Source organism: Lissotriton helveticus, chromosome 5_1 (assembly GCF_964261635.1).
Source record: "Lissotriton helveticus chromosome 5_1, aLisHel1.1, whole genome shotgun sequence".
Lineage (NCBI taxonomy): Eukaryota > Metazoa > Chordata > Amphibia > Caudata > Salamandridae > Lissotriton > Lissotriton helveticus.
The window spans coordinates 1,571,356,396-1,571,428,484 of record NC_136065.1 but is presented as its reverse complement, the minus strand read 5'-3'; the positions used below and the strand labels follow the sequence as shown (position 1 = coordinate 1,571,428,484).

General features: G+C 45.5%; 1 protein-coding gene and 1 long non-coding RNA gene across 3 annotated transcripts in view; one reads left to right on the top strand and one right to left on the bottom strand.

The window, feature by feature from the left end:
* The window catches only part of LOC144755593 (uncharacterized), a 1,984-nt gene extending 193 nt beyond the window's left edge, over window positions 1-1,791 (bottom strand). Inside the window, exons 1-3 of one of the 2 annotated variants that reach the window (XR_013594941.1) lie at window positions 1,300-1,791; window positions 1,102-1,207; window positions 1-207 (exon numbers count right to left, since the gene is read on the bottom strand). The exon at window positions 1-207 is cut by the window's left edge and continues 193 nt beyond it. This is a non-coding gene — a long non-coding RNA (uncharacterized LOC144755593). Of the gene's footprint in view, window positions 208-1,101 lie in introns of both variants that reach the window. The other variant, XR_013594940.1, reaches the window with a different exon arrangement.
* Window positions 1,792-40,997: 39,206 nt separating this feature from the next.
* LOC144753713 (hatching enzyme 1.2-like) lies at window positions 40,998-59,905 on the top strand. The gene is made up of 9 exons (XM_078641303.1): window positions 40,998-41,138; window positions 44,966-45,029; window positions 45,148-45,234; window positions 46,417-46,569; window positions 47,726-47,843; window positions 48,773-48,951; window positions 50,208-50,289; window positions 56,482-56,603; window positions 59,543-59,905. The coding sequence occupies exons 1-9, from the start codon at window positions 41,055-41,057 to the stop codon at window positions 59,572-59,574; spliced, it is 921 nt and encodes a 306-aa protein (XP_078497429.1). The 5' UTR covers window positions 40,998-41,054; the 3' UTR covers window positions 59,575-59,905.
* The last annotated feature ends 12,184 nt before the right edge of the window (window positions 59,906-72,089 follow it).

The following is a 72,089-nucleotide window of genomic DNA, read 5'->3' as shown; positions in this document are numbered from 1 at the left end:
TATAAACTACAACCACATTCTCAAACAACAGGCAGAAGAAAGCGCCGACGCGCGTTTCGGAAAAAGTGCCACCATAGGGTATTCCTTCATCAGGGCGCAAGACATTCATTTATATGTAGCCATCATGATCCTCCAACATGTGAAAAGGAATGAAGTTTTTACTCAATTCGAGAGTTTCTGGGCATACAGCAGCTTATCACAGCGTATCTGTGGGCAAAAACAATTTGTGTAAGCCAAAGTATAGGCAATATTTATTTTAATTAAAAAAACGGGGAGAAAAGAGACAGGTCAAAATTGGAGTGTAAACACAATGCAAATCATACATAGACACACATATCTACAAGCAAAACATTTTCCACAGAAGCAAAATACAAATCTTGCTCTGTATTAGTAGTATCCAATGTCTGAGGATAAGTGTAGGTAAATAGCAAGGGGGCGGGGGGGAAACGAAAGGGGAAAGGAACCTTGGGGCATATTACCAACCAATAGAGATAATTTTTGTCTCTAACTTGTTTAGAGACAAAAATTATCGCCGCAAATCGGCGATTTTTATCGCAGATAAACCTTGCTATTAGCAAGGTTTATCGCAAATGCGATAAAAAACGGCCGCAATGCATGAATATCGCTGAAAAGTCAGCGATATTCATGCATTATCGAGCAAATGCTCTTAGCCATGTTATCCACCTCCCATTTGATAACATGGCTAAGAACTGCTCCTGGGTAGGTGTTAGCTTTTGGAGATATTCGCGCTTAGCGCGAATATCTCCAAAAGTTGGTAATAGGAGATAGCGATGTTAGCGACTGTTTCCAGTCGCTAACATCTTGGCACGCCCACTTTGCATGTCATTAGTGATAAATATCACTGACATGCAAAGCGGGGCCCAAGATGGTCACTATCTCCTATTAGCTGTTGCTAACTGGTGTTAGCGACAGCTTGGTAATAGGGAGATAATTTTATCTCCGCTTTCTTGGTTTTTAAAGCCAAAAAAGCGGAGATAAAGCCCCTTGATAATATGCCCCCTTATTACTACAAAAGGTAATACTAACCACCATACAAATAGGCATAGGGTCGCCTGAACATATTTTCGTCATTTTACCTACCAGAGAAAAAACAGCAATATCTGCACCTTTTAAACCAAAGGAAGGAGATCTCTCAGAAGTAGACCGCTAGCAGGGCAAAGGACGAATGATGGACGAACTCTGAGGACTGTATAAAAAAGAGTTTCTAAGAATAAATACATTCCTAATATCTGGGATGATACATACGGTTTGATTAAAGATGGAACAGAGGCTCCTCACCTATATTTTCACATCAACAAAAATACAGCCGGGAGGCAGAAATGCAGCAGTCACCACAATCGCGAGTACAGGAAACGTGTATAGGTTGAGACACTGTGAAGGAAGAGATAGAAAGTATATATATGGCAATTCTCGTTTTATCTCAAGATAAACAGGAATAGTTAGACAAGGGCCCAACCAAAATTGCTTTCTAAGTTGGTTTAAGATAGGGAGCCAATTAACAGTGAGGCTGGAAAACAACGACTGAACCAATGCAAACACTGAATGTCCACTAAATGTAATTCAAGCGTGTATGTTTCAAAATAACCAGATGTAGATAGTTACCTCCCGGTTATCACGGATAAATATGCGGGTGAGTAGGACCAGTTATCGGTATATCCATTAGGACAGGCACAGTAAAGGCAAGAATTGCACTTTTGATGTATTTTCTAAAAAAATATCAAAGTGCATGATTAAGCACCCGATCATAGATAGGCTCAGAACAAGCTCACTACAGGCATAAGGGCTCACTGCTAGTGAAGAACTTACTTGTAAACGTATTAAGGAGCTCTCAAAATATCCTTGACCGGGAGAACCCTCAGCGCCAAACCGGAAGGAATGTCCCCGGGTGAAGGACCCGGTTTATAATGTATTTTCTAAAAAGATATCAAAGTGCACGATTAAGCACCCGATCGTAGATAGGCTCAGAACAAGCTAACTACAGACATAAGGACTCACTGCTAGTGAAGAACTTACTTGTAAACGTATAGCGGAGCTCTCAAAAAATATTTCTGACCGGGAAGAACCTCAGCGCCGAACCGGAAGGAGTATCGCGCAAATAAGGACTCTCACACAACTCTGAATATAGTATAAAAGGTCACCTTTATTACAGGACAGCCAGAGACAGACCCGCAACATAACTTTTCCAACCAAACTTTATCTTTATTTCTTCTCCAAACCTTTTTCATATAAACCATAACGTTTTCCAATTCTTTCTTTTACCAATAACCATAACTTGTTTTAATACCATCCTTGTGTTTTCCTTCTTCTTTCCATCTCTTCCCCACCTACCCTCCCAAGCCCTCCCCCTTAGAGAAAGGATGAATCCGCTCTAGATTATCCAATCCCCATCACACACGCCAACAAAGACAACAAAAGAGTCTGCCTGAGTAGTCCTGAGGTGACATCCTGACATTTCGACCTGTAGCAAGAGGTATACATGCTTGCATAATCTTTTTTTTTTTTTTTTTTTTAACATGAAGACGTGACAATCAACAAAAAACACCCCCCTTTGATTTTGCAACCAGGGTGGGTGGGTGGGTCAAACGCGACACCACCGTTCCTCTCACTCGCTCAGAGTGACGTCAGCCCTCCCTCCCCTCCCTTCCTTTGGACCTAGTCCCTCCCACCACCCAATCAGGTCGCATGAGGTCGTCCCTCGCGCGAAATGCCCCAAGGGGACATTGGCTTTGCCAAGTGCCCCTGGGGGCCCATCGCGCAAATAAGGACTCTCACACAACTCTGAATATAGTATAAAAGGTCACCTTTATTACAGGACAGCCAGAGACAGACCCGCAACATAACTTTTCCAACCAAACTTTATCTTTATTTCTTCTCCAAACCTTTTTCATATAAACCATAACGTTTTCCAATTCTTTCTTTTACCAATAACCATAACTTGTTTTAATACCATCCTTGTGTTTTCCTTCTTCTTTCCATCTCTTCCCCACCTACCCTCCCAAGCCCTCCCCCTTAGAGAAAGGATGAATCCGCTCTAGATTATCCAATCCCCATCACACACGCCACCCAGGAAAACCCTTGAGTTTTCCTGCCCCACCCAAAAAACCCCTCCCCAAGTCTAGAAAACGGACTGCTCAAGTCAATGCAGAATAACTGTGAAGGAAAAACTGTTCAATTGCAACTCATTTCGTTGGTTTGGAGCACCACAAGTCAACACACCAAAGGTTTGCCAAAGTATCTCTTAGTTCCATTAAATAATAGGACTGACCCATCTGTGACAGATGAACCCCATCGCTCCGTAACAAATGCAGCATGTCACCATTAAAATGTTCGTGTGCAATGACCGTAATGCCCATTGCCACGCAGTATGACTTCAGTGCTTTATTAACCTTTTTGCGGGCCCTCTCAACGGCTGTCTGAACTCTGGCTCCTTTCCATTGGCTCCTGTAAAGAAATTCAGTCCAAACTACCCTGGTCCCTTCCCATCTGTCCTTGATTACAGCCAAATCCAGCTTCATCTGCTTGATTAAAGCAAGCCCCGAACATTCCACCAAGTCATTTTCCCCTAAATGCAGGATCAACAAGTCTGGAATGCCCCACACCTCCGCCATTTTGTTTAAGACCGAAAACAACTCCCCCCATTTCATCCCCCCTAAACCCCTCCAAATCACCTCATGGTCATTACCATACAACCCCAAACCTCTACCACATAGCTGTTGTTCGGCAAAGTTCGCCGCCCACTTCACAATGGAATGGCCGACAATCCACGTCCTCTTTTTCCGAGGAAAATCTGCCACTCGACCTGTGATGGAAAAAGCACAATAACTAACTGGCCATATAAAGCGTATGGCATTGTTGTTTTTTTTTTTTTTTTTTTTAAACCTAACATATTTAAAACAACAATTGGATTTCCATCGGCCAATGCGCTGTAACTCCTCTGCCCCCCAACCCAACCTCGCAGCTTCGGTAGCCGCACCTATTCTGAATGAATGTGTCCCAAAACAATGTGGATTTTCCCCTGCTAACGTCAATGCTTTCCGCAAAACTGCTAAGAATTGAAAACAAGTTAAATGCATTTTATTTTCATGGCAGAATATATCACCATCCCGAAAGACCTTTGAACCCACAAATGCCTCCCATTCCCCCACTGGACAGCAACCCATCACCCCGCTCCTGCCAAGTCGCACCAATGACCCTTTACCTGCCTGATCCGTCTTTGACCTTCTCAATTTGATCTGCAATACATCATTATCCAGAAGAACAATATCAGATGAACGGATCCCACCCAGATTTCGTAATCCCAGTAATTCTGATATCCTAAATGCACCGAAAAACAACCATATCATACTTAACCTGAACCTGTACCATTCCCATTCATCATAGCAGCATGAAGGCAACACACCCAACAATTTATGTAATAAGTCAAAAGTAATAGGGTCCCTCAACCTTGATGCTTGACCAAAGGACCTCCCAAAACCCTTCAGCATTTTCTGTAAACGAAAACCTTTCTGAACCTCACACCCCAACTCCAGTTGGCTATAAAAAGAAATGCCAGCTAACTTGCCCAAAATGGTGGACGGAGACAAACCTTTGTCTATTAAACTCAGCACAAAGCCCAACATAAACTTTTCATCTCTCACCGCTGTACCCTCCCTGCCATGTTGAGCCGTATAACCCAAAAAACCAGACCATGCCAGCTGATAGCTGCGTCGTGTAGATTCTGACAAGGATTGCTCGACAAACTCAGCCATTCTCAGTTCCCCAGGTCCCATATGTTCGGTGGAATCGGTGTCTTGCAATGGTCTGCTCCCGGTGCCAAATCCCGAAACCTCTGCCACTGACAACGAGACAAAGCGTCGGCAATTGAATTGTTGACACCAGGGATGTGTTGCGCTTTAAATACAATATTCAGCTGCAGCACCCACAACATGTAAGCCCGCAACAACTGCAATACTTTCAGATCCTTTGCCCGCTGCCCATTCACCAGATAAACCACCGCCATGTTGTCGATATGAAGCAACACACATCGGTCTCTGAACTCTTCACCCCAAATCTGCAGCGCCACCAACAAGGGAAAAAATTCTAAAAAAGCAATGCTGCGACCCTGATGTAACCATTGTGCAGGCCACTGCTCCGCGCACCACCGTCCATCCCAAAATAAGCCGAAACCTAAAGCCCCGGCCGCATCAGAGAAGATCTGCACTGGCCAGACAGTGTCTTCCGATACGAAATTGATGGACACTCCATTGAACTCATCCAAGAATCGCAACCAAATGTTTAAATCCTCCTTAATTTTTGCTGTCATCCGTATGTTATGGTGCGGCAAACTCGCCCCAGCCAGAGCAAATCCCAGCCGCCTGCAAAACGTCCTGCCTGCCCTGACAACACGACAAGCAAAATTCAAATAGCCCAAAAGCCTCTGGACTTGTCTCAGCTGCACACGCTTAGCTCCCAACATTTCTTGTAAAAAAGACCTGATCTCCTGCACTTTCTGCCTGGGCAAACGGGCCACCATCTCTTTTGTGTCTATTTCTATGCCTAGAAATGTCAAACTGTTCGTTGGACCTTCCGTTTTGTCCTCCGCCAAGGGGACACCAAATTCCTCCGCCATGTCCTGAAAGCAGGCCAAAACTTTAGCACATTGCTCCGTCCCTGCTTTGCCCACAAACAAAAAATCATCCAGGTAATGACATACAGCCACATGATCTGAACGCTGGACCACACACCACTCCACAAACGTACTAAAAGTTTCGAAAAGTGAACAAGAGATAGCACAGCCCATGGGTAACACCCGATACACATAAAATTCTCCTTCAAAATACATGCCCAGCAAACCAAAATCCGCCGGGTGAATAGGTAACAGGCGAAAAGCGGCCTGTATGTCACATTTAGCCAGCTCAGCTCCCATCCTCGCCTTGCGCACCAATTCCAAAGCGTCGTCCACTGACGCATAAGTCACTGCTGAATCAGAAGTAGAAATAAAGTCATTGACTGACTGCCCTTCCGGCCAAGATAGGTGATGTATCAGCCGAAACTCACCCTTTGCCTTCTTTGGGATGACACCAAGGGGCGATACAATGAGGTTTGGCAAGGGGCAAAACTCAAAAGGGCCAACTACTCTGCCTAAATCCACCTCCTTTTGCAATTTCACCCTTACCACTGACGCCATTTCCTTTGCTGACTTCAAGTTATCAGCCCAGCGTGAAACCCTGGGTCCTTGGTAACCAATCCGAAAGCCTAGTCGAAACCCCCAAAACAACTTAGCCGCTCCTCCAACATCAGGATACACCTCCAATGCGCTCAACATGGCCTGTAATTTAATTGGAGTAGGCGCCCTTTGGCATAAGAGGTGGTACAGATCCTCTCCCCCCCCTCTGCCCCCTAACATGTTCTCCCGGGTATTGGTTGGGAAAGCACTGAAAGACAGCATGCCTGCCCCCGCATTGAGAGCATTCATGCTTAAATTTACAGTACCGGCGCACACAGGAACCTCGGTTAAAGCTCCAACATGCTCCAGTTGTGGGCAACTGTCCCCGTCCAACGCCACCCGCCCCCTGTGTGGCGGGACGCTGAGAAAAGGGCCGGTAAGGAATCGGCAACCCACTTGCTGTATGGATCGTGTTCGTAGAAGAGTGACCTGACAGCCATTGTAACCACAGCTCTTGATCAACCTCACTCCATGGCTTATCGTGGAATAAACTCATTCTCGCCCGAAACTCTTCATCGTAGTTCAGCCACGCATAACCCCCTGCTTGCAAGTGAGCCCTTCTAATGACATCTACATACTTGAAAAGCGAAACTGCCCTCTCTGGGTAGCGTTCACAATAGACACTGGCATAGATCAGAAAGGCCGCTGTCCAGTTCTCTATCGTTTTTGGGACTTTGGGCCGGCGGGACAATTCAACCTCCTCCTCTTTAGAACCTTCCTTTGCTTGCAGTTCCCTATGAAGGAGCCTGAACACATCCACGTACTCATGGTCCCAAATCCGCTGCCTAGTTCTGTTTGACAAATGTATACCTAATGGCATGGACACCCCCATGTAAGGCAGTTTCGAACCACTCACTTTAGGCATCTCACTCTGTTCTGAACTAGAAACCGATGAACCTGGGCTGGCATTCCCTGTCCTCCCCCCATGCCCCACCTTCACACCTTCACCTTGTTTTGACCCCAGCCCATCCCCCTCCTCCCCCCTTCCTTGACCACCCTCAGCAGGTGCCCCACCTGAACCACCAGCTAACGGCCGTGTCCAAGCAGCCCACCAGTCCGTCTTACCTGCTGGTAACTGCGCAGCCCGTTGCCGAAAGTCTTCCAGACCATCACGCCGATGATGTCCGCTCTGATTCCCGTGTGCCGGTGAGAGAACCGTTCCAGAACTCTGTAACACACTGGCAGAAGTTAATCTCCTCCCACACCTCCCTGCCCCAGCTCTACCACCTCGAGACAGACCGCCTCTTGTCTCATACTCATTTTCTTTATTATAATCATCATCATTACCTTCAAAGTGCTGATCATGTTCCAACATCTGAAAACTCCTACCTGGCCTATTGCCAGGCGCCAAGTCGACAAGACTACTTTGAAAATCTGACTCAGGCCTCCGTGCAAAGCGCCCAGTCGTTGAAGGCAAATCCGCACCAGATCTGTCTCTCAAACTCGCACCCCCCCAAGCCCCGCACTCCGCGGCGCCGCATGAGAATAGCAGCACGGCTCATCTGGTACCAGACCAGCCGCCACTGAAAGGTACTCGCCGCTCGAGCGAGGACCCGCACCATACTTACCTACCAACTGAGAAGAAGAGGTACTCACCCTCTCCGGCACCGGCAACACTGTATTATCCACCCACACCCATTGGCCTTGCGAAACCGCAGGCCCTGTTGTATGAATTACTTCAGGAAACACCCTAATGGGCATTTCAGTTGGGAACAATGTAGTGGCTTCCTGCCCATGCCCACCCACTCCCCTGCCACCCATGTCACTCCACCTCCCACCCCTGCACTGCCTGGCGCGAGGCATCCACCTCAAACCACCCAACCGATGATCAACCTGTGGAACCAAAAAATCACATGTTACATCAGCATTCAACTCCTCCTCAATCAATTGTCTCGGGGGGCCTCTAGACCGGGGAACCAGAATGTTCTGGCAGTCCATGACAGAAACCTGCTACGATTGCCCATCTATATCTGGCTCGTCTTCCCCAACAATGTCAACTTCTTCAACCTCCGATAAATCCCCTTCATCAGACTGACTATCGCTGGAATAATCCACCAACATTGGGCTCCGCCTGTCAGCGTCCACTTCTGGCGCTATGTCAATTCTCCTGACCATTGCTTGCTGACCGGCTGCATTCCTAAGCGCACTCGTAGGCGCTTCCATGCTGGGTCGTGACACCGCCTCAACAAGCTCCTGCGTGGTAGCAGCGCGCATTACCTCAGAAGCGCTGGCAGCCCCGCCGTCAAGCAGCTGTACATGTGACACTCGCGTGTCAAATCCACCGCCAGCATTGCCTCCACGCCTGCCAGCTCTACGCTTTGGCAGTGTCATACTGACAGTACGACCCCCCCGAAACTCACTGGGGGCCGATGACGAGCGCGGGGGCGGCTGCCTCTTACCCCGGCTTCCTCTGCTCGTCGAGCGCGCTCTCCGTGCTCTTGTCGCCGGCATCCTCCTTCCGTCGTCGTCCTCATGAGGAGTATGGTGTGCCGGTTGACAGGCTGCCACAGCTCGTGACACACCTTCAGCTGCCAGGCGGCGCGGCCGCTTCACCGACACTGCCGACTCCACCACAGCGCCCGGCCGCAGTAAATCGCTCCTTCCTACCGCCACCAAAGCGCGAACAGCTTCCAAAGTAATATCTTCCACAGACATCCTTCCTTTTTTGACAGAAAAGTCACTTCAAAATACACTTGTAAAGCGCAATTGACAGCTCTGACAGAAAGTAAACAGGGCGCCTCAAACGCGACACCACCGTTCCTCTCACTCGCTCAGAGTGACGTCAGCCCTCCCTCCCCTCCCTTCCTTTGGACCTAGTCCCTCCCACCACCCAATCAGGTCGCATGAGGTCGTCCCTCGCGCGAAATGCCCCAGGGGGACATTGGCTTTGCCAAGTGCCCCTGGGGGCCCATCCCCGGGTAAAAGACCCGATTTATACCGCGTTCGAACTGGAGAATATGGTGCACCTGTGTTAAAACGGTCAGATGGAACTGGACCGATAACTTCAATCCCGCGTGATGTTAAACCCAGGGAGCGAAAATGGCGCCATTTTTAAATATCTTGTTTACTAGGCGAGAAACTAAAAAGTGACAAAGAATTAGTACGGCGCCTGCGTTTTTTAAAAAAAAAGCAAGGCTCCAAATTCCCTCTCAATTAGACAGACAGTGAATCTGTAATTAATTGGATGCAGAGTGGTATCAAAAACCCCGTATACAGAAGGTATATTAATTCCTAGCAAAACATACTCTCTTTCTATGGAGGAATAACCATAGACAAAGGACTGGAAGGTACAGCTCCGTGGAACAAAAAAATATATTATCACAATGTGTATAAGAAATAAGGAATGAATGGAAGAGGGGGGGGCACATAAATAAAAAAATAAAAAAATAGAAAAATGAAACCTAATATCGGTGTGTGGGATTCACCAGAAAACCAAGGGAATGTCAAAACTAGAAAATGAATTGTAAGAACTCTGGAAGAACATTTCTTTATTGAATCACATTCTCCCAAGGAATGGATTCATTTAATCCAGAGACAGCCGTCTCCAGAATAACAATCCAATACACCTCCCTTTTGCTCCGCAGAGCGTCAGAGTTTCCATCCTTTGGACAGTGGATCCGCTCCAGAATAAGCCACCTAAGGTCTTCAATCTTATGTCCGACATCTATCCAGTGGGCCACAAGAGGAGCTCCCGGCCGGGAGTTTCTGATACATGATTTATGTTCAGAGAAACGCAGACGGAATTCTCTGCTTGTTTCCCCCACATAGCCCTTTGAACAGGGACAGGTAAGTAGATAGACCACGTTGTTGGTCTTACAATTGGTCATCTCTTTAAAGTTGATTTTCCTTTTTCCCCATTTTAGCTCAGGGGTACAGATAACTTGGTCACAGGCGTGGCATCCGCCACATTTGTGACTGGCCGTAATGGGGTTAGTACCAGTAATGCTTCTTTGAACAGAACCTATGGGCTCAGGTACCGATGCCCTCACTAAGAAGTTTTTAAGGTTCTTATTGCGTCTGAACGCAAAAATGGTTTTTTTTAATCTGTCTGAGGTTTTGTCCAAATTGAGAAGGTGCCAGTGAGAATTAATAACAAACCTTAGTTTGTCATTAAAATTTGAATGAGTTGAGATCATCACAAGTTTATTGTCCTCTGTTTTATCTTTCGGTTTCAATAGACTCTCCCTATTGTAGTACTTCGCTCTTTTATATGAGTCCCTGATGCGCCTTTTGGGGTAGCCTCTGTCTATGAATTTCTTTTTCATAATTCCGGCATGGTATTCAAAATTACTTAATTCAGAACAGTTCTGGCGGAGCCTAAGAAACTGGCTGAATGGAATACTGTTTCTTTGGCTCCGCGGGTGATAGCTATCATACAAGAGCAGAGTGTTGCGTGCAGAGGGCTTAGTGTAGAGAGATACTTCGATCTTGTTGTTATTCTCTAGGATCCAGACATCCAAGAACTCTATTTTATTCGAGCTGATATTAGTGCTGAATTTGAGGTGTGGATCGCAGAGGTTAATCCACAGAATGAACTCTTCCAATTGTTCTGAGGGGCCATGCCAGATAAAGAAGATGTCATCGATCTACCTATTATACTGGGTAACATTCTCAAAGAAGGGGGCAAGTTCGTTGTAGATATGCTTTTCTTCGAACATCCCCATATAGGCATTAGCTACATTAGGGGCACAAGCTGCTCCCATGCTAATTCCCAGAATTTGCTTGTAAATGGTTTTATCAAATTCGAAGAAATTCTCTTTCAAAACTACGGCATGGCATTCAAGAACAAATAATTTTTCAAAAGAACATTCGGCACTGTCTAGCATCTTTTTGACTGCTTCCAGTGCCCCTTTTTGTGGAATATTCGAGTATAGCGCCTCAATATCCATTGAGACGAGGAGGTCAGTCTGAGGATTAAATTCTAACCCTTCAATTTTGGAAATCAAATGCCCAATATCACGTATAAAAGCAGGGTGCTACATACAACGGGGGTAAGGCAAGCATCCACATACTTTGAAAGCGGTTCCGTCAGTGATCCAATGGTGGACACAATAGGTCTAAAGGGTGGTTCTGTAAGATTTCTATGTAGTTTAGGGAGTCCGTATAACACCGGTATTTTGAAAAAGGTTTTATTCAACTAGCCGAACTCCTGACTACAGATTGAGCCTCTAGATAGGGCATCGTTGGTAATGTCAAAGATTTTTGTCATAATTCTTCTCGCTGGATAGTTGCTGACCTTGGTGAAGTTTTTTGAACAGTTGAGCATAGATACAATATGCTCTTTATATGTGGAACTATCCAAAAGGGCGATGCCACCTCCCTTGTCACATGGTTTAATGATTACAGAATTGTCAGCCGACAAATTCTTTAAGGCCTGGTACTCATCATATCCAAGATTATAACCTGATTTGGGGACATATTTGGCAAGGCTCTGGATTTTAGTGCCCACCGCCTTCTCAAACACACCAACCTCAGGGCCAACCTAGGTCGCGTCGTCGATCCGGCATCCAGCTCTTCGATCGCCTCTCATCGGGAAGGACACCGGGTTCTGGCTGTGGACCCTGCAGCCGAGAAGTGCTCTTAGTCGTCCCGTCAGCACCTACAGTCACTTTTTCGGTCCAGAAGGCACCGTCGCTGCCGCAGAGTGATTTCCCACTTGCAAGAGGGTATAGGGTTACTGGAAGGCAGCACCTACATCTCGAGTGAAGAGGAAAACAGCCGTAGACCCACGGTGAGTCCCCTTCCAGGTGCAGACTCGAGCTGCCTGGAGGTTCTGCACGCTGCCGCAGAACTGGGGAGGCTCCTTATGCTCTCCCACTGCACTGCCCGCCATCTTCCCTTCAGAGCCGGCCAAATTGGGGGCAAGCTGCTTGGCGGCATCGCCGGGGCGCAGAGCTCCTTGGGAGATCTGTTTTTCAGAGCTGCTCCCTCCTTTCTCCTCATGTTTCCTGGCAGCCGCACACGTTGCTGCGGAACTGGGAAGGCTGTTTGTGCTTTTCCACTGTGCCTCCTGCCATTTTCACTCCAGAGCCATCTGAATTGGGGGCAAGCGGGTTATGGGTATCAACAGGGCCCAGAGCCCCTTTGGAATACAATTGTTTTGGAAGTTGCTCCCTCCTGTCTGCTCCCGTTGGCCGGCCAGCTGCATCGTAGCAGCAGAGCCCCCTAGAGGCTTTGTCTGGACTGCCCGCCCTCCTCCCCCCAGGTTCCGATCAGCCGATGGTCGTGTTCCCTGCTGCTGGGGCGTGTTGCTCCATCTCCATTGCTCACAAAATGGACTGCAGTCTGGGATCAATGGATTGCAGGGAGGGGTGACCCCGGAGGGCCTTTCTCACCCTCCTCTGAGCGCCCAAAAAAAAACCACGTTGGAGCCTACAAAGAGCAATAAAGTAAATAAAAAGCAAAAGTAGACTAAACACCCGGATGTTGCCTACAAACAGGCAACCATCTTAAGTTAGCCTGGGCCATCTTTCTCCTGCCTAAGATGCAAAAGTACAATCTTGCTATAGTAAAAAAAAACAGAGGACTACTTCTCCATGTTTATAAAGGCTACAATACATCCTCTGCTACAACCCACAAAATGGCAGCCATCTTGTAACGTCTTTGCTGCATTTGGTCCATCTAACTATTCTGTGCAGATTTCCTCTTCTTTAATGCCCTCGAAAATAAATGTTCTCCCTCCCTGGCCTGCTTTGTCCCCTTACTTCTCCCTATGAAATACATATTCCTAGCTTTTCCTCAAAAGGAGTGCGAACCGGTCCCTCCACCCAAAACAAGGAAAACCACATCATGGCTGGACCATCTATGAAACCTAGAGGAAGCAACGCCTATTCTATTCTATACGCTGATAATCTATCTAAGAATGCTTCCAAAACCTTCAAACACAACTTCCCCCCCAAAAAAACAGAAATTCTGTTCCTTGACCCCTCCTTCGAAGCAAAGAAAGGTATAATAATCAATGACCTTATATTTTTCACTAGAAAAATGGCTTAATGGCAACTTCCTTTTCTAAGCTGTCTGGCTCTGTTCTTATTCAAGCAGCCAAAAAAGACCTAGAACAATTCGACATATACTTTTCCACTCTAAAAGCTGACACTCCACCCATTGTCCACCTGGAACAAACTGTTTCCTCTATCTCTATCTCTCCTGAATCTCAGAGACTCGAAAAACCTTAAATGGAACAATCTAGCCTGCCACTGTGAGAAAGTACTCACTCCTACTAATAACATGCCCGATGTCAATGATCTCCCTGCTCACTACAACCCCACTGTTACCAAATTATTTGACCAAGTAGCCCCACCAAAACTCAAAAGAATAACGGATAAAGACAAAAACCTGTGTTTCAACTGAGCCCTGAATGAAGAGAGACATAAACTAAGACAATCTGAATGGAAATGGAGACAACATTTCTCCACCCTTCAACTCAAACTACTAAGAAAATCTAGAAACTCCTATAACGAAAGTATTCTACAATCAAAAAAAGACTTCTTCAGATCGTAACTAGACAATGCCAAAAATAGACAAAAGAAACTCTTTGAAATGCTAAAACAGCAATCAAACAAATTGGCCAAAACCGCACTCATGACTTTGAAATCGCAGCTAAGTAGTGAAGACTTTTCTTCATTCTTAACAGCTAAAACCAACTCCCTCCAACACGAGTTCAGGCCTGCAGCAAACAACTTAGCTACCCTAAAGAACACACGAGTTGAAAATCCTATTCAACTTGATCTGCCTTTGCATAAAAACAACTTTCATTGGTCTACCTTCAAACTTTACGATCAATGATATTAAAAATACCTTAGCGACTATCAAACCCAATAACCACTTTAATGACCCTCTCCCCTCAAATTGCCTACCTCCCAACTACCATATCATCTCCCCTCTCAGGACCAAAATCATCAATGCCTCGCTCTCGCAAGGTCACATCCCGGATTGCCTAAAAATCTGTCAAGTCACACCTATTCTAAAAAAAACGACAGATAACCCCTCTTACCCTAATAACTTCCGACGAATAACCAACATTCCCATGCTAGCCAAGGTTTTTGAAAAAAATGTGTTCAGCGACAATTAAACCAACACATCAATGATTTCAAACTACGGACGACTGCTAATCGGGTTTCAGCAAGGGCATAGCACAGAAACAGCAATTCTTCATATAGTCGATGACGTTCTACTCGCTCTCGACCGTAATGAAACTTGTCTACTAGTCCTGCTTGATCTCTCGTCTGCCTTCTACACTGTCAATCACGACAAAATACTAAAAACTGGAGACAGGATGGGACTATCTGGCACAGTCCTTCAATGGTTCAAATCATTTCTCGAAAACAGAAGGCAAACATTTATGGTGAATAAAAATCTCTCTCCCTCTTCCCCTAACTTACTAGGAGTACCACAAGGTTCAACTTTATCCCCTGCGCTATTCAACCTCTATGTCGAACCACTAATCGAAGTACTACAGCAGGCGAAGATCTCCTTCCACATGTACGCGGATGACGCTCAACTGTACATCAAGATCACTTCAATTGAAGAGATCTAGATGATGAATCAAGCTCTTGAGAAAAACGTCCACTGGCTAACGACTAACTTCCTCAAGCTAAACTAGCAAAAAACAGAATTTCTTTAAATTTCCCCTCCAAAAAACTCTCCGGTGATAAAGGAAAGGACCAAGATGATCACTGCTCTAAATTGCACCCCAATTCTGCTGGACTCCACCAAATCGCTAGGAATCACACTGGATAAGAACGGTAATATGCAAACACACATCAACCTGTTGGCTAATAATGCCCGCTTTCACCTCAGCTATCCCAGAAAAATGAAACAATTCATCGAGAAAACTGTCCTAAAAAATGCATGTCAGGCTTTAGTCATTTCGAGGTTGGAGTACAGATGTACTTCCCTTTGGGGCTTCCCAAAATCTCAATAGCCCCTTTAAAAGCCTGTCTCAATGCAGCAGCAAGACTCCTAACAGGATCTAGGACATTTTAGCATATCTCGCCACACCTGAAAGTGCTCAACTGGCTACCCTACAAAGCTAGAATTCACCTAAAGATGGCCTGCATCACTCATAAAGTGTTGACCACAATACCCCCCATACCTTTCCCAGAAACGTACAATATCCGGAGGAAACAGGCACTCTAGGAGCTCCGACAATCTACTGCTCAAACCTTCACGCTTCAGCAAGAAAAAAGCTTTTGACAGAGCATTCTCCGGATCTGCACCAAGAATATGGAACTCACTCCCTCCGAGCACCAGAAAAATCTTTTCAGCACCATTATTCAAAAGGGAAGTCAAATCATTCCTGATCAGCAAATTCCTCCCTTAACAATCCTCGCCATCGTGGGCCCTATCAATCACACCAGTTAACTCTCTGACTTGCCCTTGAAACTCTACTCTCGATTTCACTCCTGCCTGCTTTAAACCAATCTACTACTACAAACTTGTTTCTATGGCTCCTGTAGTGACACCCTCGTTTATATGATTTGCTCGTACTTGAACTTGTTCCTACTTCACTGAACAAATCATCTCTATTATCGTTCTACTCTCTGTCGAACCTTACTAAAATGTTTTTATACTTGCTTTGCTTTGTATTGTAAAGTGCTCTGATACCCTACTCAGGGTCTTGGTCACGCAATAGAACACACTAAAAAAAAAAGGACACAAAGATGATGGACAGAGCGCTGAAACTTTTCAGACTCTCACCTCCAGTCACAGATCTGAGTTGAATCCATAATCATTCTTTAGCTCACTTTGCCACCCCAGTTCAAACATACCTATATGCAAATTAGTCTTGACGCTGTTCCTCATGGGAACAGTCCATCCCAAACTGCCAAGCCATGTCTTCCCTGGACCAGGAACAAGCAACCTGGGAACGGTTTCTGGGTAACATTTGATTGCATTTGTCACCCAGAGTGGGACGGGTATGCCCTGACGTGGGTCCCGTGCTCTCCATGCCACTGGAGTCAAGCTATCCTGGCTGATGAGGGCTGAAAGCCCAAACCCAGTCCTAGGATGCTTTTTTCCAGTCCAGGGAGGACCCGGCCTGCCAGTTCGGGTTGGACTGTTCCCATTTGGCGCAGGGTCAAGACTGATTTGCATATGGCTGGGTCCAAACTGGAAAGGCATGGTGAGCAAAAAATGATGGATTTAGGCCCAGATCGCTGTACATTGTTCTGCATGCTGTCCATCAATTGTTCTTTTTGCATTTGTCACCCAGATTGGGACGGGTATGCCCAGACATGGGTGCCGTGCTCTCCATCCCACTGGAGTCAAGCTATCCTGGCTAATGAGGGCTGAAAGCCCAAAACCAGTCTTAGGATACTTGTTTCCAGTCCAGGGAAGATCTGGCCTGGCAGTTCGGGCTGGACTGTTCCCATTGGGTGCAGGGTCAAGACTGATTTGCAAAATGATATGTTCAGGGGCTCAAAGTTTTTCTTAGGAGCAAACTGTGTACTAAGGAAGCCTACTTTTGATTGAGCCACATGCCTCTTTTTCCACCCCCACACTTCTTGGCTAACTCAGCAGGGCCGGACTGGGAACGCAAAGCAGCTCTGGCAATTTTGTAAGCCCAGTCCCCTTGGGGCTGGTGAGGGGTGCAAGTGTGAAGCACTGCTACTTTTGCTACTGGGGGCTGATATCTCAACACTGCTGCTAAACCGGCCCCTAGTAACAAAACCGGCCCCCACCACTGCAAAACCAGACCCCTCCTGGGAAACGCCTGATGCCTGCTATGGCCAGTCCGGCCCTGTCACTCAGTAGGTTCTGTAGGATTTGAGTTTGAGGCAGGTTTAGCTGTTTTGCCAGACTATTGCTTTTCCAAAAAGAATCATAGGTAACATGCATAGGGAGAGGGGCTTTTATTCAGAGGACTTCATCCTTTGGTCTGATAAACTATTATTAAACTGTCATTCACATTCTGCTTCCGCCTCCTTGCAGCAAACAGCATGGGGCAATGTGTCAGCACACTTTAACCCTTGGCTCCCTTCACTTTGAGCGACTGTACAAAGCCTGTGCATATTGTTCCCGTCTGCCTAAAAATAGTTAATTTCTCTTCAGAGACAAAGTTGATTCAAAGTGTGCCTTTGTTTATTATTTTTAATTTTAACCTTAACAACCGGCTATTATGATTGCATGCTCTTTGGATATTGCATTAGACGAGGATTTATTTTCCATCTCCTTCTTGAAGTTTAAGTGACAAGAAAACATTGTGCCTGCAATCTGAGTGTTTGATTTGATGGTGATTTTATTCGTATCCCCTTCACAAGAAATAATAATAAAATGCATGGTACAACTGAAATGGCTGTTATTTCTAAACATCACTAGGAAGCGACTGAATGTTTAATGTAATAAAAATGATTGCGAGCATAATAGCGTCCACGATTAGGTGCTGCATTTTCTTTTTTCATTTTATTTTGTGGCCTATTCTCGTATTAAAATGTGTTGACTTTGCCAGTGCTTATTTGCATCCTTGCTTTCTCGCTTTTTCGTTGTTTTCCTTTCTTTTTTTCCTCTAACTTTCTCGCAGCCCTTTTCTCTCTTGCTCTGTGTCAAAGTCTGATGATGAAAAATAAAACATGGTCCCAAAATAGTTGTGCCCTCTACTACAAGTATCCACTTGCACAAATTAAGCAGTGGGCCACTGGCTTCCCTTTGGTTGGTGCTGCTTACGTTTTGCGTGGTGTGTACACCACAGTTTGCTCGTTTGGTCACCTGACTCTGCAGGTCGTGAACCTGGGCACACTGACCGGCAGGTTTCAGATGCTCTTCTGAGCTGGTGTTGAGAAATGTTTTGTGCACCCATCAAGCGCTGCGGGCGGTAGTCAGCTTCCCTCGTCGTGACGGTGGGATTTTGCAAACTGCCCTGTGGGTGGACGTTGTTTCAGGCGCTTGTTCATTTGTGAATTTCTCAACCTCCGTTCGTTTCCTCCCGTTTGTAATCAGAAGCCGCTAAGTGGCTATTACATAAGTGAGAAAGTAGCGCGCGCTGGTTCTTTACAGCAAAGAGAAGGGCTGTTGATTTGCTGGGGGCTCGGGGTGTTGGCCGGAATATATTCGGGGTTTAGCAAGAGCCTCAGCCAGCCCGGAGAACGTTTAATGTCACTTCTATGTTGTACAAAGCAAATGCAGCGCGCAAGCTCAAACTTCTTAATGGCTTGGGTATCATTGGAAGTGTCAGCATTGGATGTCATGTCCTAAGTATAGTGGATATTGGGATAGGCAGAGTTCTCTTAAGGTTACAAATCCTCCTGTAATGTATTCTTGTCTGAGGTGGTTCTTGCAGTCTGTTGATCATATTTCAAAACAAGGGTCAGTCAGTGGTGCGTTCCATGCTAATCCTTAGGTCCCCCCTCAACACTTTGGAGACATCACAAAGGTCATGCAAGCAACCAGCCCGAAAAAACATACTGTCCCCTCTCTCTTCCCTTTCCTTCCATTCCCTTCCTTTCTCCTGGCCACTCTGTCTACATTCTTCTCCTCTTACCTGTAGTGCTTCAAAGGAGCAAGTCCTTCCCTCTGGCTCCCTGGGCTGCACTGATGAGACCCAACAAGGCTGAAGCCAGTCTATGGTTGTTGTGTTGCCATTCAGCGGGCAGGGGCTAACGCAGAACTGTTCACATCAGCATTGGACCAAGTCTGATTTGCATATGGTTGGTGCAATTCTGCAGTGGCACAGATAAGGATAACAAACAGTGTTATCTAATGCCCCCAGTGTAATTACCAGGGAATAAGTGACTTATTTGCTGTTAGAATTGCCCTAAGTGTTGTGGGTTTACCCAGATAAGAGTCATTTGCTTGATGTGCTATAGGCACTCAAGCTGCAACACATTGTTGAGGCTCAACAAAGTTAAAACCAGGTGGGGCTGCTTGTGTTCTCGTTCATTGGGGATGTGGCCTACACCTTGGCAGGACCGTTCCTAATGGGGCATGGCAGGCTGGCTTGTAGTTTGTCATTCTTCTGGAATGGCACAAACAAGCTAAAAGGCGATTGTATGGAATTGACACAGAGTAATTAACACTGGTTCAGATAAGTTCATGAATTGCCCTCCATCACCTGTTTGCTGTCTAAGCGGCTCGCCTTAAGAGGTGTGAGTATGTCCAGGCATCTCTTCCTTCTATGCTGTGCCATAGGAACCTAACCTGCACCTTACTGATGAGACTTCACAAGACCTAAGTACATCAGGAGTAACTTGTTTTTCCATTCGGAGAGCACATGTCCTCTTTGGCTGGATAGTTCACGACTGCATCAGGACAAGCACTGCTTAGCATATGGGTGTTCGTCTTCTGTAGTGTCGTAAATTAGACAAAAAATGTCCATATGGAATGCCCTCAGAGTGATTATATGTTTTCTAGTTATTTCAAGCATTCACATCTGTTACTTTTTGCTGTTGAAGAAGCCTAACAGGGACATTGAGCTATTTACATGTTTCCTTTTTCCCTCCCTCGTTCTTTGTTTTTTTCCCATGTGCTGTGTGTCCAGGTCACAAGTCCCTACAAAAAGAAGTGGGAGGCCTAATCAAGTTAGGCAGTATGTAAGTGACATAATGGCGCAAGACATCACAGCGTGTGTCCGCGAGCATGGCATCACAGGAAGTGGCCTCACAAACCATGACCTCACAGGAAGTTATATCACAAGAAGTGACATCAGATCTTAGGACCTCATAGGACACATATGTTTAGTAGGTCTATCATGAGTACATTTGAGCACATTACAACCGTTAACAAATGAGATTTTTCATCGGAGTTGTGCAAAAAAAGTGCTACAAACTGGACACAAAATCTGTGCATCTATAAATATATATATATATATATATATATATATATATATATATATATATATATATATATATATATATATATATATATATATATATATATATATATATATATATGTTTTGTTTTTTTAACTCCGCCACAAACAATTTGACTACAAGGAGAAATGTGGGAGTAAATCTGTTCTGCCTAATTGGTTGCAAAGTCTGCATTTTAAAATATCTGTTGCCGTTAAAGCACTTGCTGCAGAGATCTGTGTTTTTTCTAGTTCCAGTTTTGAATCAAAGTAACATAGAGGGTTAATGTTTCCTGCAAAGCACATCATGTGATACAAAGTTGACAATTGTTATTTTATGTAGATGGGTAAGTGGGTTACTGCTTTTAACACAGAGATCCTTTTGTTACTTGCTATTTATAATTTTTTATTCTTATTCTAGAGCACAGTGAGCTACGAAGAACATCTGACTCCAACACCTTGTAACCCTCACTGTCTTATGTAACATATCTTGTAAATTGGTTTACACACATAATATTTATTATTAATGTATAATGTGTACCTAATTTAAATTGCTCCCACACACTGGATTGGGATGAGTCGCAAAAAAATACAACAAAATAGTGGCATTTAACCCCATTGCTGCTTGCGACGTCCAACGGACGTCGCGTGCACTACCTCGGTAGTGCTGCACATGTCCATTGGACATCGCGGCCCCGCCCGCGCAATCGAACGTTCCGCACTAGTGCGGAACGTTCGGCGCAGGTAACGGGTTAAATTGTTACTTGAGTAAATACTGAGACAGACCAACACATCTGGCATTCTTACAGTGCAAGCACATCTGTTATAAAGAGGGACTGAACAAAGTCAAAAGCATGCTTCTCTTAAGTACCTGTCAAATAATAAGCTGTGAGACTTTGTTTCCCCTCAATTGCATTTGCAGGTAGGTGTGTGGTTTAAGATAGTTCCCAGCCTGGATACTCAATTGAAAGGAGGTCTAATGGACCCTTAACTTCAGCCTTTAAAATAACACCTCCTACACATTGTTGCTCGGAATGAAAGCAGACAACATGCAGGCGCTGCTCAATGTGTCCCCAGGACGAGTTTAGTATATTTCTGTGGGGCACAACTTCTTGACGGGAGACAGCGTCCACCCTGTAAAAAGAGTGGGTAGTAAGCTGTAGGAAGCTAGCTCTGTATATACTATAACAATGTAGGGTATAGTGTGCACAGAGTCCAGTGGATCCGCTGAGGTATAGCAGAGGCTAAAGTAGATAATGCCTCACTCTCTTTTGTGCTAGTGTGGTTGAGCAGTCTGGCTTATCAGAGGGTAGTGTTAAGCATTTGTTGTACACACTCAGGCAATAAATGATATCACACACTCAAAGACTTAATCCAGACCAATTGTTTGCATTGTTATTTTGCTGTTTAATTTCTAGAACCAAGATTTATTTAGTAGCAGGTAAGTTAAATCCTTGTTGCAATGTGACTTTTCAAAATACAGTGAACACTGGTTTTTGTAGAAACATTCAGATTACTTTTTTGAAGTGAGAAAATGATGTCTAAACTGTTAAAAAAAATGCTTGTAATTACTTTTTGATTACTCTTCAATTTCTTGTAGATAACTTTTCTAGTTTTGCATGAAACACACTCCTAACACAGTTGATACAGCACAAGACATTTGTAAGGAGGTTAATTCTTGTGAAGGCAATAGGATTGGAATTTTGGGGGGTAGAACTATAGTTTTCCAAGGTTCAGGTTGACACTCGAGAGGCACCACCAGTGCACTAAGACGGGCGGGTGCAAAGTGCAGGGTACGAATGTGTGCCAATTGGGCTGGGAGCACCTTGGTTGGAGATTACTCAAGGGCAGGCCACGCATTCTCAGGAGCCAAGGTCCCAGGGTTAAGGTCAGGGTAAAGTGGGTCCCAGGTGGGCACCAAGCCCACACCACCAGCGGCTCAGTGACGGCCAGGTACAGGGTGCTCAGAAGGTGCTGGGAGCCCAATGCTTTTCAATGGAGGGCGTCGGACACGGAAAGGGACTGTAGGATGGAGCCAGAAGACTGGATGAAGGGAACTAATGACTGGAGTTTAAAGATGAAGGGTTTCTGGATACCCGAACATAGTCGGTCGGGCACCTCTGGACTCAGGAGCTGCGGGTGCAAGGGTATCCTTTCATGCTGGATTCTTCTCACCGGTTCTGGTCGCGGTTGGGGGGACCCTTCCGGATTAGGTTTCAGGCATCGAGAAGGTCAATGGAGGTCGCCCAACACTGCCACTCAGGTCAGGATCGTTGGGGGGACCTCGCTGAGCTGTTGGGCCACTTGGGTCGTGGGTGTTGGGTGCAGAGTGGTGAGTACTCGCGGATCCGGTTGGATCTGGGGTCCTCACTTAGGTTGGACAAATCCAGTGTCACGGGAGATAAGAGTTCTTTTAGAAGGAAGGGTAGGTCCCCAGGGTTCCTGGCTGCAGGACACGCTGGTTTCAGCTCTCAGGGGTTTGGAGCAGGAGACAGGCCAGTAGGACGGGGCCCAACGCAATTGTTGTTGTCCTTCTCTTCTGCAGCATGGCTCTTAGGTCATTCTTCTTCTTGTCACGTCGCATTTGAAGAGGCATGGTTCATGGGTGGCTCAAAATCCCAGATTTAGCGGCGTTACAGGGGTGGCCAGGTTGGGACCAATAGGTCCCTTCTTTGGGGTGTCTACACACCCTATTATGCCACACTACACTGGTAGGGGGGCATAATCCTATTCCTAATTTGAGGGGTCCCCCATCTACAAGATGGTGGAGAATGAGATGTGTGCCTCACCTCGCCTGCCCCACCTGAGGGGAAGAGTTGGCAAATATGGGCACACCTTTCTTCCTGGCTAGGTTTTCCCACTGTTTCTCACAGCCAAAATTGGGTCAGACCGGTGTGAGCCAGTTGCTGATAGCAGCAAAAGGCTGAGGGTAGCTAACAAAGGTGTCAGGCCTTTGAAGCTCCATCTTCGAGGACCCATCCCATCCTGGGGGGCAAGGCATGACACCTCTGCTCAGGATGTGCTTTGATCATGGACCCAGAGAGCGGAGGACTCTCTACCCAGAAATCTGTCTGGTGGTCACAGATGACTGGGAGCCAATCAGAAACCACACCAGAGTTGGTTGTTTTTCAGGGGTGCATCTCTAAGATGCCCTCTGTGTGCATTTTTCATTAAACCCAACACTGCCATTAGTGTGGGTTTTAATGTGCTGGGAGTTTGATACCAAATGTTCCCGACTTCAGTAAAGCCATCATGGAGCAGTGGAGTTCGTGTTGACAAACTCCCAGCTCATGTACTCAAAATTGCTTCACTGAACTTGCAATGTCTGTGAATAGGGCATATTGCTCTTGCAAATATTCCCTCGCCTGAATATGGTGTGCCCTGCCTTTAGGGGTGTGAGGCCTGCTAGAGGGGTGACTTACCCATGCCACAGGCAGTGTTGGTGGGCATGGCACACATGGAAGTGTGCCATGTTGACTGTGTTTTTTGTTTTATCACATATAAGCAACCGCTGTCATGTGAATTCAAGTTAGGAATTCAGGCCATTTTTTCTTTAAAAAATGGAGAAGAACTAGAATTCTACCAGGATATGATAGTCTCCCTCCGCTTAATCTTTGGTCGATGGGGTATCCAAAGATATTGGAGTAGATGCCTCACTCACTTAACAGGACATGCCTCATCATAGGCGCCTATCCACACCCGAGTAAGATGGTGCTACCCGTGCGGACTCAACCATAGATGTAATGGGAGTTCTATTATAAAGGAAATACTGGTCATGCAGGGAACCAGATGAGTGATAGTAAAAATACCTACAGGTATACCTAAACAATGTGTTTTATTCGGAGGGTACCTGGGTGCCTGCTAGTGCCCAGGTCTACCAAGTATGTGACCTCCCTTTTTCTCTCTAGGATAGGGTAAGGGCCACTCAATTTGTCCTGGAGGGCCCTTGGTGCCACAGGCTCCAAAGCCCACACCTGTTGCCCTGGTTGGAACTTTGCCAGTGCAGCTTTTTTGGTCAAAGCACAGTTTCTGGAGCTGTAAGTTGGCCTCAAGATTTTTAAATGTCTTTTCCATGTACTCACACATCCTGAAATAATGGGCTCGCACATAGTCCTGTACATCTTGTTTAGGTTCATGGAAAGGTCTCTCCCAACCTTCTTTTACAAGTGCAAGTTGTCCCCTCATAGGATGGCCAAACAGAAGTTCAAAGAGGGAAACCCCTACCCCCCTTCTGAGGCACATCCCTGTAAGCAAAGAGCAGGCATGGCAAGAGGACATCATGCCCTTCAATGTCCTGTTATATTTCTCAACGAGCATTAATTTATGGGTGGTAGGGTGTAGTGAATTTGAAGTTCACCCCACACTCATCCCACATTTGCTTCAGGTATGCAGACATGAAGTTGGTACCTGTGCTAACACAATCTCCTAAGGAAACCCTAGCGTGGTGAAGACACCAATGAGGGCCTAAGGGAATTGCTTCAGGATACCTGGTAGCATGATCTGCTACTACCAGTATGAATTTGTTTCCTGAGGCTGTGGGCGGTTTCAGTGGGCCCACTATGTCAACACCAATCCTTTCAAAGGGAACCTCAACCAATGGTAGTAGAATTAAGGGGGACTTTGGGTGTCCACCTGTTTTGTTACTGGCTTGACAGGTGACACAGGAGCTGGCCTTCATTTTTTGGACATATGGGGCCAGTAGAGATAGGTGACACGCCTTTCCCAAGTTTTGGTCTGGGCTAGGTGCCCAGCTAGGGGGATGTCATGGCCTAAAGTGAGCAAGAACTCCCTATACAGTTGAGGCACTACCACTCTCCTAGTGGCACCAGGTTTGGAGACTTTGGTGTTAGTGTACAGGAGTCCCTCCTCTCAATAGACCCTGTGGTAGCCACTGACATCTCCCTTTTTCTGGTCAGCAGCTTGCTGTCAAGGGCTCTCAAGAGGTGGATAGACTTGCAGTCCAAGGTACAGCTGTTCCCTAGAGGGTCCCCCTGGGCCCAAGAGCTCAACCTGGTAATGTCCAAGTTCCATGGGCTCGGTTCCCTCTGGGGCTGACTAGTCCTCTCCCTGAGGAGAGGGGACCTGAGCGTATTGCTGTGTAGAAGCTGGTCCCCCAGTCTTTTTACCCTTTCTCTTGGAAGGTTGGGCCATCCTTTCAGGCTCCAACTCTCCTTTTCTCGAGTTTGTGCTCTTGTCTTCACACACACACACACACACACACTATCTCAGGGATTTGCAGCATATCAGCATGTGTCTTTCTTTCCACCTCAGTCTATTCTGTGGTTTCCAGGTAATTTCCAAGCAGCTAGGCAGTTGTGAATTTTGAAGAGACTACTACCCGTTTCAGGCCAAAAACAACTTCCTCCCATTCCAATGTCACCATAGCCATGGCATGGTTAGTAGTGACACTGTCAGCATTGGTGGATAGGTTTTTCCAGTCACAAATTTCTCTGGGGAAACTAGTGTATCTCTCACAATAGTGACACGGGCACCTGTATCCCTCAGGGCTTCTAGCCTGGTCGTATTCACTAAGGGGTATTGTAAGTACTATTTCAAGCTAGGGTTCAGACAGCCATAGTGGCTAACCCTCCCTCCTCTTCAGAGACTAGAACTGCCTCAGTGTAAACCCCGATTTGCTCTGGGCACACTGTTGATCCCATCTGGAGATTTGCCACACCAATGCTAACTGGAGGGGGACTAGGGACGTTCGTGTTGGTGCAGGCAGCATCTCCAGTAGGGTGTCCAACCTTCTTACAGTTTCGGCACCAGGCCTTTAGAGGATCAAAATGTTTACCCTTATATCAACCAATGGACTGGGAAGACTTATGGGACCCACCCTACTGAACAGGTTGTTGGATGCCTTTAAAGGACTCTTGGTTTTTATCTTTTGGGGATCATCCCCTTTCCCCTGGGGAGGTTTTGTACCACCTTTTTTGGTCACACCTAGTGAATGTTTTGGACACCATTGTCTTGACCCAAGAATCTGCCTTCTTTCCCAATTCTTGGGGAGAAATCCGACCTAGGTCTACCAGATACTGGTGCAACTTTTCATTAGTGCAATTACTTAACATATAATCTTTCATCAGGAGATTGTAAAGCCCAATATAGTCATACACATCACTTCCAGGCAACCAAACATCTAATGTGTTTACTAAAGTAGTCCATTAAGTCAACCCAGGATTGGCTTGGGGTTTTGTGAGCCCCCATAATCTAATTCTATAGTTCTCAGTTGTGAGTCCAAAGCCCTCAATCAGGGTGCCCTTCATGAGGTCATTGGACTCAGTATCTGGCCCAGTGAGTCTGTCTCTGCAGTTACCATAGAACAGTTCCCAAAGTAAACGCCCCCAGTGTGACTTCTTCACTTGCCTCATTTGACAAGCCCCCTCACATGCTATGAACCATTTTGTGATGTCACCAGCTTCCTAATATTTGTGAACAATCCCTTTGGGGATTTTAGGGTCATGAAAACGTTCACTCTCCCTACATTTGATATTGCTGCCACCATTGATGGGGGCTAAGCCCATCTCTAATATTTCTTTTTCTAGAGCCAGGAGTCTGGACTCTAGGTCTAATCATGTGGTCAACCTTGCTAGAAGGCTGTCCTCTTCACTGAGTTTGTCGTCAGTGATTTCACCAAGACCTGGCCCACATGTGTGGGTTCTAGGGTTGGTGAGTGCTAACCTTGAAGTCAGGGCTACATGGGCCCTGTTCTCCCTACCTACTGGTGGGGGTTGGATGCAGGGCAGGCTCTAGGGCGGTGAGATCGGCGCGACCACACGGGGCGTTGACTTGGGATGGGGCATCATTTTGGAAAATATGTATTAACATTTTAAAAGCACCTGCTGTCTCGTCCCGAGCCTCCAGCATTTTTCAGACATCAATTAAAATGTCAAGAGAAGTCCGTTGATTAATCGTCTTCCTGGAAAGAGACTGGAGGTTTGTCTAGTGGGTTAAAATGCCTGCTGCTAAGAATGTGTACCATTCAGATAAGGAAGTGCATATAATGTAAATAGGTCAGTGGGTTACTGCTTCTGTAAGAAAGCTCCTTTTGTTACTTGTCATTTATAAATCAAAATCCTAATATAGAACATTGAGCTATTAACTATTACCCTAGAGTTGCTGCGAAATGCAAGGTATATTTGTTAGAGCAATATGTTTTTTGCCCAGTCTTTCATTATCCTAATCTTGTGAAAAGGGTTCATTTGTGTAGAAAACAATTCTTATTATGAAAGACAACCCCTAACAATGATTTTATGTTTTAAATTCTGAATTTGTGCCTTTCCTGAATAAGAACTTAACTATATTGCCTATCAGTATCGATGACATGTCACTACCACACTACAACTTGTAGTACTGTCTGAAGTAACATTTCCTATACACTGATTTACACACATATGAATGTCTGTGTGCAATGTGTGTGTGGTGTAAAGTGCTCTGACACCTTACACTGGTATGAGTGGTGCTATAAAACTAAATGAATCTGACAGTGGTTATGGAGACTTAAGAGGCACTGTTAACGGGTGCTTGTGAGGGAATCCGTGGCAGAGGTGGGCGCCAACAGACATTGTTGCACAGGGTGCCGCCAGCACTAAAGCCGGCATTGGTTGTATGAGATCCTCCCCATCACTCGTTTTATCTATTACTGAGGTGTGATCTTCCCTCTCAGAAGGGTGGTTCTTTGAATATTCTACCAAGAGCGCCTGGAGCTTGACCTTGGAAGGATGTGACCGCACAGGTATTTTCTTACGTTTGCATAGAGATCTTAATCTGGCCATCTCTAGATGAAGGTAAGGGGTGATGTCGAGCTCATTCACCCTGTTCTCTATGTCAGCTATTACTTTAGACATGTTTCGGATCTTTTTAAAAGAGGTCAAAAACTTCTAAACCCTTTTACCCCTAACTACAGTGAGGTTGAGACTTTTTAAATTGCTAGAGGGACTTAAGCAAGGCCGTTACAAGACTTTTGGGAATTTGGAGAAAAATTGTCAATTCGAGAAATGAGTTGAACTAAATGCAATTTTTGGGATTGTAGTTGTGTGATCAGATGTTGACCAAGTGGTCCAAACATTTTGTAGACCCCCATCACCGATGCACCAATGTACTGGCTCTGTATATACTATACCAAAGTAGGGTGTAGTGCACACGGAGTGCAGTGGATCCCTTGAGGTATAGCAGAAGCTAAAGTAGATAATACCTTACTATAGTTTGTGGTAGAGTGGTTGAGCAGTCAGGTTTATCAGGAGGGTAGTGTTAAGCATTTGTTGTACACACTCAAGCAAGAAATTATATCACACACTCAAAGACTGAATCCAGACCAATTGTTTGTATAAAAAGTTATTTTGCTGTTTTATTTCTAGAACCAAGATTTACTTATTAACAGGTAAGTTAAACTCTTCATACAAGGTGACTTTAAAAAAACAGTGAACATTGATTTTGTAAGCCAGATTACTTGTTCAATTGAGGAAATGATTTGTAAACTGTTCAAAAATGCTTGTAATTGCCTTTCGATTACTTTTCGATTACTGTTCTAGTTTGGTATGAAACACACGCCTAACACAGTGTAGACCACACAGGACTTTTAAGCAGGTTAATGTCTGAAGGCAATATGTTACTTTTTGTGCAGTGCAAGACAGTTCAACTCTTAGAGGAATTTTCAGAAAAACCTACCATTCTGTCCTTTGGGAAAATTAAGTGTTAAGTTTACAGGTGACTGAAACGGTTTTAGGATTGGAGTTCCCCAAGGTCCCAGTTGCACTCAAGGGGCACCAGCAGCGGCACTAGGGTGGCCGGGTGCAGAGTGCAGGACACCAATGCCAGCCAATGGCGATAGGGGGCACCTTGGTTGGTGGCTGCTCACGGACAGGCCACTCTGTCTCAGAAGCCAAGCTCCTATGGTTAGGCCAGCGCAAAGGGAGTCCAAGGTTGCAACCAAGTCCACACCACCAGCAGCGCAGTCTGTCATGGAAAAGTACTACAGGCTGAAGCCAGAAGCTTGGGTGAAGGGAACCATCGACTGGAGGATGAAGATGAAGAGTTTCTGGACACCAGGACACCATTGGTCAGGCATCTCAGGACTCAGGAGCTGTGGGTGCAGGGGTGTCCTTTTGTGTCTGATTCTTCTCACTGGTTCCGGTCGTGGTGGGGGACCCTTCAGGATTAAGCTGCAGCCGTTGAGGAGAAGGTCGGAGGAGGTCAATCAACACTGCCCCTCCGGTCACGATCGCTGGTGGGACCTTCCTGGGGTTTTGGGCTACTCGGACTTGGGCAATGGACATCTGGCGCAGAGTGGTGAGGACTCGCAGATCTGGCTGGTTCTGGAGTCCTGGTTTGGGTTGCTGTTGGACAAATCCGATGTCCAAGGGAGATGAGTCCTTTTAGAAGGCAGGGCAGGTCCCCGGAGTTCCTGGAGGTTGCTGGCTGCAGTACACGCCGGGTTCAGCTTGCAGGGGGTCAGAGCAGGGGACAGGCCGGTAGGGGTGGGGCAAAAGCAGTTGTCATGGCCATCCTCTTCAGCAGCACAGCTCTTCAGTCCTTCTTCTTCTTGTCACTTTGAATCTGAAGAGGCAAGGTTCAGGGTTTCACTTAAATACTAGATTTAGGGGTGCTACAGGTGTGTGCATGGTGGGACCAATGGGTCCCTTCCCAGGGGCATCTACACTCCCTAGTATGCCATCCTCCAGGGGGAGGAGGCATAAGCCTCTTACTGATTGGAGGGGTCCCCCCATGTACTAGTTGGCGGCAACTGGGATGTCTGCTTCACCTGACCTCCCACACCAGAAGGGTGAAGCTGACAAAGGTGGGCACATCTCCCTTCCTGGCTATGTTTTCCTGCTGGTTCTTGTGCCCAAAATGGGGGTCAGAACCAGTGGGAGCTAGTTGCTGATTGTATCAAAAGGCTGGGACTAACTCACAAAGGTGTCAGGCATTTGAAGCTCCCTTTTCATGGACCCTGCCCACTCTGGGAAGGAGGCTTGACACCTCTGCCCAGGGTGTGCTTTGTTCCCAGAGAGTGGAGGGCTCTCTACCCATGGGCCAAGAAATCTGTCTGGTGCTGGCAGATGGTTGGCAGCCAGTCAGAAACCACACCATAGTTGGTGGTTTTTCAGGGGGCATCTCTAAGATGCCCTCTGTGTGCATTTGTTATTAAATCCAACACTGGCAATAATGTGAGTTTAATGTGCTGGAAAGTTTGATACAAAATGTTCCAGATTTCAGTAAAGCCGCCCTGGAGCTGTGGAGTTTGTGTTAACAAACTACCAGCCCATGTACTCAAAATGGCTTCACTGCACTTACAATGTCACAGACACTGTAGGGACATATTGCTCTTGCAGATATTCCCTCACCTGGATATGGTGCCCCCTGCCTTTAGGGCTGTAAGGCTGCTAGAGGGGTGACTTACCCATGCCACAGACAGTGTTGGTTGGGCATAACATACAGGTATGCGTGCCATGTCGACTCTTTAGTTTAGTCCTTACTGTCAGGGTGGGAGTGTTAAGGTGAGGGGTCTCTGAGGGTGGCATTATACATGCTGCAGCCCTCAAAGGCCCTCTGTGGTCACTAGGATCTTGGTCCAGGGCTACCTTTTACAAGGGACCTACAGGTGGCCCAGAGGTGTGCCAATTGTGGGTACAAAGGTACAGTCTTAGAAAAGAACATAGGTGCCGGGCCTGGTTAGCAGGTTCCCAGCACACACTCAGTCAAGTTGGGATCGGGTATCTCGCAAAACGTTAGTGGTTAACACCTCATATACATATAGAGATGACATATACCCGCATTTACCCCCGACTTGTGCCCTCTTTGTGTCCGTCCTCTTCCTTTGCTGTGCTGTGCACTTTAAAGCACCCTAAGCGTAACATTTAGTGTTATGCATGCAGCCAATGGGATATTAAGGAAAAAGGATTTACCCTAGATTAATATCCGCTCAAAGATGTCCCCTCAAGGTACTTTAATTATATTGGCTGACACATAACATAGCAGGAGACAGACTAGAGTGAACATTATTATAGACACTCTGTATTTGTGAGATGATGTGATATGGGGTAGAGGTAGAATATAACACAGCTATCAGAGATGCTAGAAACATTTTAATATCCAACCACGTTGGATATTACAACATGTTAATAACTGAGAAATCTATGTTTGTACAGTAAAAGATGTGGTCAAATAATAAAAAGCTCACAAGTTGAAATACCCAATAGAAAAGAAAGATTACCCAATGAACACATAATGGTAAACCAAGGAGACTGGGGACCCTTGTCATTTCAGGTGTACGACTTTTCAGAGATGAAGTTGGGGAAGACATGTCACCCACAACTACAATGTGGTGGGAACCCACAGGAACTAGATCGCATCTAGGGATCATTAGGGTCCTTTTTGGGGTCTCTAGATCTGGCTGCGGCACAAACCAGCTGGGTACTGTATCTCTGCAAGAAAGGGCAGACTGCAAGGGTTCAAAGCAATAAAAGGTAGGCAGGGAGGGTAGGGTGTGTGTCTGTCACAGTCAAAACTTCAACTCACCCACACATTTAGATGCCTTGTAAACCTCTTCTGGTCTCTGGTAAATGAAAGCTTCCAAGCACTGTATCTACATCTTTGAATTCTTCTTTTTGACTGTGGCTTTGGTACAGGCAAGGTCCACAGCAGGTCAGGCCATCTGATCCGTCTATTGGAATCCTAGCCTCGCGAAATGGGCAGCGCTCCTCTCCAAAAGCTCTAAAAGCATTGGAGGTCTATCAATGTAAGTATCAAATGATATCTCTATTGACATGTTTATTTCTGCGATTAGAAATCCTACATACCGAGGTTGTGGCAGAGTTTTCCTCCTCATCCTGGCTTCTCTGAAAGTCATCCTCTGCCCGGAATGGCCTGTTGCCCACATGACACCAGCTAGATACAATCTCAGGTACTCGCCTGCTGCGGACAGAAACATTTTGTTTGCTTCTCGGGCAGCACCTTGGACAAAGAAAGCAGGAGAGAAAGAAAGGGGGTGGGGATATCCTTGTAGATTCTTTGCAGGTATCAGCCATTCTACATTTGCTCCTGCTATTTCATCCCAAAACTTTGTTGTGGTCATCTGATCGCAACCGTAAAGAAATAGTCAACAAAACTGTTGCTTATGTTCTTATGTTTGCGTTCGTTTTCGTGAAAGCTAGGCACATAACATTTGCATCTATTCAAACTAATTTTAAAAAAGTAAACATTAATGGACTCCATTTGTCACAGGTCATTGGGCTTAAATTAGAAGGGAAGGGCTAACAATGTATATATGTATGTGTTTTTCATTTACACCACTCAATGTCTGTTATAGTTAAAAACATACGTTAAGTATATCTCTATAACATTGTTTTATCGACAGAAGTATAAGGACAGGCACCCTTTGACTCCAGGTCCAATGAGGATGTCTCTGGTATCACAAAGAATATCAAGAATGCAGGTGCTGCGAGGGCCGCCTGCTCCAAGGAGATCCCTTGCCAGACCTAATTCTACTAGGAGTGCCCCTGGGGCTCGTGCCAGACTGGTTGTGAATGTCCCTGGTGCCCAAGTGCCAGCACACCACAAGGGCGGGGTCCCTTAACCAGTGCGCCCTCTGTTGTTCAGGGATGACTGTCCCTAAGTATGTTATGTTATGTTATTTATTCTTTTGTATAGCGCAACGGTTACTCAAAAAGAGTGTCCCGGCGCTTTAGGTAAGGAGAACTACATCACCATAACATAACACAGTAAAATGAGAAAACAAGAACAAACACAGTAAAAAGGGGGACTGAGAGGCCTACTGGATAAACAGCCAAGTTTTAAGACCTCTCCTAAAAGCAAGAAGACTAGTGGCTCCCCGAAGTGAGAGCGGAAGCGAATTCCACATCTGTGGTGCCAGCAGACCAAAGGAGCGGCCACCCAGACGCGCTTTCTTCACTCGCGGAACAGCCGCCAGGAATAAAGATTCTGACCTCAACGAGCGAGCCGGATGGTAAAAGGCAAGTCTCTTTTGGAGGTACTTTGCTCCCACCGCATGGAGAGCTTTATAGGCCAAAGTCATTGCCTTAAAGGCAATCCGTTTGCGGGTGGGTAGCCAGTGCAACGTCGACAGTAGACCCGAAGCGCTGGCTCGTCTATTTAGACCAAAGATGGCCCTGGCTGCCGCATTCTGCGCGACTTGAAGCCGCTTCAGCAAGTACTCTGGTAGGCCCAGGTAAAGAACGTTAGAATAATCTAACCTAGAGCCGATCAGAGCCTGCACGGTCAGCTTCCTGTGTTCCTCAGACAGCAGAGGTAAAAACCTCCGCAGCATCTTTAATAGGCCAAAACAGGTGCCGGTCACCCCGAAGATCTGGGCCTTCATCGTTAGCCCCTTGTCCATCTTAACCCCCAAGTTCTTAGCCATTGGGGAGGAACAGGACGGGGGAAACATATCGATGGGCCACCAGGCCTGCCAGATTGGCTCCGTATCACACCCAAAGAAGAGTACCTCGGACTTATCGGAATTGCACTTGAGGCTGTTCAGTTGGAACCATTGAAAAACAGCCCCAAGGCAATCCCGGATACTCTCCCCATCAAAGTTCCACCTCTCTTGCAGGAGAAGAGGAGCTGGGTGTCGTCGGCATAAGATACGATCCGGGCCCCAAACGACTCCGCCAACGCCGCCAGAGGGGTCATGAAGATGTTAAAGAGGGTCGGGCTCAATATAGAGCCCTGAGGGACCCCAACACCCAGAGGCGGCATCACGGCGGTGTCTGGAGAGGCCCAGACCGTTTGCCGGCGGCCAGCTAGAAAGGAAGAAAACCAGCTGAGCACCGTCCCCCGAAGGCCAATCTCATAGAGTCTTGCGAGAAGGCGATCATGGGGGACGGTGTCAAAAGCCGCCGACAGGTCCAACAACACCAGCATGACTTTGCCCCCAGAATCCAGCACCCCTTTAATGGTTTCAGAAACCTCGAGGAGCGCGGTCTCGGTGCTGAGATTTGAACGGAAACCAGACTGGGTGGCATGCAGGATCTCGTGAGTCTCCAAAAAATTAGAGAGCACCATCTGAACATGCTTCTCCAAAATTTTTGCGAGAGCCGGCAGCAAAGAAATAGGCCTGTAGTTCACTGGGGCCTTCGGATCTAGACCAGGCTTTTTAAGCAGCGGGATGACCATTGCCTGCTTCCAGGCCTGCGGAACCACTCCCTGACTCAACGAGAAATTCAGAAGAGGGTTCACCAATGGATTGATCACTTCCGCGATCTTTGCCAAAAATTTGGCTGGGCAAGGGTCCAATGGTGACCCAGATTTAAGATTGCCCATAAGCACTAAGGAGGCAGGGGCTGACAAAGGTGGAAATACAGCCAGCGTAGCGCCATGCGAGGCCGGCGGGAACATGTCAACCGCAGGTTTAAACGGCCCTGCAGGTGCTCCAGGTGGAAAGGAGTCCTGTATGAGCTTGATCTTGTCTGTAAAAAAACAGGCAAGATCCGCAGCCCAGGATTCTGAGGGCCCCTCTTCAGATGTAATGGACCGAGGGGAGATGAATTCTCTCACAATAGTAAAGATCTCCTTGCAGGAGTTGGAGGCTGCTTCTATCCTCCCTGCAAGGTAGGCTTTTTTCCCAAGGCGAATGTCCCGGTGATAGGCCTTAACCGCCGCTTTGTAGGTCAGCCTGTCCACACTATCATAGTGTGCCCGCCATGCCCTTTCGGCTACCTTACACTGCTGCCGCGTAGCCCACAGTGCAGAGGTAAACCAGGGGGCCGAGCCTCATAATAGATCATCCGTCTGCCTTGGGCCTTTAGAGGGAAATCCATCAATGAGCCGAGCTCTCATTCACTCTTGGAAACTCAACTGGAGGAGGAGAAGGGGGACCCAAGGCTTCAAGTGGGCGGGGTCTTACCGGTGCTGAGCAGTTTATGAAAGGGGACCGGCAGTTTTTTTAAAGGGGGCCTCGAAACGGGTCTCTCTCGAGCTCTGTTTTGTGCCCGGGCACAGCGTCTGTTTTTTACCGGACTGCAGTGACAGCATGCACAGGTGAGCGTTGTAGGGGAAGGGAAATCCTTCAAAGAGACTCATTTTTTCTCTGGATTACCCCTTCTCTTTTTGAAACTCAGCTGCAGCAACATTGTTGTGGTGTTACCAAGGCTTTAAGTGGAAGCTTTTTCAATAATATATACAAGCCATAGTTGCTGCTTATTTATCTTATGCAACTAACAGCCATTGACAAACCCAATAGTGCTGACTTGTTGTAGGTATGATGTTACTTGCTGAATCATATATCTGGATGCAATGACAGAAACAGCAAAATACAAGTCGGGCGACACGCCATGCTAAGCACAGATTTTTAAGATATGTATTTTTAAACCACGCCCCATAATTACATTGATCCCGCCCCCTTGAGAGACCCCCCTGTTTCATTCCACTTAAAGCCCTGGGAGGCCCTTGGCCTTTCCTTGGCGAAGCTAAACAACAGCCAGCCCTGCAGTGATCTCAACATTAGACTGGTTGAGTTGACCAGCTGCATAGTTGCTTTCAGGGCTGCTCCACTGCTGATTTAGGGCTGAATGTAACCACTGCCCCTTCTTACCCACCATACCAAGCCTTGGGTTTGCACCCTCCATAGACAGATAATTCACTAACACTATATTAGTTTGACTACAGCTCCAATCGTGCTAATGTAACACCTCCTACTGTTCCCCAGTTCCACAGATGCTGTGCATCGACAGGGACGTATGCACCAGCGCTGTTATCATGTGTGACATTAGTTCAGGACAGGCTTTGCCTAGGCCTCCCTATGAACAGGAATGAAAGGGTTCAGGGCTGTGTAGGTACTTAGCATTAAATGTCCAGAAAAAATACCACACTGATTACCAAAGCGCGACAGGTCTTTTTTAATGTTGTATGATACTACATTAATCTGTGACTGTAGCACTACCAATACACCATCAGATCTTGAAGCTATGTATTATATTCATGTTACCACTATCATGAACTCTCTTGCATTACTTTTTGTTAATAGTACTCAGCCGCGGGCCGTGGAGGGAGTTACGGTGGGGCAGGGAGGCGGGGAGGGGGAGGGGCAGGGTGGAGGGACCTAAAAACTGGCATATGGATAATTGCAGGTAAGTACACAATTTAATTATTCAAACGAAATTCGTAGCGCGCACAGCATCGCATTTTGCGATGCAGTGCGCGCTACGAAATTCGTTTGAATAATTAAATTGTGTACTTACCTGCAATTATCCATATGCCAGTTTTTAGGTCCCTCCACCCTGCCCCTCCCCCTTCCCGCCTCCCTGCCCCACCGTAACTTCCTCCACGGCCCGCGGCTGATAGTACTTTGACCCATTTCTTAGCCATAGATTAACCCGAATATATGTGTGTGTGTGTGTGTGTATGTATATGTATATATATATGTATATATATATAAAAAATACATATGTGTATATACACACATATGTATATATAATCAATTATTAAGTAATGTATTTAGTTTTGCTAGAAAAAGAAAGAAGCGTGGCCTTTTATACTGTGGGAGAGGTGTGGCGCAGCGGCCAGGGCGGCTGCCTCGGAGCATGGGCTTAGGGGTTACGGTTTGATTCCCGGAAGCTCAGCCCAGCACCCTGTGACTCTGGGCAATTGCTCGCTTAATCTTCCTGACGGCACTCAGCGCCTTGAGACTCCTAGCAGTGATTAGTTTGCGCTTTAGAAAGTACCGGGTTATACTGTGTTATGGTTTTAGGGCCCATCCGAGACCCGCTCCCGAGAAGGCCTCCTTCACCTGAAGCGCACTTGATAATTATCGCACTGCCGACTTGGTAAAGAAAACAAGCATTTACAATGCAATGGTTTTGCCTTTGTGAAAGTTAGAGCTATTGGCATTGCTCTTGACATTATTTTTATTTATGTTTTTTTTAACATAAATAAATGGCATTGTCATTTACAATGCCACTAGCTTTATCTCTCGCAAATGACACACACAAACACACACAGAGCCCCCCCACACACACACCCACACAGAGCCCCCCACACACACAGCCACACAGAGCCCCCCACACACACAGCCACACAAAGCCCCCCACACACACAGCCACACAAAGCTCCCCACACACACAGCCACACAGAGCCCTCCACACACCCACACAGAGCCTTCCACACACACCCACACAGCACAAGCAGGCAACAGGGGCACACGGAGGCACAAGCAGGCAACAGGGGCACACGGAGGCACAAGCAGGCAACAGGGGCACACGGAGGCACAAGCAGGCAACAGGGGCACACGGAGGCACAAGCAGGCAACAGGGGCACACGGAAGCACAAGCAGGCAACAGGTGCACGAAAACGGAGGCACAAGCAGGCAACAGGGGCACAAGCAGGCAACAGGGGCACAAGCAGGCAACAGGGGCACACGGAGGTACAAGCAGGCAACAGGGGCACCCGGAGGCACAAGCAGGCAACAGGGGCACCCGGAGGCACAAGCAGGCAACAGGGGCACACGGAGGCACAAGCAGGCAACAGGGGCACACGGAGGCACAAGCAGGCAACAGGGGCACACGGAGGCACAAGCAGGCAACAGGGGCACGAAAACTGAGGCACAAGCAGGCAACAGGGGCACGAAAACTGAGGCACAAGCAGGCGACAGGGGCACGAAAACGGAGGCACAAGCAGGCAACAGGGCCACACGGAGGCACAAGCAGGCAACAGGGGCACACGGAGGCACAAGCAGGCAACAGGGGCACACGGAGGCACAAGCAGGCAACAGGGTCACGAAAACAAGCACAAGCAGGCAAAAGGGTCACAAGCAGGAATTGTAATTTAGACGGGGCTGAAGTGGAGAACGGTCAGTAGGGAAGTAGTGCGGCTGGTGCAGTGGTACCAGGCCGAAAGGTGAGAGGGGCTGTCTGCACCCCAGTTTGGACAGTTTCCACTACCTAACAGGGATTGGTGGGAGGGGGGCGTACTTCTTGCTTGCTTTAGGGCTGTTACTTCGGGGACGCAGTGCACGCTCTTGCCTGCTGCCTGCTGCTACCGGGACACGACAACAGGCAGGGAGAGGACAGGCTGGGAGAGGGCAGGGAGGGGACAGGCTGGGAGAGGGCAGGTTGGGAGAGGGCAGGGAGGGGACAGGCTGGGAGAGGGCAGGTTGGGAGAGGGCAGGCTGGAAGTGGACAAGCTGGGAGAGGACAGGCTGGGGAAGGTCATGGAGGGGACAGGCTGGGAGAGGGCAGGCTGGACGTGGACAGGCTGGAAGAGGACAGGCTGGGAAAGGGCAGGGAGGGGACAGGCTGGGAGTGGGCAGGCCGGGAGTGGGCAGGCTGCGAGAGGACAGGCTGGGAGAGGGCAGGCTGGGAGAGGGCAGGCTGGGAGTGGGCAGGCTGGGAGAGGACAGGCTGCGAGAGGACAGGCTGCGAGAGGACAGGCTGCGAGAGGACAGACTGCGAGAGGACAGGCTGGGAGAGGACAGGCTGGGAGAGGGCAGGCTGCGAGAGGACAGGCTGCGAGAGGACAGGCTGCGAGAGGACAGGCTGCGAGAGGACAGGCTGGGAGAGGGCGGGCTGGAAGTGGGCAGGCTGCGAGAGGACAGGCTGCGAGAGGACAGGCTGCGAGAGGACAGGCTGCGAGAGGACAGGCTGGGAGTGGACAGGCTGCGAGAGGACAGGCTGGGAGAGGACAGGCTGGGAGAGGACAGACTGGGAGAGGACAGGCTGGGAGAGGGCAGGCTGGGAGAGGGCAGGCTGGGAGAGGGCAGGCTGGCAGAGGGTAGGCTGGGTGACGACAGGCTGGGTGACGACAGGCTGGTAGAGGACAGGCTGGGAAGCAGAGAGGGTCTTACCTGAGAAGTCTGCCAGCGCGGAGCTCTCCGGGGCGCAGAGCAGCAGCAGGGCCCAGCAGAGCAGGGCGGGGGGCGGCAGGGGCTCGCAGAGATGTCTCCTGGGGCAGCCGCCCAGGTCCACCATGGTGCGGCTCCGAGCCCCAAGCAGAGCAGCAGCAGGGCCCAGCAGAGCAGGGCGGGGGGTGGCAGGGGCTCGCAGAGGTGTCTCCTGAAGCAGCTGCCCAGGTCCACCATGGTGCGGCTCCGAGCCCCAAGCTGGTGGTGGTGCTGCTGCGCTCAGTAGCCCATTTAACTTACCGGGCACTCTGGCGGGGGCTCCTTGCGATGGCGGCAATCTCTTGGGCACTTCTCCGGTCTCCCTCTTCGGCATGGGAGACCGGCAACGTCCTCCGCTTCTCCCGGGGCTCCCTCCAGGCCACTAGAGCCCCGCGTGGGCCGCCATACTTCTTCTCCTGGGCCGCCGTCCTGGCGGGGGCTCCTTGCGACGGCGGCAATCTCTTGGGCACTTCTCCGGTCTCCCTCTTCAGCATGGGAGACCGGCAACGTCCTCCGCTTCTCCCGGGGCTCCCTCCAGGCCACGAGAGCCCCGCGTGGGCCGCCATACTTCTTCTCCTGGGCTGCCGTCTTCCTTCTTCCCCCGGGCTGCGGGGGGGGGGGGGCGGGCACTTCCGGCCGGCCGCGCTAGGATTGGCCGGCCGGCTAGTCACTTCCGGTTCGCCGCGGGCAGCGCGGCGGCCCGCCTCAGCTACTGCAGGCGGGGAGTGAATTCACCGAGGGGTGGGCTCCCTCGAGGTGAAAGAAACAATAGCGGCAAGGTCCCTGGGCGCCTGCCAGGGGACAATTAAATAACAAATAAGCGAGGTGGGCACTCGCTAGGGCAGAAAAGCGATATGAAGCGCTCGGGGAGAAATATAAGCGCGTCCAGCGCTATGCAGGCACAAATAAAGCGCAATGGGGTTCGGGGGCGTTCCCGAGAATTGGCTTTCGGCTGACGTAGCGTGACGTAGCCAAAAGCCAAAATTCTCGGGAGAGCCCCCGAATCTGGTCCGGCATTGACGGACAGGCCCGTCTTCCAATGGCTAGCCTCCATTTATGGAGCTAGCCAATGAAAGACTGGGGCCGTTCATGTCTCCCCTACTATACTCATTAGGTTTTCGCCTGCGCGAAAAAGCTGCGCAGTGCGCAGCTTTCGCCAGGCAAAACCTAAAAAGTCCATGTTAGCCCAATTACTTCTCACCCCGGCCCAACATATACAGCTTAGGGTGCTGTACTTCCATCGAAAGCGCCTCGGGTCTTCTTAGGGGTTATGAAGCGCTACACAAATGTCTCAGCATAACAATGTAAACGTGTATGAAGTATACATTTATTGCGGCAACACTGAAGCTCTTTTGCTGGTTTATTTCACTGGATTTCAAAAAGCCCACTACATATTTTCAAATCGTTTCTAACTAAAACTTTTGAGCGGCATGATGGTGCAGGCGCGTGACATGTTTTTTGGAGATGAAGACTGTGGCTAACAGTTCTGGTGCACGCGTCTAGACTTTCTGCTCTCCGCACGACTCTTGGACACAGACGTTTTAAGTGATGGGCAAAGTGGGCTCTGGCCCAGGGCCCCAGCATTATAGGGGGCCGCCTACATAAGCAGCTCTGCTTTGCAGAGAGTCTTACCCTAGTGACCTTGAATGATTCTTAAACAGATTGTTTTAAATCCCTTTTTCCTTTCAATTTATTTTTTTATGTGGGTGATGTTTGACAGTCTATTACAGACGTTTTTCAGAGAAATGTATTCATGTTTCATGCTCATCCATAAAAAAAGTTTCTTTTAGTTCAAAACAGGACCTCATATATCAGAAATGGTAGGGTGTCACAGAGATTATTTGCAGTAATATTAGTGAGCTGTTCCTGTGTTACAATATCACAAAAAAAGTCACCATCTCTGAATATTAAATGTAAACACATTTAGAATTTAGACCTGTGTCTGTGCAAAGAGGGCATGAAAGAGCCGAAACTGGATTATTATTTCAAAGCCGTTCTGAACAGGGTCTCCCAAAATCCATAAAATGTCCCTGTTCTTGGAGTTTGGCGTCACATTTAGGACGACTCTGGCCAGCGGGGGATCCGTCGGTTGGGACACACAGAGGGTTACCAAAGACTTCCTCCCTTCCAGAGGCCTCCTGCTGCACCTCGGACAGGGGTATAAAGCAGGGGTCACGGAGAGCGCCAGAAGTCCGGCCGAACATCGAGGAACCATGACCCTGCTGCTCCTGTGCGCTGCCCTCGCCCTGCTCCCGGCCACGCCCCTCGGGGGCCCGCTGCCAGGTCGCGCCAGAATGGTGAGATGAATGATAATAATAGCTGGTTTTCAAGTATATGTAGCGCCTCATGTTAAACTTTCTCCGTTTTTAAGCGCTCCAATTAATTCCTTTATGTATTAACTTATGTGTCGTCTTGGTATGGATTTAGGGGTTTCATGTATGCTTTAGTGGCTCCTTTTGGTAGGTTTTGGTCGCTTTAAAGGGAAATACAAAATCAAGGACAGAATTCGACAGTCCTTCAAACGGCAAAGAGAGGGCAGTGGGCGGATGGTGTAGGCCAGGTCGGATCTGCTAGCAGAGGTGCGCGAGCCACTAAAAGGCCACGCCGGATCCCGCCTGGCCCCCCTCTAGCGCCCCTCGGACCGTCGAACCCAAAACGAGCTTTAGAGGGTGGCTTCTACCTGCTACCCACACTCTCACCTCAGGGGCTAAGAATTAACCTCAAAGCATTAACCTCCGATACCAAACAGGCAAGGGAAAGAGATTTCCATCTAGTGGCTGAATTGCCAAATGCGTAACAAGAAACCTGGCATTCAATCCGACTTTCCTATTTAACCAAGTTGTGTGATCCTGGGCAAATATTTTATTTTGCCTAACCATATTTTTCTTCATTATCGAATCCAAGAGCACGTTCAAATAAGTTCAGGATCAGTGCTGTACAAAACCCTGTTGTGTTTGTTTTAATGGACTATCAGGTTGCTCAATCTTTAGTTAGAACCTAGGCCACATGAAGGGTACACAAAAAATAACTTGGCTCTTAGTTACGCAATGGCTTTGTCGTGTGGGCAGGGCAGATGGGTGAAAATGTTTTTAAGTTCACTTTTAATAACTATCACTTTTAATAAATGTCTCAATGCAGTGATACAGTCTGGGGCCTTATTATAGAAAGTGCACTAGGGGTGCAACAGGCATGTGTGCCCCCGGGGCACCTTGGTATTACAGAAGGGGCCGCCGACGCCTTTGCGGCCCCAGGTTCAAATCATGCCCTTGGCTCAGCATCCTGTAGATCTGTTATGAAGCTCACTTATGCCAATGCTTTGTTTTGTCCTGTCCCTCTTATCAGTTCCTTACTCTTCCTGTTTCCCTTTCCTTCCATCATCCTACAACCCTCTCCTTGCCCCTCTGCCCCAATTTTGTACAGGCGAAAACGAGCTGGGGCACAAAATAGATGATTCAGGCGAGGGGGAGGAGGGGTCGCTGTGTGTTCCCAGGCTGCTCTCTGCTGGGAGGCAGTCAGCTTGGTCTGATTTAGGACCACAGAGAGACCCCACCCATCGATATTACCAGCCTTAAAAAGAGGCGAATGAAACAAAGAAATGTAAAGCTGTATGGAGGGGGGGGTATACAATACCATGGCTGAGCGAGTCCGAATATTTAGTCGGCGACAAGCCTGGCTCTGACCCTGGCACTGTCGTGTACAGGTCTAAGGATTCACATTTTGGTGACTGGCTTTGGCCTTGCTGGGGTAGAAGTTGCACACTGCTGATGCGACAAACCCTAACTGGTGCTTGTCTTTAGGCAGCTTGAGCTGCAGCTCCTGAAGCGTCAGAATGAGTCTGTGCTGTCATTGGAATTGCCCAGGAACCCCAGTGGCATCACTAACCTTCAAGATAGTCGACAGGCCACCAATACTCCCACTAAATTCATTCTTGAAATTATCAGCTGCAGAGAAGACTCTGAAGCTGAGGCACTTCTATATGCAGGCTAGAGTGATTAGTAAACATTGCTGTGTGGTGAGAGTGTGGATGGAGCTGGAGCTTATAACACCCTGCATTGAGATCAAGGTTTGGTAGGATGCAACAAACTGTTCGTTGGCCAATGCTGTAATGATGGTCACCATGGCTACAGCCAGGACTGCTACATGTGTGAGTGTGTAGTGAGTTGTGAGCTGTGGGTCTCTGGAGTGTGACAAAGATGTCAAGGGCCATGACTTTCACTGAAGCCCCTGTGTATGTGAGATGAGACAGTCACAGTGTTGATGGGTACTTAGTCACAAACTGCATTTTAATGTACTTTTAGTGGTACTACAAAATACTGTTCACAAACCTATTAGTGTAAATCCCCACTTTCAATTCTCATTTCTTTTCTATGGAGCGATCAACACGCATGCCAGTCTATTAATTATTAGTAAATGTGGGAGAGACCAGAAGAGTGGTTAATAACTGGGATGTAGTTTCTACAAAATGAGCGGGGTTTAGGGAGGAGTAAGAACAAGTTATGGGAGTCTATTGAGGAATATGAAAGGGGTGTGCACACAAAAAGAGTAAATGCATTGCTATTTACAAACTGCATTCTAAAGTTACTACAGCGAAAACTGACCCGAAACAGTAGTAAATATGCTCCAATTCAGCACTGGAGTAAGTCCAGCACCACACATGGCCAACCACTGGAACTGCAATAACTTCGCATAAAAATCATTGAAGTAAAGATGAGTATTTTGTGGATTGGAACATATTGGATTTGGCCCTAACACTGAAAAACACTTTTGTAGCTTAGCTTGTGCGATGAAAGGGCTCAAAGAAATTGTACACAGACATGCTTGTAAATGGACTGGGAAGCTGACTGAATGGGGGTGTGGTGCTATAGTATTCGGATGAGTCACTTTCCTATTTTCTCATGGTTTAATGTTGGTTGGTAACTAAATGTGCAAATATAAATATTTGCTAGTTCTGTAAAGCAAGATTAGGTATTTCCCCTGTTCTGTAATCTCCTGTGTATGTTAGAGGACATATACTTGATAATGTATGAAACTTATTATTGTTGCTGTGTTAACTATTTAATAATATATATAAATGTAATTTAAAATTAAAACAATATCCGAAAATAAAACATTAAAAAAATATATATATTCACAACCATTTTAAAAATTGTAAAATTAATGTATCAGTGTTGTTAGTTTTATTACTTTGAAATAATTCAATACATTACATTTCTTGAATACTGGTACAAAATTCAAAAATATATATTTTAAACTTTAGATGAGGATTTTATGAATTTAAACTTTAGATAACAAACTTCTATTTAATGTAATATATTTAAATTATTTAAATATTTAATTCCAAATAAGTTAATAGTGCTTTAGCATCTTTTATTTTGTTCTACATTTAAAATAAAAATATCACATTAATTTGCATTACTGTTTAACATTACACATATTTTTAACAATTTTTTCAAGTCTTAATAAGTGTTTTTACTTTTCCCTATACTTTACCATAAAGAGATGCCTGCCACCGGGGCGGTTTTCTCCCTTTCGTAAAGTATAGGCAAACTGTAATGTGAATTCCCCACAAAAGCGTCTGACTGCTAGGGCTCAGATGTGGACACAAGTGACGTTTTGCTGGCTTCTTTATAACTCTCCATGCAGTTGTTCATCAATTATTCTTACTATCAGAAGCAGTGGTTTCATACCACATGACAAATAAGCCCCACATTTTTCAACCAGCATTTCCAATGGATTTCGTGTTAAAGTGTGCCAAATGCCTCCATGGTGACTGGATGTTTGCAGAGCCATTGAACGTGCGAAACAGCGTAAACGTTATGGTTCCGGTAAAGCCACAGTACGCATTTCGATGTTCCTGACAAATGCAACATCTTCCTCTTCCAAGAATACTTGTCCTAACTCCTCTCTGGGCTATGATAAAGGGTTTGGTGTCCCTTTTCCTATTATCTAGTCTTTAGCCGGCTAGTGATATGAAGCCCAGTTGGTGCCTATATGTGCCTTGTTAGCACAATAATTCCCCGAGCTTTGTTATTTGATGTTGACGACTACCTTATCAATTGGTTAATGGTTTTAAAGTCGAGGCTAGCGAGGTGTGGTATTTCACAGTTATGTTTATTTTCCCCAGGCACAGAGTTGGTCCCTTGGCAAAGGATGGCATGGTGCTTCGTGGGAGAAGAAACACCACCTGGGTAATGATTCAATGCCATACGGATGCTTGAGGGAGAGCTTATTGTCACTTTATTTTCTCATGTCAAAGTCCCATTATCCAATGCCTCACTTTAAAATATCATTGATTTGTTGTTGTAGAATGGTACGATGCGCAGAGGGAGTACGTATTTGGGGAAGAAGACCCTGAACCTTCAACTCAAATCCTGAAAGTTAATGAAGCTTCTGGTGAGTCCTGGTAATGGATGGCTAAGAGCGAGGGCGATGGCTGGGAGCAATGGGTGGATGTTACAAAAGATCTGCAAAGTGCCATGATGACTGCTATGGGTAGTACTTGACTTGAGCTAGTATTTGCCAGTGGTCGGCACCAGCACTTATTAGTCCTGACCCGTTCACATGGACTATAGCTAAAATGTCCTTTAAGTCTGCAACCCTATTTACCTCTCTTGAATTGGGGGATCTCTATCATGCATTACAACTATTTTCCTTACTAATTCTTCTTGTATGAATCTAAACTTGTAATCTAGTGCTTATCTTTTGAGATCCGCCACATATTCATCAATTGGTGTGTTAAGTTCCGGTTTCCACTTTAAGAATTTGCGTCAAATTATACCACTACCACAAGGGAGAGGGAGAAGTATATACTTGTTTGCCTTCCCAATAGTTAAAAAATTTGCAACAACAATAAAATGAGTCTTCTACCTATATATTTTCTGTCTTTTCCGTAACCTTATTTTGTTGCTGTTCAAAGTGGAATTGATTTGGAGAACACATGTCGGCCGATTACGATCGAGGTCGGAAAGCCCCTGACCTTCGGTCAGAGGCTTTCCGACCCCAATCGTCGGTTTCAATTCTGACTGGCTGATTATGTATCAGCCGGTCAGAATTAAAAACTGGCCAGTAATTTCAGATGGATTCCGACGGACTAAAGGAGCCTGTTAGCCAGTTGGAACCGGCTCGTAATCCCAAAGTGCGGGCCTGTCCGTCTTTGGGATTATGATGCTCGGTTTCCGGAATGGTTTTCATGCCGGCCTATGCAACATGGAAACTATGTCGGAAAATGTGTTTGGGGGCCCTCAGCATGGCCCCCTTGTGTGTGGTGCCTCTCGTTGATCCCTTCACCTCGTGGTAGGCACTTTGAGGTGCCTGGGACAGGGTGCAAGGATGAACAGCACCTCAAATTTCCCTATGGGAGAATGTATTAGAGCCGGTTTATGGTCATAATGCATGCAACCATAGGGAAATGTAGGAGTGCAACCAAACAGTGTTCGGTCGCATCCTAATTAGGTGGTTGGGACCACTGACCGGAGGTTGGTCGGTCCCAGGAGCGACTTTGTAATTAGGCCTGAAATGGCTGAAATATTCAGAATATAACCTCAGTTGCTCTTCTCCTGTCTTCACTGTTCTCAGGTGAATCTCCCTTTGGTTGGCCACCCCTTGTATTTGGTGACATCGCAGTGGACCCCCTGGGAAACGCAGACCGATGTGCCTCTGATCGGTGCCGCTGGCCCAGCGCTGCCAACGGGCAGGTGCTAGTGCCCTTTGAGATCTCTCCCGCCTACTGTAAGTAATAAGTCATTGTTTGTTTAACAAACGTTTATGGATTTTAAGTTGTTCCTACAATTGGATATTATTCATGAAAAACCTGGTCTCATCACTTGCATGCAGTCCCATAAAAATAAAACGTTGATTAACGTTTCAGACTGACTGATGTCCTGTGACATAAAAAGTATTATTATTAAAGGATTTATTAAGCGCATCCTCGTCCCCTAAGAGATATCCCAGCGGTAGACCTCTTACCTCCCATTTCTAACCTTCACCAAATCCACCCATTCTGGATTTCTTGATTCGTTTACAGTATATCAAAGCCTCAATAGCAGAGCAGAGATCCCGAGTTGGCTTCTAAAATGTAACTCTGTCACATAGGATTACTGGGCCATTGTCATTAAGTGCTCTATTTTGTCTGCATTCATTTTTAAACAATATGCCTGCAACCACACAGCTGCTTCATAGAGGCAGACACTTGAATTCCCCTGAGTCTCAGAGTACTTATCATCCATGGAAATAATCAGCTGAGTATCACCAGCATACATAAAGATCTCAAGGCCTAACGCCTTGACAGTCCAAGGTGACAAATAGATGTTAAACAAAGTCAGACTTGGGGAGGATCCCTGAAGAACTCCACATTTCAGTCCCTGAGGGCTAGGTTTAAAATGGGGCAGCTGTACCAAATTAGATATTTACTTAAAAACGAACTAAACCACTGCAAAGTAGAGGAATGCAGATACATTTCATGCAGCCTATGAGGCAAAAGGCGATGAGACTCTGTGTAGAATGCCGCAGACAGATCTAAAAGGATCAGGGCTGCTAATTTGCCCCCATCCACGAAAGATCTAATACTATCCAACACCACCAATGTCAATGATGTGGACATTTGTGTGATCATATGGGCATGAATTAGAAAATCAGAGACCCATAACTGCCACTACTGCAGCCCATACCCAGCTGTGGCTATTGCAGGTATAGCATGGACTTTTAGCCTGCTCTTTGGCCTGCAATCACATATGGTCAACTTAAGTGGAGCTTCAATGCCAACAGTTTCATTGAGTTTGTCATAAATAATGTAGACTGCCTCTTTAGGTGTGCATGTTCTTGCAATAATCTTGTGAACACCCAACTAGTGTTGTGACTTGTTTCTCTGATTCTCTGTTCCTATTAGCCCCGAATGAGCGAGCTGTGATAATGGGCGCCATACAATCATTCGCCGCACGCACCTGTATTTCGTTCAGACCTCGAACAAACGAACGCGACTATCTCTTCATCGAACCACAGAATGGGTCAGTATGTGTGCTTCATGGGGCATTTTCAAGAGAAGTGTTTGATGGGTATTTCTCGACAGCCCATGTGATGGCACAGTGTCTGATAGGGCATTGTTGGCATAGTGCCAGATGAGACATTTTTGTGACAGGTTGTGTGATTGCAGTTGATGGCAGTGTCTAATGGCTGATTCTCAGGTGAGTGCATGTGTATATGTGAGTGATGCTGTTTGACATCAGCACATCTGATAGAGATGTCTCTATTGGAGAAATGAAGAATATATAGCAACTGTATAGCAATCATTGGAAGCCCTAAAAAGATAAGGACAATGTACAAGGTTGTAAGTACTGCATAAGCATAGTGTGGCTTTACTGGAATGAGTCAGGTAAACTCAAAGTTGGGCTAACACAACTTGAGTATAAATGATAATCGAATTGTGGATCCTGCGGGCTTGAGATACTAAAGGGATAGAATTCTCAACTAATCCCGGCAGGGCTAGTCTGGCCGAGGTGGGCAGCGAGCATTCCCCCGGTGGGCCGGGGTGGTGTGGGGAGGTTTTGTTACAGTGGGACAGTTTTGCATTGATTCACAAGCCAATAAGTGAAGGACTCACTTTGCACTGTTAGTAATAGGCATATGGGGGTTATCAATAGAGGAACAATGGGCTCTCTATGTCAGGAGTGGCAACATAAAGAAACTTATTACGTAAGGAGGTTCACTAAAACACCATTAGAAAAGAAGGAAAGGTATGCAGTATTTACGTAGGGTTTCATTATTGAAGTGGTGAGAATCTGTAAAAGGACATCCTTGGACACATATATTTCGCCCACTACCCTCAATTCCATGTCTTGAAGGGCAGTCAGGCCTACAGGTAGCCGGGTGAGAGTCTAGTATAGGCGAGCAGCCAGTGTAAGAGTACTCATCACAGTGCGCCCTTCCCCCTCTGCAGATGTTCATCCTTCATTGGACGGATCGGGGGTCGTCAGGTGGTGTCTTTACAGAGGAATGGGTGTATCTCCACCGGCATCGTGCAGCACGAGCTCCTCCATGCCCTGGGCTTCCACCATGAACAGAACCGCAGCGACCGTGATGACTTTGTCACCATCTTCCTCCAGAATATAATGCCGGGTAAGTCTAGATGGTGCAAGGTAACTAAGCTGGGTTAAAACTTGATCTATTCTGTGCCCTGTAGATGTCATAGAATATATATTGATTTTATTTATCTGGGTTTGGTGAACTGCTGTATTCTGCAAATCTGCTTTTTTGGGATGCTATGAGGGCGAGGGTATATGGGCAAGGCAAGGGTTATGAAGTCTTATGGTGAAGTCATTAGCTGGAGGCAATGCCAAGCCTATCACTGTGACAGTGTACAAAAAATGTTCCAGAGTTCATCTTTATATTGGATAGATAAATATAAAAGGTACAAATAGAACAGCCACAATGACACATAAACCGGTATTGCTGGACCAGCAAGCTCAGGTCCTGGTTAAAAAAAACATAAGCATAAATTGCAGCATAATGGTGTAGGTGTAAACCAAGTTTTACAACAGCACACGATTGACGATATCAGCAAAGTATGTCATTTGCCATTTTTCGTCCTTTTCACCCTATAACCCATTTTATTATCGTTTTAAATTTTTTGTGCGGAGTCTTGGGGGCGGGGCCAAGGTGAAGACAGGCTGGAGTGGGAGTGGGGGGGCATTGCCTTCACTGTGCATGTGGGTTTGGCCGGCCATCCCAGCTGCATTGCCGGGTTGGAGAGAGCAGGCACAATCTCCCAGTCTGTCTGGGAGCGAAAATCATCGGCACCAAGGCCAGTCGTGAAGCTGTTCTCATGCAAGAGAGCGGCTTCAGGATTGGACGCAGGACAGCCTGGGAGCCTGTGCCTGCCTGCAGTGGAAAGGAGAGGAGCAGGTTAATCGCAATCCTGGAGGGCGGCAGGTAGTTTTTTTTTTATTTGTCTCTATCGTCCACCCATCCATCCATCCCCCTGCACCCATCCCTGTCTCACCTCTTTTCCTAAACACAAGCCGCTCCTGAAGATGATTAAGATGTTCACGGAAAGATGGCACCGACAATGCAAACAGATTCCTTGTTCTCTCTGTGCCTCCTATGTTATTCCACATTAAGGGGACCATGAGTTACTCCAAATTGCACAGGACCTTCAGTTGCTTCAGAGAATTCTTCAGTTGTCTTGAGAACGAGAGGCCTCCTCATCCAGCTTTCCTTGTCTCATTCCTTACTATATGCAGTGTGGAAGTACACTTCTTATTAGTACCTTAATGTACTATTTGTCATGATATTATTGGAAACTGAACCTGAGACTTGATTAACTTGTATTTTAATAACATGAACAATGATTGCTTGTAATTATTTTTTCTTAGGCTTGGAATTTGCTTTTCAGAAGGTGAACACCAATAATCTTGGCACACGTTATGACTATGCTTCAATTATGCACTACTCGAGGTACGTTTTTTTAAACAAAATTCAAGATGCCATTGCTTAACAGAGAACAGCGGTTTTTGCATCATGAAATATTACCTAAATGATTTATCGAATCTTGAGAATCTTGGGTTGGATATGGCATCAGGGGCCGCATTATACATGCAGTGCATTTTCCTTCATTGCGCTGGGCGCACCTTTTAAAAAGTTTGCCTGTGCAATGAAGGAAAATGCACTGTATTATGATTAATGCGCTCGCCCCAGGGCAGCCACAAACTGGTGATGCCCTGGGGGCAGTGAATTCAAGTGAAAAACCAAGTGTCTGCTTTGAAGCCGCTTCGTGTTTTTCGAGTGCAGGCGGCACCCGCCTGTACTTTCAAAGGGGATTTCTAGGGGTCCATAGGACCCCCTTTGCTGCTCCAGAGAGCTTCTCTTTGGGGGCACACTGTCAGTTCGCCTCCTGACAGCTTCTTTGTCTCTGTGCTCGCGTTTGTAATACAACACAGGCACAGAGGCAAATTAATTTTTTCATTTGCATGGGACACACCCCCAGGCAAATAAGGGAACGCCCCCTGAAGATAGCGCTGGTGTTTTATGTACACCAATAAGTGCCAGTGCTATTGGTATTACAATAGGCTGCACAAGCATCTGCGCCCTCTTATGTAATAACAAAGTGCCCGAGGGCTTGCAAAGCAGGCGCAAATGCCCGTTGCACCCCCGAAGCACTTTGTGTAATATGGCCCCTGATAGTTACTAGCGAAAAATGCTATCTCCCGTAGGAGAAGCGTCCCCAACGGCCACAACTTTCAATAAATTTCAAATAAATTCCAAGTTTCCGTGTGCTATGTTCATGAAGTTGTGTTTTTTTATTGGTTTCAAATTGATACTATTCTTTCCATAGTATGCACATCTTTCATAATTATTCATTCATTTCTGCCCAATGCATTCCGGGCTTAACGCTTCATCAGGCGACTTTTTTATGGTAGATTCGCTTAAGCGGTACTATAACGCAACCTGCTCATGAAGATATATGAAACGGTTGTATACATTGGAGACCGTCACATCGGCATTGTGGAGAGAGCCATAGTGGCGTGGTGATGGCTGGTGTGTGCAAATCCGCGTTGGTTACGAAATTTCTCTCAACATCAGAGCTACTCTTATTATCACTTGCATATGCCTTCACCGACTCGCCTAAACCGATACACCTATTATTCACTGTCATTCTAACATTTCTAGACGGCACAGATAAAGTATGGAAATGAGATGTAAAGCAAGCGTGTTAAATCTCACTACCGGGTTTTACAAAAAGCGGGCTTGGGGTATCTGCCACTTTCGCTCTGGTGCAACTGCTATACCAAGCGTGTATAAGGGTAAACGGTGAACAAATGAGAATAGTGTCATGTATCATCCCACATCCCCAGTGTAGCCCACAGGGTCCTAAGGACAAGAAAGAACACTGAAAACATTCCTCTTAAAATTCCTCAGTACTCAGGACACTGAAAAATAGAATTTTCTCTCAGGGCTAAAAACTCATTCTGCATTTATTTTCTTAAAATCTTGGTTTTGTTAGACCACCGGATAATTAATTAGCTACTTTTCTGACTTTTGACCATTCAATTGAGTCACAAACACTGGTCAACTTTAAATAATAAATTATTGCACTTCCTAAATTCAAGGACTGGCATTATACCCTTTTCTCAAAATTTAAAATGGTACGGAGAATAGGGTGGGCACCTCAGCAAAAACTTGGAAGGGAGACTGTGTTGTTCTAACTTTTAGTTTGCCAGCTCTGGTATATACAATCCTGGAGAGGGGAGGTAATGGGTCTGTGAATCCTAATGACATCAACATCCTACCATTGGGCTTTTACTACCAACCGCCCAACCATTTCAAACCACGATGGCGTGCGCCTGTAGGTGAAAACTTTAAGGGTAACAGGGAACCCAGATATTTGGTACCAGTAAGCAACCATTTTAATGTCTTGAGCTCACTAGAAGAGATTGATCGACTGGGCCCATTGGAGTATGGTCAATCCAAAACCCTACCCGTTCGGTCTGAAGTTAGGGGCAATGGAGGCTTAGCCAAGGCAGGAAATGTTGTTCCTTTGCCCACTTTCACTGGTGAAGGCCATACAGATGAGGACCTAGGGACAACAGTTCCAAAATTGGTAGTCCTAATGAATCCAGTGGGCTGTACAGATAACTTCCATCTACACAGTAACACACCTACGGAATCACAGAGGCTATAAACCCCTACTAACACCCCGACATTGGTAAACTATTTTTTTGTAATATTGCTTCATGGAACATTGTGGGCATCTCTTTCAAGCCAAATAATTCTTTGTGGTGAGACTTTATATTGCAATTCAAAGTTTTATGCTTTCAAGAAACTCGTCAAGGGAGGCGACACATATGAATGGTTATAGGACGTACCACACTCCAGCCATAGATCGTGTAAGTGGTAGGGCTAAGGGTGGGCTATGCAACTACATATCATGCAGCTTAAAAGTAGAGGTAATAACGATGTTTGTTAGTGATCCTTACTACCAAATGGTCATTCTAGAATTGGACACAAAACACTGTATAGTCCTGACCAACTTTTACAATAATATCCCATCTGAAAAAATTGGAAATGTAGTAAAAGGTATGATCAAATCGTTGAAATCTGCTTGTAAAAATAAGGCAAAAGATTTGATGGTAATACTGGCTGGAGATTTTAACTGTGCACCAACGATGATAAATTATGTGGTGTTCTGATTGAAGAAGGGGCATGCTCATCCCACTTTCGACATTCTGTGTTGGAAGAGCAACTTAATGAATACATTTTTAGCCTTAACTTGGGCTTTGTAAACGAATTATGTCAGCCATCCATCCCCACGCCTTGGACATTTAATGGTAGGGGTTTTCCCACCACCATAGATTACATTTTAACATCATGTAATTATGCGCATAGGTTGCACTCATTTACTGTCTCAGATAACTCTCTCAGTGATCATTTTCCACTGTGTTTGTCAGTGATATTACCCGTGAGTAGATAATATTATGGCCTCATTCCAAGTGAATCCAACGAAATAAAAGAATCCCTTCTAAAACGTACTAGCAGCAGGAGACAATCAAACGGATGGTTTGATTCCAGGTGTACTCGGGCATACTCCCTCTTAAAACTCGCAGAAATCTAAATGATGTGAGGAGTGCTAGAGTGGGATATAAAAAAGCTATAAAGGCCAGAAAAACTAACCTGAAAAATGAGGCCTGGGAGACCTTACATAAGGCCTCAATAACGAATGACAGTTCAGCTTTTTGAAAGGTAGTTACATTTCCTGTGTTGTAAAGTGAGGCTGGTCCTTCTATTGAAATTGCAATCGCTGATGAAGAATGGATCAAACATTTCTCTAGAGTATACAGTGGCGAGGGTAACCCTGGTGTGATTTGTTTTTTACTTTGGAAGATTGTAACTTGAAGTCCCCTCCACCCTATTCTGGCCTGTTATTTACCCTGGACGAGGTGGAGCGGGCCTTATCCTTAAGCAGGGGTAGTAAGGCTCCTGGACCAGATGGGGTCCCCATAGATCTATTCAAATCAAACATTTCCTTGTGGGGACCCATTCTGGTTCAGGTAATTACCGCAAGCTGCAGCCCCACCTTCCCATCGACTTGGGTAGAATCTACTATTGTCCCTATCTTTAAAAAGGGGTACAGACAGGACCCTGGTTGTTACCGTCTAATCTCTCTGCTGGACGTAGTAACTAAAGTTATAGGTGGGATTATTTTAGAATGCCTCGAGGACAGGTCAGAGGATAACTCCATCCTAACCAACCTGCAATACGGATGTCGAGCAGGATTAGGGACGGTGGAACTGGGTTTAAATTTGTCTATCCTGGTGGGAAAGTACACGAGGGAAAAGAAGGGGAACCTATTTTTAGCATTTGTGGATCTCACAGCCGCTTTCGACTGTGTCGTCCACAGCAAACTCTGGTCTATTTTATAATTTATTGGGGTTGATGTCCAGATCATTGATTTTCTTAAGCGTTTTTATTGTGATGCCAAGGCGCGCATCCGCAATGGGCTGAGCGTTCGGCTGCATTCCCGATCAGGAGCGGAGTCAGGCAAGGTTGCGTCCTGGCTCTGTTCCTTTTTAATCTTTATACCAATGGCCTGGAAGAGGCCCTCCTGAAGGATAATAATGATTTTCCTCAGGTAGCAGGATGTCCAATTCCAGCCCTTCTTTATGCAGATGACGCGGTGCTGATGTCCCGCACACAAGTAGGTCTATAGAGGGTGCTGGACAGTTTTTAACATTTTATGAAAGATCTAGGGTAAAGAGTAAACTCCTCTAAGGTTTTTATTATGCAATGTGGATCTGGTGTTAAGAAATCTAAAGATATGTTTGTGGCAGGTCAGAAGATCGGGGTAACCAAAAGGTTCTCATATCTGGGAATCCTTTTTGCTCATAATGATATTTGGGCACAAACTTTGGCAGCGAAAAAATTGGTACTCCTTAGAACAACATCTGCCCTTACTAACTTTGCCAGGAAACTTTGAAAAAGGCCACCTGAGAAGCTTGTTAAAATAAGGCAAAGTGTTTCTCTTCAGCAGTTTTTGGCCCAGGGGTCTGGGGGTTCCCTGACTTGCTGTCTATCCAAAGTATTGAAAATCATTTTCTAAGGTACATTTTATCTGTCCCAAACAGTATATCATCTTGTATATGTCACCTGGAGCTGGAACTACCCTTCATCTCTGATTTAATAAAGCTTGAGACTGTGCTTTTATGGCACAGGCTTTGGACCACAGATGAGACTAAATTAAACAGAGACATTTTACTAGATATTCTGAAACTAGAAGGGGTCTTAATGATCCCATGGATAAGGTAGGTCCGCAACTTCTTACTAGATCTTGGTCTTATAGACTGCTTTAAAAAAACCCAAACTATTGGGACAATAACAAGAAAAGAATTACGAAAGGAAGGCCTTGTGTTGCTGGACTCTATTAGATTGTCCTCCGAGATACTGAAATCAACAGTTCTGCACCACTAGCTGATTTTATCCACTTTTAGCCTTCAACCTTATTTGACTTTCGTACCTGGAGTATATAATAGGTTTTTATTAACCAGGTTCAGGATGGAGGTATTTCACAGACTAGTTACTTACCCATAATAAATGATTGGACTCGTAACCTTCGACCCTTCCCCTGTGACAATAACTCCAACCAATCTACAATACATGTGGTTCTTTTTTGTAGATTCTATACCCATGTAAGGAAAATGTACTTAGTACCAGTTTCAAAACTGTTTGGGCTCCGCCAATGTCGACGTGCTCTTCTTGCACTACAACACCTAGATAACGAGCATAGTGTTTTTAGAATTGTAATCTTTCTGAAGGAAGTTCTGAGTCAGAGGAAAAGCATGCATATTTAATCAATTCTAATCAGATAAAGATTTTAATTTAATATTGTCTTAATTAAATACTGTTTCTTAAATGTTGTATTATACTATTGGTTATGTGTAGGTTCCTTTATTTTGTAAATAATGTATTGCCTGATATGTTTTTTAATATTTTCAATTTAACACTGCTTCTTTTTAACCATGTACCATACCAAAGACTATGTGTACATTTGTAGGATATTATTAACTTATGTACTCGTGGATATGTTTTTTAATGCTTTTTCATGTGCTTTTATGATTGTCTGTTATAGCAATCGAATAAAGCTTTCTTTGACTTTGAGTCACAAACTATTGCATTGTCTCCTGAAGCGATACAGAAAATGGTGCAGGAAATGCAATCTCAATTAGGTAAATCGAAGATGAAATCAAGGAAAAGCCTACTAGAAAGACTGGTTAATAATATGCTTTACCAAAAATACATCAAGTTCTGTCTAAAGCCAACATATCTGAGATCAGGTTATTGGACACCCTCGCTACTGGATGTAGATGGTTGTACCCCATCTTGAAATCAATGCAAAGAGTTTGCTTTAGTTTATGGAGATGTACTTAGCTCTTAAGATTTAACAAAATTGGTGTTCATGATTAATGGAAACTAACATTGACTCCAGCTCACATGCTGCCATCAACATGCAGTCTTGTCAAATACTCTTACAATGTATTTGCAAGATGACCAGCCTTTTCACGTAGAGTGTTCACCGAGGGGTCATTGCCTCTAGGTTGACAAGGCACAATAGTAGAAGATTGTGTTGCATCTGCTCATACTTGTGTCTTGTTACAGGGATGCCTTCTCACGCAATGGGATGCCCACCATTTTGCCCAAGCCTGATCCTAATGTCCCTATTGGGCAATCTCGACAGTTCACCGAAACCGACATCACAAAGATCAACAGGTTGTATTGCTGTAAGTAAACAAGTGCGTCATAAGCGACTCACTTCATGTAGTTTATGTTGCTTTGTAATTTATGGAATGGTGTGGGGACTACTGTAATACCTGGAGGCACCCAGGGAGTGTGCCTTCTTTATACCTCAGTATTAAACTATTAGTGTACCCAGCATTGTCACTTGGTGCTAATAATATACGTCATGTTATTTTATGGTTTATCTGTAGAGCAGTGTTCACATTTTGCATGACTTTTCAGACCTGTACTAACTCAATGCTGATCCTTCTTGAAATGTATACTTTGCTTACCTCTGCGTTCATGAGTTTATGGGACATATTTACAAGTGAATGGCGAAGCGTGGCATTAAGCAAAAATTGCTAACGCCATGCTCCGCACTTCTGAAAATGCAGGGATTCGCCTTATTTACAATGTTTTTCCTAGTGCTGGCACTAAACTCAGCTGCCTATCGCCAACGCCGGCACCCTTGCACCATAGTGCAAGGGTGTCTGCGATGAGGGAATGATTGTTAAAGTGCAGGAAGGTGCTCCTTCCTGCACATAAACAATAACTAATGGTGATATGTAACTCCTATCTGTCCTGCATTGTGCAGCACACATAGAAGTTGCAAATTGTAATTTTTTTAATGATTGTTTATGTGCAGGAAAGGACATCTTCCTGCACATAAACACTCATTCATGCCTATTTGCTGCTTCTATGTGTGCTGCACAATGCAGCACACATAGAAACAGAAAAAAAGAGGAGAAATTAAACTTTTTTCCTCAATTCGCCATGTTAAGACCAAGTTTTTCTTGGTCTTAATTTTTTGGAGCTGCCCTATATTTACACCACAATTGTATGTAGGGGCAGCGTCAAAATCAATTAGTGTTGCAGTGGGATTCCCACCGCAATGCCCATTACCCGCCCCTGTCACGCAAAGTGTAGCATGGAAGGGGGCCTTATTTACAAGGTGGTGTTAAGCCACTTAATGTAGTTTAACGCCGCCTTGTAAAGAAAGTGAAGGGATTTTCGCCACAGGAATGTCACAAAAAGTCATGTTCCTGTGGCGATAAGCCCTTGTAAATATGACCTTAAATGTTCTCGTTAGAGTATAGAAAACCTTACATATCCCTGTCTATTCAATAGCTAGGTATATTGTGATGTACACTGAACAGCTGTAACGCATCCTCCCTTTTCTGCAGGTTTTGTTCTCTCCCTTTACATTTTAACATTCCTTCTACTTTCCACAAGGTCTTGTCATATTGTTTACCTGCCTTGAGGTCATCCTACATTCAATCTTAAAAATCTTCAAAAGCAAGGAAATCTTGCAGTGCTGCTGCCTGTGATGTGATTGGTCTTTGCGTGGGGGTGTGCACTGTTACCTATAGTGCTATAACTGTTCTGTGTGATGCAAGGGAAGCTGCTTGTGTGTTGCTTGTGCTCTTTGTCTTCTGTTTAACAGAAGCTTGCACAAATGCTGCTTGTACTTTGACTGTTCTTTGTGAGTGCAAGGGAAGCTAGCCCTGTTGCCTGTGCTCTCACTCTTGTGTCTGTCTAACAGAAGCTTGCACAGCTGCTGCTTGTGCTGTGACTGTTCTGTGTGAGCACAGGGGAAGTTAACACTGTTGCCTGTGCTCTCACTCTTGTGTCCGTCTAACAGAAGCTTGCGCAGCTGCTGCTTGTACTGTGACTGTTCTATCTGAGCACAATTGAAGCTAGCACCTGTTGCCTTTGCCATCACTCTTGTGTATGTCTAACAGAAGCTTGCGCAGCTGCTCATTGCATTGCAACTGTTCTATGTGTGCGCAAGGGAAGCTAGCCCTGTTGCCTGTGCTCTGAGTCTTCTGTCTATCTAACAGAAGCTTGCACAAATGCTGCTTCTACTGTGACTGTTCTGTGTGGCAAGGGAAGTTAGCTGTTGTCTGTGCTCTCAGTCTTCTGTCTGTCTAACAGAAGCTTGCACAGATGCTGCTTGTTCTGTGACTGATCTATGTGAGTGCAGGGAAACATAGCACTGTTGTCTGTGCTCTCACTCTTGTGTCTGTCTAACAAAAGCTTTCAAAAATGCTGCTTGTACTGTGACTGTTATGAGTGATCTCAGGGGAAGCTAGCACTGTTGCCTGTTCTCTCACTCTTGTGTCTGTCTAACAGAAGCTTGCACAAATACTGGTGGTACTGTGACTGTTCTGTGTCAGCACAAGGGAAGCTGGCACTGTTGCCTGTGGCTCTCACTCTTGTGTCCGTCTAACAGAAGCTTGCAAAGCTGATGCGTGTACTGTGACTGTTCTGTGTGAGCGCAGGGAAGCTGGCACTGTTGCCTGTGCTCTCACTCTTGTGTCCGTCTAACAGAAGCTTGCACAAATGCTGGTGGTACTGTGACTGTTCTGTGTCAGCACAAGGGAAGCTGGCACTGCTGCCTGTGCTCTCACTCTTGTGTCCGTCTAACAGAAGCTTGCACAAATGCTGATTGTACTGTGACTGTTCTGTGTGAGCGCAAGGGAAGCTAGCACATGTTGCCTGTGCTCTCTGTCGTCTGTCTGTCTGTCTAACAGAAGCTTCTACAGCTGCTGCTTGTACTGGGACTGTTCTCCTCCTGTGATGGATGCTTGGACACTTGCTGCTCATACTTTACCTCCTCTCCTCTTGTGCAGTACAGTACTCCTAAATGTAGCACACCTCTCGTCTGTATAAGGGGAGCCTCCTGCTGCTGCTTGTGCTATTACTGTGCAGTGGGCAGGAGGAAGGCATGTACTGCCATTGCACCCATAGTACTTGTTCGGTATGCGCAATGGAAGTCTGCAGGACTGGTGCTGTACTATACTGTCTGTGTATGAAGGAAGCTTGCCCTGTGGCTGCTATCCATACTGTGACTTGAAGCTTGGTAAACTCTTTTCACCATGCAAATGTCAAAAGCATACCAGTGGTAAAACCTATTAATCCGCCTTGTTCTTCCCTCTTGCAGCGAGGGGGGCTCATTCAAGAACTCAACTCTAAAGCCTGCGGGTACGAAGACAGAAAAGTGCTTCAAAGAACTGGACTGTGCATCTGCTAACACGTTGTCTTTGTTCAGCACATACTCAACATTCCTAAATAATAAACCTATATGGACATCTGCCTTCCGGTTCTTGGAAAGAATGTGTGTGTCTCCTGCCCTGTGTTTTAGGCATGCTTGCACCACTTATTTTAGTGTCACGTCAGTGGCAGATTTAAAAGGAGGTCAAAGATGCCACGACCTCTCCCCCTCATCTGCAGCTTATATTTTGTTTCTGGTGTCTCCCCTGTGGGCTGGTGTGAAGTAGCGTGGTTTGGAACTGCAGCTGACCAATGGGGGCCCACGGGGAACCCCTCACGGCTGCAGTACGAGTCCCGGAAGGGGGGGGCAGCAAAGCCTGTGAACAAAGCCACAAGACATGGGTACGGAGGAGCAGGGAAGGGTCAGCAGGAGCACATCCAAGTGAAACGGGCCAGGTCTAACAGCCGTCATGAGGTCGGTAGCAAGAGAAGCCTAGAATCCGTAATCACTGGTTTACCTGCGGAACTGACCTCTGCTCAGGAGTTAGGCTGTCTGCTAAAACGAAACAGGACTAGTGAGACATGATTACCAAGAGATGCAAGGTTATGACAAAGCATGGGTCCCGGATGACCAACTATGAAGGTTGTGAGATGTTGATCCATGCTCTATGTGATACGCAATAAACTGCGGCCTTTTCTTTTACCATAACCTTGTGTCCTTCGAAGTATGTGGGAAGAAGGGAGGGGTTGTGAAAATTCACACAAACATAAATTGCATGTAAGACTAAAATGTCAGCAATTAGCTTGCAAAAGTGGACCCAGTCCTTATCTTTCTGGCTTACATTTTGCAAATGTATTACTTGTGCATTAAAGGAAATGTTGTGCAATTCATTGTTTCGTCTTCTTGCGTTACCTCAGCATGTGTGGGTCGTCTTATTGGGTTACCTCAGCATGTGCGGGTCATCTTATTGGGTTACCTCAGCATGTGCGGGTGCATGCCGCATCGTGATCTACCAGGGCACGGCTAGGTACTGTCATCCAGAAGACGATAGAGCATCGGGTGCAGTGTCTCTGGGGCTGGGCTGCTACAGACCTAGGAAAGGGGTCAGGGAAATATCCTTTTGTGTAAGTTATAAGGAGAACACAGCAGGCTGGCTGGGTGCATGGGGGTAATGCTGGATGTTGAGTGATCTGAGGGCCTCTGGGTTAGAGGGGCTTAAGAAAAGTGGGAATAAGGTGATATCTCGGGTTTTGGGGATGGATGGGAACATGTGTTGGCATCTCCAGGGGCACAGTGAGGGAGAAGTGTAGCTGTACACTGCTGTATGGTGTCTCTGGGGCCAGCAGGGCTGGGGTGATTTTCGCTCTTTGTCTGGAAAGCAGTGCTGTAAGGAAACTTGAGGGGGCCCCACTGCAAAGTGCATGGAGGGGCACCCTACCAGACTTACTCAGGAGATCTCAGGCCAGGATACTGCACTGAAGGGGGGCCTGGAGCACCCCCCCCCACACTCTCCCGCACTACTGGGGCTGCAAGGGCCTGTGTTACCCCACTGGGGGCAGCTATATTGCAGCCTTGGTGGAGTCAGCAGAGCAGGCGGCCAGGTGGAATTGGGGTGTGGTGGTTATGTTGGTAGGGTAGGGGCTTGGAGTGGGTAGTGTCCGAGGTGGTGGCAGGGGGTGTGGTGGCAACTGGGTAGTGAGTGATATGGGATAAAGCTGTGACAGCCAGTCACCAAGTAAGAGATGGCTAGCAATACATTTTGGTACAGGTGAGTAGTGACTGAAGCGAGTCTGGTGGATTGTTACTGAGGTGAGGCAGTAGTGTAGAGGTAAGGCTGGTAGAGGATGTGGAAGCAAGTAGGTTGTGACGGGTGAGGTAGGTGAGTGGCTAAAGTAAAGCCAAGGGTGTAGGAGCTGGTGGTTAGTGAATGAGGTGTGGGCCGGGTTGTGGAGAGAGTTGTGCCAGTCAGTTACTAGTTGGTGGGATGGTGTGTGTGGAGGGAAATGGCTCAGGTAAGTAATGAGGTGGCTGGTGACGGAGCTGGGTGCAGGTGGGTTTTGATTGGGGGTAGGGGGAAATGAAATTTGGCTAATAAGTAGGGGGGGGCTTTAGGGTGCATGTGGTTAGCGTGGCTGATACATCTGCAGTGGGAGCAGGTGGATTTTCCTGAGTCCTATCGCACTCCCAATCCTGTGTCACCATCCCAATACCCGCCTCGCTCTCGAACCCTATCACAGCCATATCCCTGTCACCATCCCCACCTCTAATGCTCTCAGGATTTGTTGTTCTCCTTATCACCCTACTGGATCTTCTTACCCTCCCCGTCCCTGCCACACTCTACATCCCTGTCACCTCCCAGTCCCTGTCACTTTGCCGTCCCAATCGCTGTCATAACACATCACTGCCACTCTTCCCCATCTCTGCACACAGTTCCTACCACTCTTGCTACCATTATCACCTTCGATCCTTCACAGTCCCAGTCCCGGTCTCACCCCAAATCATGCCATTCTCCCTGTTCCTTTATCTGTCTTTCACACCAGCAATCCCTGCCACTCTTGTAATCCTTGTAACCCTTTTCATTTTACTTTATCACTTTCCCAGTCCCTTTTTTCATCCCAATACCTATCACACTCCTTGGGAACCCAATGTTATGTTATGGCAAATTTTAAAGCTCACGATTACCTGTAGGTGTCCAGGCACTAGTAACGTCTCCCTAATGCATAGCTAGAAAAAAGCAAAAGTTTATTTATCAAAAAGACAGGTCTTCAGGCCAATCACAATCATATCACTGCCACCCTCCCCATCTCACACCCCCCAGGCCCCGTCACCCACCTTATCCCTTCCACCGCCCTTGGGTCTCTCCCTCTCTGTTCCCTTCTTTGTCCATGTTACACTTTTAGTCCCTCGTGCTGTCACAGTCCCTGTCACCCATCACGTCCCTGTCACCCTCTGAGTCACTATCACTTTACCAGTCCCTGTCATCTTACAGTAACTGTCACACTCCCATCTCTGCACAATTCCAATTTCTTCCAGTCACCCCTTCCCTCCTTGTCACCATCCAAATATTGTCACACTCCTATTACCCATCAAGCTTGCCATCCATGTCACTCCCTTCAACTTTGTCGCCCTCCCTATCACTGCCACCTGTGTCAAAGTCAGTCAAAAAGTAAGTTTATTTAGATCGTAATCTTTAAACAAATACATAGCACTTGATTAAAGTAAAATGATTCCCATCAACAACCACTCATGCAAATTGGTAATTAGAATCTTAAAATCTTATTCCTTTGGTTAAAATGAGAAAGATCTTCCCCAAGACATATGACTTTTAAAACTGGGTGCACATACAATTGAATCCTCCATTTAGTTTGTATCCTAATAAAATTAATAAAACCGGCTATCTCTAGACAAGTTTCATTTAAAAACGCTAAAATCTATTTCTGACTTATTATAAAACTCTGTACTACCTTTTATATATTTCCCTAGGGCAATTGCAATGTCAATACTTGGTAATTCTGTGATTAACTCGATTGCTTGTCTCCTAGTTTTTATCTCATATTTTATAAATATTGGGCGCAGCCAAAGTTTACGCTGATCTAAAATATTTATACAATCCAACAAAAAGTGCATGGTATCCCCTTTTGTACCCAGCCTGCATTTGCAATGTCCGTTAGGGTCCAACATCTTGGTTTTAAGTTCTTTGTTTAATAACCATGGGTTAATCCCAATACGTAACCTTAAGATCTCTTGTCTAAACCACGGGTTTGGCAAGAAGTCCAAGTAGGGGAACCTATTTTCCTTTGCCCATGCATTCATCATAAATTCCACCGATATTTTCTTACCAAGATATTCCCTATCCATACTTCTAGTAGCAGCTTGACCATTCGATTTTAGCTCATATTTTGAACACTCTATTATTAGGGAATTACGGCATATATCCACTTTCATATTTTCGCATGCCTGTATCATTCTCTTCCTACACATTTTTGCCCATTTTAAGTTACTTTGTTGTATTTCTTTCCGACACCATTGTGCAACTTTTTGTACATTTTCCAAGCGTTTCCAAAATCTGATTACTGCCCTTTGTGTCTGTACCCCCCAAGCTGTTGTCCCTAGTTCTGTTCTTATGGCTTGCACCATTGCTGATGGGGGCAGGGATAAGAGGTTTTTCAAGCATTTTCATTCCTCTAGGTCCCAGACTCCCTTACCGCTCAAATAAAGGATTTCTGCTCCATAGAGTACTTGTGGTGGGATCATTGCATTGAAAGCTTTTAACAATGGTCGATGAGACTTATCCCCATATTCACGGTTGAACATTTTTAGTCCAGCAATTGAAGTTTGTGCCTTCGCTTTTTGGGCTTCTAAGTGTGTTTGCCAATTTAGTTTTTTGTCAAACCACACACCTAGGTATCGGTATTCATTTACAGATTCTAATTTAAGATCCCCTAAAAACCAATTAAACTTAATCCCTTTTTTCCCAAAACACAGGATTTTTGTCTTGTCTAAATTTACCGTTAAAAATTTCTTCGAACAATATTCGTTAAAAGAGTTCAACTTCCTTTGGAGGCCTATTTCTGTTTCATCTACTATTACAAGATCGTCCGCATATAGCAGACACGGCACCTTTTTGCCATTCATTCTTGGGCTGGCACTACCCTTCACTTCAAGACATTCCGGTATTTCTGATAGAAATATGGAAAATAACTGGGGGGCCAGTACGCAACCTTGTCTCAAACCGTTTCCGATAGGTATTTTTGCCGTCAGTGACTCCTCAGTATCCCTAATCACTTGAGTCCAATTATCCCGGTGCAATTCTTTTAATACCGTCAGCAAGTCTCTTGGTATATTTTTCTTAATTAATAATTCCCAGAGGCAGTCCCTATCCACTGAGTCAAATGCGGCTCGGAAGTCCACGAAGCAGCAACAGAGTTTTCCATTCTGCTCCGTCGACTTCCTTGCCATTGCCCATAGAGAGAAACAGTGGTCTATTGTTGAGTGTCCCTCTCTGAACCCTCCCTGTTCGATAGATATTATTGACTTCTCCTCAACCCAGTCATTTAATATATTTAAGACTAATTTTGAGAAAATCTTTTCCCCTATATCCAGGAGGTTTATCAGTCTGTAGTTTTGCGGTACCCCAACACCCCCCTTTTTGTGGATGGGTCTAATTATTGCCATCTTTCCAATTTAATGGCATTTTTTCCCTCTGTTAAAATTAGTTGGAATAGGTGGGAAAGAAATCTTGCCCACCATTTTGTTTGGGACTTGAGAATTATCGCTGGGCAATTATCTGGCCCTGCATCCCTGGTTAGATTCAACTTCTTGATTGTTTCTTCTTTGTGGTCTTCTGTAAAGTCTAATTTGAATTCTTCTGAGATTTTCTGCCAACCTGGGGGTACTCTAGCTCCTAAGACTAATCTTGCTTTGTACAGTTCTCTTATGTATTTATCCCAGGCTGCCTCACTTACGACGCAAATCATATTTCCGGCTGGGGGAGATGATGCAGATTTTATCAATTCCCAAAATTGTCTCAGGTTCTTATCTTCAATTGATTCTAACAGCTTACCCCAGGATTTCTCTTTATAATCCCTTTTTGCGTCGAGAACCATCTTTTTAAGCTCTGCTTTCAGAATAATGATGTGTTTTTTTATCTCAAGACTGAATTCTTTCCTTTGCTTTCTAGCTTCTGCCCTTATCTCCCTTTTTTACTTTGGCAGTCCATTGAAAACCATTTCAAGCGGTTGACACGATTTATTGTATCTTTCCTTTTGTCCTTTTTTAATTCTATCCTAAGGGATTGTACTAATTGGGCTATTTTCTCCTCATACCATTCCAGGTTTTCCCTCTCGTGATTTACCAATTCTATTTTTTGTTGGAACGTTTTTAACTTTTCCAAATACTCATCAGTTAATCTTGTTGTTGCCCTTTTTGGGTAATCCATTTCTTGTGGGATCACCTTTTCTCTTAGTTCTATCCTTCACCCTTCTAACCTCACAGAGAGCTGGTTATGGTCACTACCCTCGCTGTAAAGTACCTTAAAACCCTGCACTAAGGGGAAGTTCCAAGCTGACATAAAGACGTAGTCAATTGGGGAATTTTGTAATCCTTTTTTAAAAGTCTTTTTTGCTGGGCAGTCTGTTATAAACCTGCCATTTAAGCAGAAAAGGCCCTTTTCCCCTAGATAATTAACCAAATCCCAATCCAGTTTCGAGGGAACACATGTTGGAAAACTGGCATTGCTTATTCCATAGGTGTCCAATAGTTCTGTATACCAGCGGTCGGCCTTCATTGGATGTAACTTATGGTTAAAATCCCCTAAAATTATCAATATATCTGAGGAGTACATTTCAAAGATATCATCTATATCCTGTTTGAAATTAACCATCTCAATTACATAGTCACCCACATTATCCCATTGCATATATATACATTTATGACAATTATTTTTTCAAATGTCTTATCCAGGGTCAGATGATTTATCCTACAGGCCAGTAACCATTTACACTTTACTTTTAACAATGTTACGTTACTTAATATTCTCGTTGAGATAAGGGGCATAATTCCCCCCGAGGGGCGGCCAAATCTTTTCCTCGTGGCCAGTCGATTTAACTGGTAATAGCCCTCGAAGATTGGAGTTTCGCCGCATGCCCATGTCTCTTGTAGGCAGGCAATTGCTACTTCATTAACTTGGTTCATTATATGTTCTTTTTTTAGATCATTGCCTAACCCATTTACATTCCACGTTAAGAGCCTTAGGATATGCGGCACCCCTCTCTCCTATTCTATCCCACTTAGACCTCCAGCTACCCCACTTCCGTCCAAATCACTCTCAATGGAATTACCTAGATAACTGCATTGACTCCAGTTACCCCATCAATCATCTTTTACAGTGTTATTTATCACTATCTTCAGTCGACTACCCCCTTCTTCATTACCCTTATGTAACCTCACCTGTCTCTTCCCCAGACCTGGATGGCAATTTAGGAACTTCCTTCCTGGTAATGCATCACCCCTTAGGTCTTTTTCGGTGATCACCCTTACACCCTCTTGGAGTATCTCACTGGCTGCTCTCATAATTGCCCTTTTTACCAGGTCTGAGTATAATAATACTTTTGTTATTTCCCTACCTGATGTGCTATCTATGAAGCCCACCTGTCTCAAATCTTTTGTGCCAATCCCACTCAGACTAATACATTTAGAGAAGATTGCCAAAATTTGTGTTCTATTTAAGGGCTTTATTTTTCTTTATTTCTTGCCCCTTTGGCCTTCTTCAGCTGGTTCTAGGTAGACCCATTTGTTGCCCCCCCCTGCTCATCTCCTTTCTCTGGGGACACTATGATTATCTGTCTTGGGTCTTTCCTCCCTGTTCGACCCATTTCTAGCTCAAGTGACTGTGATGTTACCTCTGGATTACAATGCCTCAGGGGGGTCTGCATTTGGCTTTTTAATGATGGAATTATTCTCTGTTTATAGGTTTGTTTTTCTGTACTATCTCTTTTGGGTCCTTGCTACTCTGACTCTTCTTTTGTGTGTTTTGTGCCTTTCTTGTTACTTCTATTGCCGAGCATCCGGTAGGTACAAAGGTCCGGGCCGTGACATTTAAAATACCTCCAGTTTCCTTTTTCTTCTTCTTTTCCTTTGTCACTACCTGCAGGACATGCTTTTTGCCTACCCTGCCTTTGGTGCGGGCTCTTACATGTTCACACCTCCTTCTTCTTACCAGCATTGGGCACCTAGATATATATACATCATCTAAAGGCTCTACCAATTCACTTCCTGAACTTTGATCAATAATTTGGGAAGCACCTGCTGGTCTTAGCAAGGTAGACATTTGTCCTTTAATTCCAGTCAGCTCGTCTTCTATCTTCTTTAAAGATTGCTTTTGAGCATTTAGAACCCCATTGTTCAGCAATGATACTTTGAGAATACCCTGCAGAGTTTTCTGTAGCATTAGTAAAAGGTCCATCATTGAAGAAGTAGGTGCTACTGAGTTATCAGGGTCTTGTGGGCTGTTTCTCTCTGGATTTACTTGGCTTCCGGTTCTTCCAGGGTCCTGCCGATTTGAGTTGTTTCTCCTTTCATGGCTTTGTAGCTCTTGGTTGGAGGATGCCCCCCAAATAAAGCTAGTCTCTAGGCTTTCTCTTCTCGCTTGCTCTTCATTCCCCGGTGATTGAAGGGAAAACAGTTTTGGGGATGATGAGAGCCGTGGTGCCATCAATTTTGAGCTATGATTGTGAAGTGATAGATTTGCTAACAGAGGGTCCTCTATCTCATCCTCCAGTTCTTTTTCTAGCACTCCCCTCTTACTTTGGACCACTTGGAGCACGTCTTCTGTTTCTGTGTTTATTGTTCTCTCAGGTTGAGACTCCTCTTCAGAATCCACCTTAATTGCTAATGGATTTTGGATTTTGTAGTGTTTACCTACAAAGTCTTTTACAGGGTTGGAGGGCGCAGTGATCTTTTTTTTAGAAGATGTTGTGGTGCACCCCTTTTTTGCTTGCGGGGCCTTTTTAGGTCCTTTTTTACATTTTACTTTCTTACGTCTCCCCTCGGAAGTATCTTCGTGGGAAATCTGACTTTCATGGCTCTCTTCTCATGACCTGGATCCTACCGGTACCTCACTCGTCTCCAGGCTATAATCTTGAGCTTCTTTCCGTGATTTCTGCCTAAGTTTAGGGCCCATATTTAGAGTTATACTAATGTGGTTATTAACTTTATCCCACTAATACAAAAAGGGGCCCCCTGTAAGAAATACGGGCAGACGTCAGGGGAAAATTACACTACTGCAAGGGAGAAAGTCCACCCTAGCGAATCAATCAATGGCCCATAAAGAGTCCAATATTTTTAACACACAACAAGGAACTCACCAAAAGGGCGGCAGAATGGTCACACGGTACACAAAAATATCAACTATAGAGATATAAAATCTTTATTTTCTTTTTATCATATTTTGTTTGTGCAAACTTCATCCACATTACATAGTACCCTAATACAATGATAGGTTAATTCATAAAACATACTTCAATAAATACACAATACAATACAAAACACCCCACATAACCTCTCACCAAACACACACATCCTTCTCTTTCAATTACACTCAAGCATTCACTAGTAAACCAGACACTATATACACATTCCTCAACGTAATCCCCAGAGTGACAACAATAATGATAGGATCCTGCGGGATCTTCATAGCAAACTGCCAGAGAGTCCAAGTTGATAAGACAGGATCCAAGAAACACGTAATGCCAACGCACGTTTCGGTGCACAGCCCAGGTCTACGGGCGCATCTTCATCAGGGCTCTCACGCCAAGGTAGTGGGGGACACAACACTTGGAAAATAACCCGTGGCCAATCTTTCATCAACAAAAAATATTTAAAGTTTAGAATCAACAACCTAGTAAATTGTTACATATTTGTTCAATTTATACTTCATATATGTAGGATCTAATATGGAGCCTTATACTTTTCATATAGCCCACAAATTCAAGTACTATTTGCCTGAATTTCATTCAATTAAATATGCATATATAGTTCCACATGGTATGAATTCATATATAGAAACACAATTTGTTTTGAGACATGCCCATTAATTGGTGAGTTCCAATGTTGAAAGAATAGATAATAACACAGTAAAAGAAGAGAACGTGCAATAAATACACTTATGGGAATTCCTGGAGACAAAACCTCTCATACATTACCTATATCATCAGTCATACTAGCGCCATATCGCTCAAGAATATCCCAGTGGTCAAAAAGGCAACATTCACATTAAAAAGGAAGCATTACGCTCAATCATTCAATGCAATCAAATTACCTCTACCCGGGGTTCCCAGGTCCAAATATCTCCGCTGAGTTGTCGGTTAACGATATCAGGCCCAGAATAGACGGCAGGGTTAAACGAGCTAATCCAATAGAAACCTAGTTGAAATTTAGCGAAAAAAGGGGAACGTTTCCACAAGGGTTCAGTAAGAAGAAACGATTTACAAATACATCAAAGGGTCACTGTCACACTCACAACATTACCAGTCCCTAGCACCATGCCAATTCCTCTCCCACTCACAAACTCTGTTACCTGTCCCTTCCTTGTCACCTGCCACATCCCTAGCACCTTCCTCTTCCCCACCACCCCATCTTCCCTGTTGCTCCCTATCACTGTCACACTTACATTCCAGTTTTAGCTTAAGTATCCCTATTACCTTTAACTCTACTCATATGTAACACCTTCCACGTCCCTGGCACCCCGTCCGACTCCCAGTCCTTGTGACCATCCCCACGTCTATCATATTTCCAATCATTATCACCCACTCCCTGCCTGTGACACTCACGATCACTTTCACTGTCCCTGTGTCTGTCACCACCCCATCCATGTCATCCTTCCCTCCCTATCCCTTTCGCCCTCCTTATCTCAGTCTCTTTAGCACTCCTGGCTTTATCATTGGCCTGTGGAATCTCCAGGCAGGTGAGTGGCAGTTAGTTTTGAACCATCTCTGGCTTGATGAAGTGCACTTCTGACATAATGATGGCAATTCTCGCCATAATATGGACATTTTATGTGGTACTCTGCTTACAAATTCGCTGTGTAACGTAGTTATAATTTTTTATTAATCTGACTTCGCAAACCCTAGAAATGTTATACCTGTTTAATTGCCTTCGGAGCTGGACAATACTTTGCCTGTATCCATCTGAATTCTATTATCACAATGAAAAAATCCAGAAACAAACCAGAGTTGGTTTCAAACATGCACATTTCCAACTTAGCATATAAGGAATTCTTTAGATATTTAAAACTTCCTTGAGATATCTTCTAGGGCCTTGCAAAGTTTGTGAAAAATACCAAAATATATCTAGAAATATTCCAACACAAGTATCTAGAATGTCTTGAAATATGTTGTTTACAAAATCCTGGAGGACAGTGGGGGCAGATATTCATAATGCCTACACTTGCTGTTTCAAGATGTCTTCCTTTTACACCCCTCCCTGCTATGGACTGAGCTGTAGGCTTCACTGAGATCGAAGCTGGGAAACACCTTTGCTATTTTGACTACATCTAAGAGGACTGGAGTGAGGGGGAGAGGATGGTGATTGTGAATGATAATTGCATTTAAATCTATAATCCATCTATTGCTGAAATTCATCATCTGGTTTTGGTATCAAAAATAGAGCAGCACCTGCAGGAGAATCCCGATGGTGGACAAATCCTCTAGGCAGTGTTTTTTCAAAATAATCTTTTAAAACAACATCTTCCTTTGGTGATAATGCGTAGCTTCTCCCATGTGAAATCTGAGCACTTGGTTGAAGGTCAATAGCAGTTTCATATATTAGTTGTGGAGGGAATTCATGTACTCTCTTCTTGCTAAATACATCTTGGAAGTCCCTATAAGAAGGAGAAATATTCAGGGGCATATTATCAAGGGGGTTTATCTCCGCTTTTTTGGCTTTAAAAGCCAAGAAAGGGGAGATAAAATTATCTCCCTATTACCAAGCTGTCGCTAACACCAGTTAGTGACAGCTAATAGGAGATAGCGACCATCTTGGGCCCCGCTTTGCATGTCAGTGATATTTATCACTAATGACATGCAAAGTGGGCGTGCCAAGATGTTAGCGACTGGAAACAGTCGCTAACATCGCTATCTCCTATTACCAACTTTTGGAGATATTCGCGCTAAGCGCGAATATCTCCAAAAGCTAACACCTGCCCTGAGCAGTTCTTCACCATGTTATCCAATGGGAGGTGGATAACATGGCTAAGAGCATTTGCTCGATAATGCATGAATATCGCTGACTTTTCAGCGATATTCATGCATTGCGGCCGTTTTTTATCGCATTTGCGATAAACCTTGCTAATAGCAAGGTTTATCTGCGATAAAAATCGCCGATGTGCGGCGATAATTTTTGTCTCTAAACAAGTTAGAGACAAAAATTATCGCTAGTTGTTGGTAATATGCCCCTATGTTCTTTCTGATGAGCATGAATTGCAAAGCATAATAATGATATGTTAAAATGTACCTCTGATGTTAGCAAACAATTCTGTCTGAAGTATTCATTTCCGATAATCCTGTATTCCTCCTTCCGTTGATCTCAGGATGGTGTGTTTATAGCCAAGGGGTTCAGAGAACTAATAAAAATATTGGGGAGGTGACTACGTCAGGAGTTAAAGATTCTAAATTGCCCTTTTCCATTGCAAGTAAGAGTCTTGTTTCACATAGTACGTCTGACCCCGGCGGTGTGACATCAATGCCAACAATAGCTTCTACCAGTCTTTTTTTATAAGTGGAAATTCTTGCTTTTTACAAAAAGCTTTATCACTGAAACAAACAGATGTTCAGCATTCTGTCAGTGCAGTAGTATTTAAAATCCCTGATGGGGTATTATAGGTAATCCATATGTTAAAATTAGAATTTTTGATAACAAGGGTGTGTCCGGAGTTTGCTCTTTAATGACAAGCCTGCTGGCTTGGTTCACAATCAGTGGGGCGATTCACCACCAGCTTTTG

Bases quoted from the DNA above. Each gene is read 5' to 3' on its own strand.
- LOC144753713 (XM_078641303.1), top strand. From the start codon at position 41,055: ATGACCCTGCTGCTCCTGTGCGCTGCCCTCGCCCTGCTCCCGGCCACG. The intron at 45,030-45,147 runs GTAATGATTCAA...TTGTTGTTGTAG, and splicing joins GGAGAAGAAACACCACCTGG to AATGGTACGATGCGCAGAGG. The intron at 45,235-46,416 runs GTGAGTCCTGGT...CACTGTTCTCAG, and splicing joins GAAAGTTAATGAAGCTTCTG to GTGAATCTCCCTTTGGTTGG.